The sequence below is a fragment of the Protomyctophum parallelum genome, assembly GCF_964188405.1.
Source record: "Protomyctophum parallelum genome assembly, chromosome: 14".
In the NCBI taxonomy this organism is placed as follows: Eukaryota; Metazoa; Chordata; class Actinopteri; order Myctophiformes; family Myctophidae; genus Protomyctophum; species Protomyctophum parallelum.
In genome coordinates, this window is record NC_139709.1 from 19,295,354 (window position 1) to 19,367,040 (window position 71,687).

General features: G+C 42.0%; 5 protein-coding genes across 8 annotated transcripts in view; all 5 read left to right on the forward strand.

Annotated features, from left to right (window-relative positions):
* Positions 1-4,533, forward strand: part of LOC310871160 (zinc finger E-box-binding homeobox 1-like) — a gene marked incomplete at its 3' end in the record, with an annotated part of 82,424 nt that extends 77,891 nt beyond the window's left edge. The window contains exons 7-9 of the mRNA XM_083782649.1: positions 201-387; positions 3,326-3,980; positions 4,524-4,533. Coding sequence (XP_083638775.1) covers positions 201-387; positions 3,326-3,980; positions 4,524-4,533 — 852 coding nt within the window. The remainder of the gene's footprint in view (positions 1-200; positions 388-3,325; positions 3,981-4,523) is intronic.
* A 4,198-nt stretch (positions 4,534-8,731) lies between these two features.
* Positions 8,732-18,226, forward strand: LOC310870053 (uncharacterized protein). Its single transcript, XM_083781077.1, has 7 exons — positions 8,732-8,992; positions 11,447-11,500; positions 13,336-13,431; positions 14,512-14,616; positions 15,192-15,311; positions 15,475-15,676; positions 16,218-18,226. Exons 1-7 carry the CDS (start codon positions 8,796-8,798, stop codon positions 17,916-17,918), a joined length of 2,475 nt encoding a protein of 824 aa, XP_083637203.1. The 5' UTR covers positions 8,732-8,795; the 3' UTR covers positions 17,919-18,226.
* A 5,023-nt stretch (positions 18,227-23,249) lies between these two features.
* On the forward strand, positions 23,250-50,091 carry LOC310870031 (uncharacterized protein). Of its 4 annotated transcripts, none has more exons than XM_083781047.1 (7): positions 23,250-23,529; positions 38,006-38,083; positions 38,660-38,734; positions 39,499-39,625; positions 39,932-40,115; positions 40,427-40,622; positions 48,658-50,091. In XM_083781047.1, the coding sequence occupies exons 1-7, from the start codon at positions 23,350-23,352 to the stop codon at positions 49,903-49,905; spliced, it is 2,088 nt and encodes a 695-aa protein (XP_083637173.1). In that variant the 5' UTR covers positions 23,250-23,349; the 3' UTR covers positions 49,906-50,091. The 4 variants fall into 4 exon arrangements, with proteins under 4 accessions (XP_083637173.1, XP_083637171.1, XP_083637172.1 ...); XM_083781045.1 differs by lacking the exon at positions 23,250-23,529 and adding an exon at positions 33,461-33,756; XM_083781046.1 differs by lacking the exon at positions 23,250-23,529 and adding an exon at positions 34,029-34,542.
* On the forward strand, positions 24,278-33,260 carry LOC310870033 (uncharacterized protein). The gene is made up of 6 exons (XM_083781050.1): positions 24,278-24,614; positions 27,955-28,038; positions 28,674-28,800; positions 29,128-29,317; positions 30,747-30,945; positions 31,456-33,260. Exons 1-6 carry the CDS (start codon positions 24,324-24,326, stop codon positions 32,653-32,655), a joined length of 2,091 nt encoding a protein of 696 aa, XP_083637176.1. The 5' UTR covers positions 24,278-24,323; the 3' UTR covers positions 32,656-33,260.
* A 2,676-nt stretch (positions 50,092-52,767) lies between the features above and the next one.
* LOC310870093 (uncharacterized protein) lies at positions 52,768-57,775 on the forward strand. Its single transcript, XM_083781127.1, has 7 exons — positions 52,768-53,121; positions 53,925-54,021; positions 54,181-54,311; positions 54,789-54,969; positions 55,304-55,472; positions 55,608-55,806; positions 56,127-57,775. The coding sequence occupies exons 6-7, from the start codon at positions 55,702-55,704 to the stop codon at positions 57,327-57,329; spliced, it is 1,308 nt and encodes a 435-aa protein (XP_083637253.1). The 5' UTR covers positions 52,768-53,121; positions 53,925-54,021; positions 54,181-54,311; positions 54,789-54,969; positions 55,304-55,472; positions 55,608-55,701; the 3' UTR covers positions 57,330-57,775.
* Positions 57,776-71,687: the final 13,912 nt, after the last annotated feature.

The following is a 71,687-nucleotide window of genomic DNA, read 5'->3' on the forward strand; positions in this document are numbered from 1 at the left end:
CAATAACGCAGAGACAGCTTGTTCATTTTTGGACCACAATGCTTATATGAAACGATTTTAAGATGACCCCATGTTATTCTCCATAGAGAAATTACTTCTGTGAACCAGGCAGAACCAGGGGATGAGCGAGTGACGTCAGGACTTCGTCACTCTATAATGACATTTGCTAATTATTGTTACATATCTCCTTCCGTTTGCAGCAACAGAAAAAGCCAGAAATCAGCACAGAGGTTGTGAGCCCGACAGAAGACCCAAATGACTCTGACTCTGCCTGGCAGCCCTACAAGAAGCGGCGGTTGTTGGACAATGGCGTTTTCCCTTGTGACCTGTGTGACAAGGTGTTCCAGAAAGGCAGCTCTCTGCTCAGGCATAAATACGAGCACACAGGTATCCTCCAACTCCTTTTTCTATACAAGCTTATACAATTAATTGTGTACCACCAACCCTAACCCAGAGCCATAGAGTAAGACAGAGTTAAGACAACTCTGTTCACTTCACGGGGCCAGTCCAATGGCGGCTCTCTTACATTTCTTCTATACATAGACTAATACATTGGAGTCTATGGGCTTGCGCGAGTCACATGACCGGGCTGTTTTCTGCCTCCTCAATGTCGCGACTCTGTCTTATACTCTATGGCTCTGCCCTAACCCAATGGTTCCCAAACGCTTTAGCGAGACCCAAAAGATTAAATTGATGTCTCCCCGGGATCCAAATTACTGAACATTGCCGATCTACAAGCTCACAACATGTAACAATGGCTGCGGTTACATGAGGGCTTTTTCATTCAGAATGAAAACTTCTGAATGAATTCATTCAGAAGTAATGTTTTTTGCTGCGTGTTTACATGGAAAAGGTCATTCCGAATGAGTGTTTACATGGACAATACTTTAAAATCCCATTATTTCATTCCACATCAGGTTTGGGGCTGGGAAGGCTTCTGATTGGATAGGGGGCGGGCGGATATGTTTACGTCCAGTGGTGGAAAGTACATTTACTTTAGTACTAAAGTACAATTTTGAGGTATTTCTACTTTATTTTCCAATTGTTTTACTTTTACTACACTACATTTCAGTAAAACAAAATAATAATAATAGAAAAACACTTTTATGCCGTATTACTTTATATTTGATGTATCCTGTAGCCTATGAGAGGTTTCTAATATAATTTCTTAATATAATTAATCGCAAAACAAGAGCATAATATAGCCATACCAATTACATGGAAACAAGCATGCACAGAAAGACCAGAATGAACTTCAATCCGAATGAGTGTTTACATGAGTCCACAATTGTTTCAATAGGATTTAAAAATGGAATAAACTGGTCAGTTACATCAGATCTAAGTTTAAATCAGATTGACCATTTTCATTCCGATTTAAGTTTTTGTAGGTGTTTACATGAGAACTTTTAATAGGATTTAACTTTTATTCTGAATGAAAAGGAGATTTAACTGTCCATGTAAACGTAGCCATTGTGAGCTTGTAGATCTGCTATTTTCACTATACTTCTTAAAAGTTGTAAAAATATATATAATTTATTACATTTCTTAGTGTTTTGTATTCATTTTCTTTTATTAAATTATTTTGAAAAATCGAATTGAAATCGAAATCGAATTTGTTTTGATAATAATGAGAAACTGAACAAAATGTGGGACATCAGCCTGTCTTGGGGTGACTGAGATATGATACATTCTGTAGATTGAGTGAGCCATCGGTCACTTGAATGTGAGCGGAGCGGAGCGGGAGCGGAACGAGGGGATTTTGACGTGAGCGCGGAGTGGGTTTTTAAATGGGTCAGATTGACTTCCGGAGCGAGAACTGTCCTCCGCTCCGAGCCGCTCAGTGCACACGGCACTGTGCAAGCTTGGCTAGCAGTTTACATCAATCATTGCTTCTCAAGCAGGCCCGGCACCACGGGGGGGTAAAGGGGATGTTTGCACCCTTAAATCAACCTCTTTGCCTTTGTGCCCCCTCAAAAATGTCAATTGCCCTCTCAGTCATTTCATCCTGGCGCCGGGCCTGCTCTCAGACTCAAGCCCAGCCCCATACGCGTAATCTGCTTCACGGACTGTCCATGAGAATACGTAGACATACAAATCACCAATGCACCGCTCATGGCGTGTCGACAGTTTACATATCTGTTCTTTTGGATTTAGACACATGACGATGGGCTACATTAGAGCATGTGAGCGCGAGCGGAGCGTGTGGATTTTGAAGTGAGCGCGGAGCGAGCGTAGAGCGGCGTGGGGGGAGATGAACGTGAGTGTGGAGCGAGCGTAACAAAAGCCGTCGAGAGCGAAGAGCGGAATTATCGGCCGCTCCGCTCCGCTCACATGCTCTGGTGCAGATGATGGCCTTAGCAACCAGCAGAAGTAATAAAAAAGTAAGACATTGTTTCAGCATCAGAGTGTACCATACTACTTCTAGTACTCTCTCTGGTACTAGTACACTACTATACTAGTACTGTATCACTTGATAAAATCAAGTGTTCAACCTATAATGCACCCACAGTACACATCTGTACTGTAGTGTAGACCACCAAGGACCAGACAAAAGTGCAGCAACATCGCCCTGACACTTATTGGAGAGGAAAGATACTGCAACCACATTTACTGCAAGAGATAGACATAAATGGAACAAGGGAGAGAAGCAGAGAGAGAGAGAGATAAGTGCACACTTTGCACAGATACACACTTATAATTCTTAGAAAATAAATACTGTAGCAGGTTAACCAAATGGAATCTTTCTCACAACCACAGCCAGCAGCAAATGTATAAAATCACAATTTACTATTTCTATAGATACACACCATTTTTGAGAATCAAGTTGGCCTATTGCATGCACCTGCTGATGGAGAGTAATGAATGCTGTAGGCATGGCAACACGTTACACTGGCTTCTAAGTTAATTAAAAACAAAATGTATTAATATATTTCAACCACTTTCTTTTTTTTTGTGGCTTTTTCTGCCTTTATTGATAGGTTGAAAGTAGACTGACAGGAAATGGGGAGAGAGATGGGGGGGGGGGACACGCGGCATATTTCAACCACTTTTTGTTTCACCTGGTGTCGGCATAGCAACTTTATAAAAATAGCAGATCTACAATCTCACAACAAGTCACGGTGCAATACGATGTATGGTGAAGTGCACAGGGCTTAAACATAAACAATACAATGTATGGTGAAGATAAACAACATAAACAAATATAACCAATTAAATCAAATCGAGGTGCAAGATCACTAGCCTAGTGACTGGACATCCCTGACTATACAATACTCTAGACTCAACTCTGACTCACAGTAACTGTCTCTCCTTCTTACTTTTCCAGGAAAACGTCCCCACGAGTGCAACATCTGCAAGAAGGCCTTCAAACACAAGCACCATCTGATCGAGCACTCGCGGCTACACTCGGGCGAGAAGCCCTACGAGTGCGACAAGTGTGGCAAGCGCTTCTCCCACTCGGGCTCCTACTCGCAGCACATGAACCACCGCTACTCCTACTGCAAGAAGGAAGGTGGCTCGGGTTCGGGCTGCAGTTCGGTAGCGCCCCGGAGCAGGTGTCTGTCGTCGCGCAGGCATGTCAGGTCAGAGGGCATTGTCCGCATGGTCCGCAGCCCCGGCGGCAGGCCTCTGTCGGACAGCCGGACTACGACGCCGCCCTCGCAGCTGGACTCGGACGAGAATGAGAGCGATGAGGACGATGAGGACGATGACGAGGCCATGTGCATGGACGACATCCGCGTCGTCCAGGTGGACGACGGAGAGTGCGAAATCTACGAGGGCAACTTCGAGGACGACGACGATGATGATGAGGAGGAGGAGGAGGAGGAGGAGGATGGGGAGGGAGAGGAGGGGGCAGGAGAGTGGAAGTCGAGAGAAGAAGAGAAGGAAGTGACAGTAGAGGTGGCAACGACACACAGGGAGGAGAATGTGAGCGACGGGGATGAGGCGATGGAGGGGGAGGAGGAGGGCCCAGAGGGAGAGTTGGCAGAGGAACAGGAAGAAGAGGAGGAGGAGGAGGAGGAGGAGGAGGAGGAGGAGGGCATGGAATGCGAGGTGCTCCATTTAGAACTAGAGGACGAAGAGGAAGAGGAGGAGGAGCGAGCAGAGGAAGCGGAAGCCGTGGTAAAGGATGTGGTTGTGGAAACGGAGGACAACGTAGCGCGTAGTGACACGAGCATCAGGGAGGAGTCGGACAGCGTCCAGCCAACAGAAGAAGTCGTGACAGGCGACCAATAAACATGGAATCAACATGATATTTGGGACTGGGGATTCAGGATATACGGAAGTCATACGCCTGATTTAAACTTGGGTCGAGTGTCTGTATCGTGCACCGGAAATAGCTGTCTACAAAGCGCTGCGATATGCGCTGCGAGAAGCTTCAAGATCGGCTATTTTCGGTGTGCTGGCCAAGTATAAGTCAGGCGATAGGTGTCAAATAAAAGAGACGAAACCACGTTTCGCCATCAATTGAAAACCACCGCGGTTGCCATGATATCGGTCCTCTACTGTGTGCAAAAACCCAGGTGTGCCTGAACTTTAAGGTAGACATTTCTTTTCTTGAGGAAACAAATAAATATCAGTGTTAAAATTGTTTATAGTTCTATAGATTTTAAAACCAGAACTAAACTTACCCATGGACTTGTCAGTATAGAGTGGAACAATTTTAGGTTTTTTGGTTACTGAGACATCTCCGGTTGGGTTCTTCTTGTTTTGTTCTGTTCAGTTTTTTTCCATTTCATCAGTGTTACTAATCTTGTTGCTCATGTTCGAAGACCTTTTAACCTGTAAAGATGAGAAAGATTTCTATACCTTTTTATTGCCAATGAAGTTTGCTAAATCAGTATTTTATTGAGTTCTACGAACAAAAACCTCTGCACTACAGTATTCCTGGTTTACCTATGGATACAACATGCCTCATGCATTGCCTGCCCTTTGGTGTTATATACATACACTAGCTAGCAAGATGTTGTTCGTGTTAGCATAACTTAGCATATGCTAGCTAGCATATTTTTTTGTTTTCCATGTTGACTGTTAGCCTTAAGGAAAAAAAGTATTCTCTCTGGGGAGGGATGGAGCGGGGGGGGGGGGGGGGGGGGGGTGATGATGAAACTGGTTTATGACGTGGCTTCTGTTCTGTTTGCCATCACAACCAAACTTTGTCCTATCAGGGAAGGCAGTCACAACCTCAAAGCCAGCATTGGGTGCTTAACTTTTTGCTACCCAGCAGAGGCCAAATGGATGATTGGAGACTTCACCCTTTTGAGGATGGGATTGGTCCTACAAACGTGGACTCCACTCAGAGGGCCTAACTGAGGTTCCTAAACAAAGAAAAATATGCCCGTTCTTATCAATCTTCTCCTTATTCTTGGTTTACTTTGGTTTTCAGTCAGTGATCAGTGTTATTCTCATACTGTGTGTGTGTGTGTGTGTGTGTGTGTGTGTGTGTGTGTGTGTGTGTGTGTACACAGTATATCGTCTCTGTCGGGTGTAAACCGCATATGTCCAAAACTGTTTCTTTTCACGATTCAAATAAAAAAACATCAAAAGTAGTAGCTCTACAAGCTCAAAACGCACCGCTTCGTGCCGCATTTCATGCTTGTACATCTGCTACCTTTGATGCTTTTGTGTGATACTGTAGTATGATCAAGTAAGGTGTTAATTAACAAAAAACACAAAGTTAAAATATGGAGATATGAGGTTTCTGCCTGACAGCGAATATATATAATCGCGTGCATGTTGTATGTGAAGGAACGGGGTTAGAACCCCACCCCAATGCCTCCAGCCTTATGCAAGACCTGTGTGCTGTTGAAAGTGCCATTGATCAGTCAGTGTTGTGCTTTTTTCTTCGCAGATGTAGCCAGTATTATGTCCCCCTGTGTGTTACACCACAACAATATTGACTAATGTTTGTTCACTTGCTTGGGTTTAAAATAGGTCGTTGACCGTTATGCTTCAAGGCATTTAAAAAGCCTGCCACTGATACATTGTTTGACTACGAAATGACATGGCCTTGGAATAGTAAAGTTACATTAAGGCGCTTCTGTGAATTATAGTCGCCTTTTCATACAACGTACCTATATGAAAATGTTTACGTATGTACTGTAACACAGCGAATTATAAAGGCTGCATAAATTTGGCTGATGGCACAATTAATTAGTGGAAACTGACAAAACTTTACCATGGCCTTATCCCAGAGTACAGATCCAGGTAACTGCATTGTCAGACAATATATAAAAAGTTAACAACTGACACTGTGATTTATAGAAATCCTCTCAATACATAGAGTAAGGTTGTTAAGATGTATATTGAGGACAAAATGTGGAGAAGTGTCATTCTTTGCTCTTAAGATTGTGTTATTTCAGCCTAGTAAGTATAACGTGTTAGATTTTCATCCTATTGTTTACATAGGCTATAACATTCTCCCACATGTAGAGGGCCACTGTAAAGTCTTTTAATTGATATCCTACATGACCATATGGTACTCAGGAGAAAAGAATGTTTACTAATGGAACAACTAAGATGAACTTGAGATAAGTATCCTGTATAGAATACATTGACTGTCCCCAGTGATGATATCAGCCGCATCAACCCCTGTTGTGGGCATGTTATTATAGTTCAACATTAAAATAAATAATAAATATTTTCTGAATTTTCCAAATGTTTCAAAAATATCTGGTTTTACAAGCTGACAATTGCGCCACCTCGCAATGTGTTGTAACTCGTGAGTTTATAGATTGGAAGTTTTAGATTTAGATTTTTAAGTATACTGTGTATGGCTGTTAACACCAGCTGAACAAGGGAAGATCAGATGTTCCAATTGAAGCATCATTTAGATCTAAATTTAGTTCCAAAGTCCATATTATATTGTATGATTAGTGAATTTTGGGTACCCCCCCCCGCCCCCCCCCACAAGTCACTGTTTCTGGGGACAATTAATTTCCCCCTCCATGATTATGAGCCATTTAGATGAGTTGAGTGCACTTGCTTTTCTTTCCTTTTCAAAGAAAATGGTGGCAGGCTGTTCCGTAGTCCAGGTAACAAACTTTAGTGAATGTGGTCCCTGTTTTTATGAATGTTTTAAGTTGTTGATTTTACCTAACAGTGTTCTTATCCAGTTTTGTTTGTTTTTTCCATGCGTGTCCTGTGTATGTTCTTTTTTTTTTTTTTTTTTACAATGGCAGTATTAGAATCCCATACCCTACCCCATGTGTACCGGTTTAGTTTTTAGAGTACTTTTTATATTTATGTGTCTTATTTTTATATTTTCTTTTATGGTTATTTATTACACATTGTAGTGTACAATACTGTAGTTTGGATTGATACAATAATATATTTTAGTATGAAAAATAATCTGAAGACAAACAGAAATCCCAATGTGTGGTTCTGGGAGATTATGTTTGTTTCCAAAAAGAAAAACACACAAAAAAAAGTATTACGTAAACACAAATTCAGTTTTAAGCTAAAATAAAGGAGAAAAAAAAGACGGGAATGAAGTGAAAATGGAAACTGTTACATGTGCATCCGCTATCAGGTCCACTGGACCTATTCCTTGCGTTGTTATGAAGCTACTGAAAACTAAAACTCTGTGATTTAAAAAAGCATGAGTCCTTGGTGTTGTCATGAAGGATCTTGTTATGAAGATGTTGCCCCTGCCTCCCCAATCTCCCCCTTTATTCCAAAACCAAATTTATATTGTTGTGCATCCCTTTGTTCTGGTCTGTGCCAAATTGTCACATTGTACTGTTATGTCAAAGGCTACATATTGTTCTCTTAACCCCCCCCCCCCCTTGAACCCACTGTCATTTTGTATTGTTTTTATTTTAGTTTTGCTCCAATTTTATGACTCCCCATCACAATAAAAATAAAAAATATAAGCAAATGTTTGGAATGGCTTGGTTGAACTCTATAATAATGCACTACGTTTATATGCACATATAGTAATCTGAATAATATGTCATGAAATGAAAGCCAGGAAAAACAAGTGTTTTAGAGGTATCATTGGTTCTCATCCTGTGGGTCGGGGCCCACGGTGTGTGTGGTGGTGGTGGGCAGGGCTGGACTGAGGCAAAAATTCGGCCTGGACATTTTCGCAGAATTTGTCCCAAACTGGCACACCACAACCAGCGTGCAGATACTCTACTGACCTTTCGGGTCGAACTCGAGGCCCATACAAATAATTTAAATACAAGCCCTTAACACCACCACATTTACAGTATAACATAAATGATACACAACCAACAGACAACTAATTTAACATTTGGCCCACACCGGCCCACCAGAGGGTCGGCCCACCGGGTATATGCCTGGTGCGTCCTGTGGCCAATCCAGGCCTGGTGGTGGGAGAACAGATGACAGAGTGAAGTGACAATTTAAGACTTTTTTTAATACCTCAACAAAAGAAGAAAAGAAAAAGACCATTAGTGCATCGTAATAAAAAAAGTATATATTAAAGATATATTCAGTGATTGCATTTAATTCAGATAGCATAACAAATTTGTGTTAATACACCTTACTATAGAGTGCGCTGACCATATAAGGAGTTCCTCTCTATCCCCAGTGAGCCCCTGGGGGTCAAAAACCCTAGTTTCGGTTTGGGCTGTGGGCCCCAAACCTCTATCCAATCAGGATAGAGGGGGGCCTTCCTCCAATCAGGATCGAGCGGTGTACGAGTAACCCAGAGCAGAGCGTGTGCACGCACAGTCAGTGTTTACAACATGGCGGAGAAGTCAGACCAACACGGGAAAATTCCTATTCCAACTTTACCAGCTACAGAAAAACAAGCTAAAAGAATAAAGATGCTGCAAGACAAGAAAGCAGCTGCTGAAGAGAAGAAAGACGTTTCTAAGGAGAAAATAGTAGTTCAGAAAAAGTCTCTGAATAAGACGAGAGTTTACATTGGACCTGCTTTTGAACGGTGGAAAAAACTCAAAGAAGAAAAGAGTTTCAGAAGCGACGCAGAAGTAGCTGTACTACTACTTGACTACTATGACTAGTAAGTAATATCTTAATCTATTGTGTAACATCAAATTTGGAAGGAAAAAATAAGTCAATGTCGACAGAAGAGAAGCATTTGTGGCACATTTTAGTGTGATTTGGTAGCTTTTGAATGACCTTTGTAACCAGACAGACAACTTGAATCGGCACCAAGCCATGACTCTCCAATTACATACAACGCTGCAAAGATGTGCACGAAAACCTTCACCAAGCATTATAGGATTTAAAGGTATATTCAGTGATTTCACTCAAAAAACCTTAGGTTTCGTTTTTGGCGGGGACCTAAGCCTTTCATCCAATCAGGATAGAGAGCCAAAAACGAAACCTAAGGTTTTTTGACCCCCAGGGGTTAACTGGGGACAGGGTGGAACTCCTTATATGGCCAGCACACTCTATAGTAGAGAGGATTATCACAACAAAACAAAAAAATAAGTGATATTTGAATTAAGTGAAATCACTGAATATACCTTTAAGTTTGTGTATAGTGATTAGCTCAAACATTTAGATTCTCGTAGAGGTTTTTTTCGATTCTGACGAATCTCTCGTCAGAATCGAAAAAAACCTCTACGATAATCTAAATGTTTGGGATATATAGTGATAGTGACCATATTTCAAAACCTTATTTGAACCTAGGTCATTCAAAAGCTACCGAATCAATTTAAAATGTGCCATAAATGGATTCTGTGTGATGGTAATTATTTATGGGACTACAAATACATGTGTTATAAACTCATGTGGATTAACCTATAAGCATAGGCCTATGTACATTTCTGCCATTTATCAGCAGCCATATTGGAAAACATGATGCCATATTGGAACCTTTTTTTATTTTGCTTATAGAAATACCTCCAGGACATATTCTCATATCAAAATGAGTAGGATAGCCCCAGAAAAGTGATCTAGTCCAAAACATATGCACAGTTGCAGCCATTTCAACTGGCGAAAACTGGAGGAATTTTGTGGCTCGAGGTTGATTATCAATTAGGGTCATATGAGGGTCATCTGTGCCAAATTTCATGCTTTTATCACCTACTGAACTATCATGTCAATTTCCCGCCTAACTACAGGGTGGAGCCTACTCTACTTTTCTGATGAATTGAAAAGGGTGGACCCTATTGTAAACAAGTGTAATGCGTTATGGTGTCGTCCACAGTTGACAGTTTTTGTATTGAGCTGTGCTTGAAATGTACTGTAATTCTCCAAACTGTTAATAAATACTGTCAATCAAAACTCTCGCCCTGTGGAGGGCAGTAATGTGCCGAAAGGCATCCAGTGACTCCAGGAGTCCAACTGCCGGAAATTACTAGAAGAAGAAGAAGAAGAAGAAAGTTGTTGTAATCTCCTCCTTTTTTCCAGAATAGACCTCGCCACCATGTGCATTTTTTTGTTTACAATATGGCGGAACAGGGTAAAATACCAATTCCAGCTCTACCAATTACAGAAATACAAGCCAAAAGAATAATGATTAGTGAATGGAAGAAAGCTGTTAGTGAACAGAAAAAAGCTGTTAGTAAACAGAAGAAAGCTGTGCAATCAAAAGCGCAATCAAAGACCCGAGTTTACATTGGAACGGCATATGAACGTTGGAGACTGATTAAACAAGCAAAGGCTTTGAGGAGCGACGCAGAAGTAGCGTTACTTCTAATCGATTAGTATGTCATATTTTACCTTGCAGTGGGTATTATAATGTTGTTACTATAGGCATTTACACTAGTTTTGTTGGTATTTAAACTTTTTACCCATTAATCATTTAGCATACTATTTTTGTACTCTGGCATCTCATTGACTGATTGCACAGTAGCCTATGTATAATGGGAGAAGTCAATACAAACAATCTCGAGGACGAAACTATGAAAAGCTAGGGTTCGGAAATAGCGCAGTGGGAGAACTGAATGCAAACTGCATTAGTGCGTTCCGGTATTTCCGAACGCGCCCCTATAAGAGTAAGAACTTGGAAGCTTGTTTCCATTAGGGGTTTAAATTCATCAGAACATTTAAAGACGTACAAATATCCACTAATATGAAAAACAGGAAATCATCATATAAAGAAAGTAAAAGGGGGGAAACATGATAGAGAAAAGTAGCCTACTGCCGAAGCAGACAACCCGCAACACTCAAGGTAGAGAAAAAATCCTAGCCTCGAGGATACATGATACTGATAGCATGAAGGAAATGCCAGCCCAGCACTCAATATATGTCCTTTTCACATGCCTTATTTACCTCTGACGGTCTGACCTCTGCCTCTGACGAGCAGACTGCTCTTCATTCTGTTTCTATCGGGAAAACATGATAGGCCTACGCCCATGGGGAAAAACATCTGACAAACCTAAATCTGTTTAGTTGCCGCTTGAGTTTCATTACTTTCATAGCAACTGTCTTACTATTGCTCAGTGCTGTTTTTTATTGCTAATAAAGAATTCAACCAATCAATGTTTATTTATTTATTTTTCAGCTACGACTGTATATCCAAGGGTGCTCATTCGAGCATTGACGTGGAATTGGAAAGGTATGTTTTTTTCCTTTTATGTTAGAACTTAGAATCTAACATAAACACATACCATGCATAAACACATAAGTCGATCTAAAGACTAAATAGTTCCAACTCCTTGCAATAAAACAGTTTTAAGGCAGTCCATACCAATGCAACTTGCAAGGAGTTGCATGGGTGTGTGGTCTGGCCTTAAAAGGATCCCTGGCTAATTAGACAGATATGCCTTAAAACTAAAATAAAAAAAATAAAAACACCTTAAATATTTTATTTCTTTTATAAATAAAGAATCTTTCAGTCAATAGTACCAATCGCAAGTTGGAATGTATGGGAATAGATTTGCTATAAAAATAACATAATACTTCCTATGGATAATATGAGCATCAAAGCAATATTTTAAATACTTTGTATTTGCACGTGCATTCCATATATTCCATAGGGCTTGACCACACATGGACATATGACATCATCAACTTGCGAGTAGAGCAGTTCCTATTGAGTCATTGAGTGGAAGATTCTCTATTCATGAAAGAAATAAAATATTTAAGGTGTTTTTATTTTTACATTTATGTTATTGATTGGAAGTATAATGTTTAAGGCATATTTGTCTTATTAGCCAGGGATCCTTTTAACAGATAAAAAGAGTGGGTGAAATTATTATTCTGTACAAACTCGCAACTCCTTTATGGAGGAAAATAAATCATATGCGTAGAGAATAAAGAGAAACACATATAAGAATTAGACATACATAGGCCTACAATGTCAATACTACAATGTCAAATATAAGTATACACCAGAAAAAGGGGCGGCAGCACTGGGAACCAAAACAGGGTAGGCCCATGCATCCAGCAAACCCAACCCAGTAGTAATTTTGAGTGGCACCGTACAAAGCCATGGGTGAACGTGTCAGTCGATTCATATGTTATCAGTGTATTATGTCGGGGGCATGGAAAGTAGGGGGGACTAATATTTACTATTCTATGCCTATCGATACGCAACTTGAACGGCGCTGAGTCGGCTCTGGCGGCCGTCTCAATGCTCAGCTCAGCGATTCGCTCGGCGGTGACTCACGTGGCTCAAGGCCACCAGAGACGGTGCGCCTCCGTCATGGTCACAAAACATAACTTTATCTGTAAAATATAAATTGTTTGCAGTTGACACAAAGATAATGGCGTAATCCAGGTATGGATTGAAAGTCGATTGACTTAACGAGCTATGCTGCTTTTCCAGACCCTACTACTAGATTGTAACAATGCCAAACTCATGTAAAAAAAAAAAAAAAGGAAAAACCATGCCCAGTAGGCGAGGGGTAAGAAAATCCCTGCCCAGTAAGGGAGGAGACAGACAGAAGCCGCTGAGGGCTGATTTCACCCAACACCGAATACAGGGCACCAAATCAGAGGGGCCACTAGGTACCTGAGAAATCTAGGCACCATGCTGATGGCCTAGTAGTGGTTAAGGTGCATACGATATGTGTGCAGGTTCAATTCTCAAGCCTGACGACCTTTGCTGAGTGTCTCCCTATCTCTCTCCCTGTTTCCTGTCACTCTCCACTAAAATAAAGGCAGAACATACAGTATCTTAAAAAAATGTGAGTGACGAGGCAAGTTTATTTGTATGGGTATTTAAAAGTCCTTTACTCAAGACATATAATAAAAAATAAAAAGTACAAATTTAACAGAAAATAGAGAAAGTTAAATCATCTCAATGAAGAAATTCCTATCATCACAATGATAGGCAACTGAAAAATATAATTTTATTGGACCCTGTGCACTGCCCTCCAGTAGTACCTTCCTAGACTATGTTTTTGTCCTGCAGGAAACACTGTGACCAACGTATGTGTCTTCTTATAGTTGCATGTCTGATGATGATTCGTCACCAGAAGAATGTGGTTTTCAGACTCAGAGAACACCAACCCCACCTCACGTTTCAGAGTCTCTTTACGACCGGTGAGTCTAAAATTCAAAGTTGAGAATGTTTACCCTGACAATGGCAACTGGAATGTGACGCTTTGTTGTCAAAAGCAGAGCTTGTTGACATTAGATGCGTGTGTGTGTGTGTGTGTGTGTATATATATATATATATATATATATATATATATATATATATATATATACACTGTATATATCCTGCGTGTGTGTGTGGATTAACATGTGATGTCATGACATACTTTTAATTTGTGTTTTTTCTATTCACTTGGTACGGCCATAGTTGTCATCACAAATGTGATGAGGTCGGATATGGCCGAATTTAGGCGTGTTTTCCGTGCAAAACTAATGCTTGGAATGGATTCAGAATCATAAACCCCCTAGTTTGACATGTCACATTCTACTTAAAGTATGATGAAATCTTGCCTTATAATGGTTGTCTATGGTGTGTTTGGCATTTCTCCCTTGAGCAATGATTTTACTTTCGCCCTTTTCTGTAAAATTTTACATACTTTATTTTCATCCCCATCCCCTCCATATTTCTGACAGAAGGCGCTAAGGGGTGATTTCACCCAACACCGAATACAGGGCACCAAATCAGACACCTGAGAAGTCTAGATACCAGGCTGATGGCCTAGTAGTGGTTAAGGGTTAAGGCGCATACGATACCACATGTCTGCATGTTCGATTCTCAAGCCTGACGACCTTTGCTGAGTGTCTCTCCTGTATTTCTCTCTCCCTGTTTCCTGTCACTCTCCACTAAAATAAAGGCAGAACATACAGAATCTTAAAAAAAGAAAAAGTGATGTGAGTGACGAGGCAAGTTTATTTGTATAGGCATTTAAGTCAGTAGGCATTCAAAGACAACACATTATGAATAGGCATTTGAATATAATGGAGAAAAAAGGAAAAAAAAGTACAAATTTAACAGAAAGGGGAGAAAGTAAAATCATCTCAAGGGAGAAATGCCTATCATTTATGATATGATAGGCAACAGAAAACAGGAAGTTTATTAACCCCGTCCCCGTGCACCCCCCTCCAGTAGCACTGTCCTAGACTATGTTTTTGTAAAATACAACATAATTATATGTCTTCTTGTAGTAATATGTCTGATGATGATTCGTCACCTTTGACACCAGAAGAATGTGGTTTTCAGACTCCGAGAACACCAACCCCATCTCATGTTTCCTCGTCTCTTTCTGACCGGTGAGTCTAAGGTGCTGTCTACACGAGGACGTATTTTGCGTTACCCGCACAAGTACTTAGCCGATCTGCCCTTTCTGACACACAGAGACAGGGTTTTGGGGGACTTAACCGGTTCTTTTTTAAACCGGCTCCCAGAGTGACAAACTTCGGAGACGCTACTTTGTCGTTTCCGTGTGTACAGCGTATCACAGTAGTATCACAGCTATTTTATATTTGCACATAATGTCTATAAATCTCTTCTCCGAAAATAGCCGATCTGCAGCCTGTGAGCTTGTAGATGAGCTATTTTCGGATTATGGAGATTATTTTACAATATAGGCTACATCAACATACATGACTACTATACATCCATATCTAGTGTTTATTTAATCACTCGTTCCTAACCTGTGTGTGTGTGTGTGTGTGTGTGTGTACTGTGTATATATATATATGGAAATGACAAAAGTACCCCTTCCAGCCTTCCAATATTCCACAACCCATTTCCCTTCTTGCATCCATCCCTGTGATGTCTATTTTAAGGGTGCTGTCTGTGAGTGTTTGTGATGGCATTACTCCAATCCACCTTCAATCCTCAGCTCAACACACCAGCTGAAACGAAATGATGTTGATGAATGTTATGGAGACTCTGTTGAGGTGAATACCGATGACACCACTTACATCCCTGCTCCATCTGTGTTGACAGAGTCAGCACTATCGTAAGTCATAGCTTAGCTATAATAATGGCCAGTTGAATATAACCAGTGCAGTATAATATAATAGTCGTAGTAATCGTGCCAGTACTACTAGCATAACAGTCACTTGTTCTGGTATTGATTATATAATTTGTTTAATGTGTCCCTTTCTCTCCTGTCCTTTAAGCAGACAAGACTCACCCTCCATAAATGATGTCGCTAAATACATTGTGGATGAATACTGTCTCCTCGAGCTGTTTGAAGACTGTCCAGAGTGTGGCTCCATGTGTGAAGTCCAGAAGACGCCAACAGGGACCTTCCTGGCTGTTGATCAGTTGTGCTCCAAATGCCACTTCAGCAGAAACTGGAGGAGTCAGCAAACAGAGATGGTATTTAATAAAAGCTAATTATGTATATATATTCATTATATCTTGAATATTGATGTGAATAAAGGAATGCTGAAAAACAAACATATTACACACTCATAAATAGGCCCATGCACGGGAATGTCTTACCAGCCATTAATACAGATTATTTTTTAAATATATTATATTTAATCCCTACAAGGCCAGGATTTTGCATGCGTGTGTGTTTTGTATTTCCGTGTCTGCTGGTCGGTCTCTTGTGTATCTGTGCACAGCTAGTCAAAACCACAGAATAATCAACTATTCATTCATACGGCCCATTTTTGGTTAAACTATTAAAATGGGATTTTTTTTAATCCATACTAACCACCTGTTAATAAATGGTTCATTATCCGCTAGACAAATTAGCCAAAGTTCCATAGATGCAAATCTTGGACATTTTTAGCCCACTTTTAACAGATGGGCACACCTCCAAGCTAAACCAAATGTATGTAATGTAACTATGAGAGAATCATTCCAACTGCAGACTTTACTAGTCATCTTATCTCTTCTCCATCTTTTACAGGCAGTCCCCTCTGGTGACGCTCACAGCTGCACCGGTGATCCAGAGACAAGCCACCTCAAAGCCCACATCCGTGTCCACACAGGAGAGAACCCCTATCAATGTCAGCACTGTGACAAGTCCTTTAATCACAATGTTAGCCTGAAGAGTCACATCCAGCGTTATCATGGACAAGTCCCTGACCCAGGAGAGAAAGTTCAGATAGAGAAGACAAGTAGGAATGAGTCTGAGGTAGAAAAAGATGAAACAATTGAAATGGAGAGCAGTGCTGTTGATGCTGAGGAGGCAGAGCAAAGTATGGAAACATTGTGCAACGCTGAAAATGGTGGTGATGAGGAGGAGACAGTACACCAGTCCACTGGAACAGACCACCTTCACTCCTCACTTCAACATACCCAGTCCTTTCAACCCTCTAAACTAAAAGACTCCTCTGATGAAGGACAAAATGTGGAGGTGAATGAACACAATTATTTTCAAATTTTGGATCCCTTGGAGCACCACAATATAGACGACGAGCTTCCAGGTGGTGAAGGACCAGATGGCAAGCTGGATAGTGGAGATCACAGTTCAGACATCGATTATGCTCCCCTTAAGTATCACAGTAGCGACAGTGACTCAGATTCAGATGACAAACATACAGATAAGAAAACATTGCCTCTGTCCGCATTGGGAAAGAGGAAACTCTGTTCTGAATGCGGAGCATTTTTCTTCAGTCAGACTCGGAAGGCTCACACGTGTGAGTACAAAAAGCCTTATTCTTGTAATGTGTGTGGGAACAGATATTTATGTGAGTTTACTCTAAAAGCTCACAGTAAGAGACACAAGGATGGCTACAAGCATGTGTGTAAGTACTGTTTATCAACCTTCACAACGAGGGCAGACAAACTTGTCCATGAGCAGAGCCATCTCCCTGCAGAGAAGCCCTATCAGTGTCCTGACTGTCCAGAGGTATTTGCCAAGATGCGAGAGCGCAATGACCACCTGGTGACTCACAGAGGTCCCAAAAGACATATTTGTCTCATATGCAACATGGAGTTTAGAAGTAAGCATATACTGGAAAGGCATGTAGCTGTGCACACAAAGGTAAAGCAGTTTGTATGTGAGGTGTGCCAGCGCTCATTCACCCAGTCAAACTACCTCAAATCCCACATGCGTGTCCACACAGGAGAGAAACCCTATCAGTGTCAGCACTGCGACAAGTCCTTTAATCACAATGTTAGCCTGAAGAGTCACATTCAGCGTTATCATGGACAAGTCCCTGACCCAGGGGAGAAAGTTCTGCTGGAGAGGACAAGTAGGAATGAGTCTGAGGCAGAAAAAGATGAGACTCAAGAAATGGAGAGCAGTGCTGTTGATGCTGAGGAGGCTGAGCAAAGTAAGGACACATTGTGCAACGCTGAGAATTGTGCTGAGGAGGAGGCAAAACAAGAAGACAGATGTACAAATAAATATCCTAGGCCCACAGGCCTAGGATATTTAGACCTACCTAGAGGAAGGCCTAAGAACAATGCAGTGATCACCTCAGTTGACGCAAACCAATTGAAGATACAGATATGCATCGGAGATGAGAATGAGGAAGGTCAGGGCAGCAGTGACACGGCAGATGTGGAACAAGAGCTTGACAGTGACTCAGATTTTGACCCAGCACCAGCAGGGCAGAGAAGCAGTAAGGTCAGAGGGAGATGTAGAGTGAAGCAAAAGTAGAATCCATTGGTCTGGCTGTCCTGTAAATCAGTGGTTCTCAACGTAAAGTAAATAGAAAACTATAGATTCTATAGAACAACAACAAAATAATGGCTATTTTGATCATAGATTCACTGGTATCTCTCTACCTAAAGGACATAGACAGTAAAGGGATACTGGAATGATTTTTTATTTTCTGGCAGTGGAGCTTGAAATAAAAATAATATAATATATAAATTCCACAAATCTCTGTGAGTCTGTATGTGAGTCATGTTTGTCATGGTATCTCTAGAGCTGTGCTTGGTGTGAATGGCCCAGCTGCTCAACAGTGTGACACATTGGGACACACTGAGATCAATTTATTAAATTCATCCCATCCAAAGGCCTACAAATATGATTTTTTTTCATCACCCAGTTGTTCAGCGTTTCACTACAAGGTACAGGGCAGAGTGGTGTGAAAGTGGTACCATCTCTAGGGTAGGTCTGAGCTGGGCTAAACGCGTATATCTATTCTACGTCCGAGCATAGACGTGGTAACGCCCCTCCTGCCTCTGATTGGCCTACCGACACTGCCTGTCTTGCCCCAATGGTCTAACCAGAGTGACCAGACTGTCCCCTGAGACGCAAGGTTACGCCGTGGTGGGAAATAATACAAGTACAAGAGAATGGCAGCTTGGCACGCGCAACAGTAACTTGTAACTTTTATTTTTGTAGAAGAGGCAAACTAATATTATTTATGCCGTTTGCTTTGATTGATTTGCACGATTTGATTTGGGTGTGTTCTAAATGAAAGTGTTAGTGTTGATTATCGTCTATTAATCTAATTATAGTAAACCAATACTATTATACTAAAATAAATAAAGATCAAGATCCTTTTTACAGTACAATAATGTTTCAAGTTTACACTGTACACACTCGGACGTAGAATAGATGTACGCGGGCTAAGCGGGGCCAAGGCAGTGATGTATAACCCTACTGCTACTGATTGGTCGGTGAATCCTCAACACATCTTGTCACAACTTGCAACTGATTTTAGTTTGTGAGTTGCAGCTGCTATCGATGCTTGATTGTTTTTATATATTTGTATCTGTGAGATGTGTTTTAATATTGTTTGGTAGCTCGGTAGTGTACAGATATACAGAACCAAATACATGGATAGACACGGCCATTCCTTAAATGGACCGGTTCGCAGCCGAGTGTATGGCGGCTGGGATGAGGATCAGCGTCTCCAAATCTGAGGCCATGGTTATCAGCAGGAAACCGGTGGATTGTGCAGTCCGGGTAGGGAATGAGGCATTACCCCAGGTGAAGGAGTTCAAGTATCTCGGGGTCTTGTTCACGAGTGAGGGGAGAACGGAGAAGGAGATCAGCCGGAGAATCGGAGCGGCAGGGGCGGTATTGCAGTCGCTGTACCGCACTGTTGTGACGAAAAGAGAGTTGAGCCAGAAGGCAAAGCTCTCTGTCTACCGAGCAATCTTCGTTCCTACTCTCATCTATGGTCATGAAGTGTGGGTCATGACCGAAAGAATAAGGTCACGAATACAAGCGGCTGAAATGAGTTTTCTTCGACGGGTGGCTGGCATCGCCCTTAGAGATGGGGTGAGAAGTTCAGTCACACGAGAGAGACTCGGAGTAGAACCGCTGCTCCTTCGCCTGGAAAGGAGTCAGCTGAGGTGGTTCGGGCATCTGGTTAGGATGCCTCTCGGGCGCCTCCCTAGGGAGGTCCTCGACGCATGTCCCACAGGGAGGAGACCCCAGGGCAGACCAAGGCGCAGTTGGAGGAAATACATCGACTCACTGGCCTTGGAACGTCTCGGAATCCCCCAGGAGGAAGTCACTAATGTTGCTCTGGAGAGGGAAGTCTGGAGCTCTCTGGTGGAGCTGTTGCCCCCGCGACCCGACTACGGATAAGCGGTTGAAGATGGATGGATGGATTCCTTAAATGGATCGTGACATAAAAAAATATGTTATTCTTTTTTATTTTTTTGAGGGGCGCTAGCCCCTCCTATATACAGGTTTAATGTTTGTCTTTAGTCCAATGTTTGTTTAAACGCTATTGACAATGAAGGGAAAACTTACGTCATTTTGTAACTCATTACGTCATATTGTCTCTTTATTGTTTTAATGGTTTGTGTTGGCACCGTTTTTGTTTCACCATTACATCACCTAATCAACATGAGTTAGATTTTAATATATTAGCGACCTCTCACTTCACGCAGGTGTGACCTCACCACCGAAAATCCAGACTATGAATAGGCCTTAAAACAGAGTTTATGACAACTCCGTTCACTTCATGAATGGAGACTGGGGGCCAGTTCAATGGCGACTCAATAGGCCTGAACCGGAAGTTTACGGAATGCATTGGCTTTACAGTGACAAACGAGTTACATGAACCACGTGACCGGCCTGTTCTGCACCCTCAATGTCGTAACTCTGTCTTACTCTATGGCTGGGACGTAGCTGACCCCTCAATAAGTAACTATGCACTGGAGAGGCATGTAGTTGTGCAGCACAAAAGCAAACTAAGTAACTAGTTACTTTCACATTTTGAGTAATAATATTACATTAACTTTTTTCCAAAAGTAACATGTTACTATTTTCCTGAGGCTTGGTGGAACTGTGGGTTTGAGTGTTTAATTATGGTAGACTGGGTTGGGGTCGAGTTGCTTTGCAGGTTGCTGATCCGCTCTAGATCTAGACTCTAGGGTGGATACGGACACGATGCGCACAGACGTACTTGTCTGTACGTGTGAAGTATCCGATGCTGAAGGGCGGGCCTTAAACCGCCCGGAACACGGAACAACAAGTGTGTGAATCCTATTGTTAAACTGCAAGAGAAGTAGACTATGGCCCAATCCCAATTGCCTCCCTCAAAATGACGTCAGCTGTAAGTGCTTGAGGGTGAGAGGCTGCAAGGGCTCCAAATTGTTGTGAAAGAAATGGGACAGCACTTTGAAGATGAGTCTGCAATTCATGACACTTTGCATCACTTTATAAAAAGTGTCCTTATTCACAGCCAGTGCCTACCTACATGCTTGGCCTATTTATACATGTCTATCATGTCTATTTTAGTATTTAAGCTGATCGTTTTATTATTAGTTTAATAAATACACTTTCCTGTGTGATATGAGTTGTAATATTCATATATAATATTCATTATACAATTCATTTCCATATTCTTTTACTTTGCTCATTAGTCATTTCTCATCATGTTTCCCTTATTATTATTATTATTGTAATAATATATAAAATATGAATAAACATATAGCCTAGCCCTATATCCTTCCATTCCGTCTCCTCTTGAGAACAGTGAGAAAGCACTATTGTGTTTATTGACATTCTAATCGCGATACATAACTAATTTGCATACCTAAATGATTGACGTTCGGAGGATCCCATAGTAGAGTATTAAAAGGAGGATCCCCCTCATTCCACTGGTAACGCTATGAACTGGGTAATTTCTTTGCCAAAATCAGCATCGACGCTGACTTTGGCAAAGGGCACATAAAGGGGCGGGGCTGAGCCCTCACTGATTTACCGATTTCAAATGGGACATCCCTCAAGGCCTCGCAGACTTCACGTGAACGCGCAGCTAATTCAGTGAGGGGACCGTACCTATGTTCCCTCAGCTCTATGTTCCCTCAGCCTACGACAACCTACCTCCTCCCTCACCCTAACCCTAACCTCCCCCGGGGCAGACACCTAAACCTAACCGCAACCCTCTCCCGACCCGCAGCGCACCTCGGGGCTGAGGGAACATAGGGCTGAGGGAACATAGGTATGACCCCTCAGTGGGGGCTCATTGAGTCAACCAGGGAATGGATTGGGATTGGGCCAAATTAAACATGGAGGAGTTGGAGGAGGGAAGGAAGTATTCACATTATTTTGACTATGTCCGTGATAACGAGATGAACATTATTGTCCGCTGCAAGTTGTGCAAAGGGAAGAAGGTGTGGTGTACACTATACAGTACACTTTTCAGAGTTAAATAAACACTGCAGAAAAGTAACTAGTTACTTTTGGCAGGGAGTAATAAGTAGTGTAACTATATAACCTTTTTTTTAAGTAATAAGTAATAAATTACTGTTTAAGAGTAACTTTGACAACACTGACTACAAATGTGGCTGAGGTAGAAAAATATGAAACAAATGAAATTGAGACCAGTGATGTTGATGCTGAGGAGGCTAAAACAGATGAAATGGAGGGCAGTGGTGTTGATGCTGAGGAGGCTAAAACAGATGAAATGGGAGAGCAGTGGTGTTGATAATAATGAGGATGAGCGAAGTAATACATTGTGCATCCCTGAGAATGGTGGTGATGAGAAGAAAGACAGGAAAAATAAAAAGGTGCATGGGTAGACTTATAGGAAGGCCTAAGAAGAATTCAGTGATCACCTTAGATGATGCGAACCAGTTGAAGAGACTGTTGTGGTTTAGTAATGAGAAAGGCCAGGGAAAGGGTGACTCAACAGATGAGGAGCAAGAGCATGACAGTGATCCACTTTTCGAAGCAATTAAAAGGAAGAAGAAAGGAAAAAGAAAGAAACATGCAGACCTAGAGGGAGACCTAAGAACATGCAGTGAGGGTGAGGCTTTTATGTATTATCACTGGGCCCCACCAGTGAATAACCCCAATCCCATAAGGACAGGGAGATGTAGAAATATGCAAAGGTTGGTCTGGCTGTCCTGCAAATCAGTGGTTCTCAACGTGGATTCCGGAAAACCCCCAGGGGTACTTGAGAGGTTTCCACGGGATCCTCGATTAAATTATTGATATCTTCACAAATATTATGTTAAGTAAATACAACTAGAGAATTTTGATCAGTGTTTCACACTGTTCTCTTTATACCTACCATGGACAGAAAAGGAATACTGGACCAAATGACAGGCCAAATTGGACCAAATAATGTTGACTCAAACAAACATGTAAAGGGGCATTAGACTAGATTTACCCAGAAAACAAATCTTATTAAAGATTGTGACATAAAATTCAATTCCACCAAAAAAACGAACTTTGAACATTCAGTGTATTCTCTGCTGTCTGGACTGGACGTGATTATTTATGCAAAAATAGCTCATCTGGTTGGACGGCAGTGTGGTATCTTATTTTGGCTTCTCTGAAATATTCTCTCTTCCTTCTACTAAAAGGTATTTGTGACAAACAATTTTGTTTTGTTATTTTTTCACATCAATTTCACAAAAAAGGAACTTTGAACATTCAGTGTATTTTCTGTTTTATGGGGTTTTCTGAATAATTAGGCTGAAACGGCTCATCTGGTTGGACGGCGGTGACATACGTATAATACTGCTAAACCTCCGCCCCCTCTCCCTCTGTTTCAGTAATGATGGCTTCTCGAGATAAATCAATCTGCTCTGTTGTTGGCTGTGTCAATCAGCACAAGTCTTTACACTATCCCCCAACTGGCCTAAATGAAGACACACGCTCCAGATGGATGCATTTTATTTTTGATGGTAATGTTCCATCCGAGATGTCAAAGAAGCGTATCTTGGTGTGTGCACATCATTTCCTCACAGAAAGTTTTTCCAACCTTGGTCAATTTCAGAGTGGATTTGCTAGCAAACTTTTTTTGCACAAAGGAGCAATACCCAGTGTTCGTGTCCCAATCCCAACTGTAAGTATGTACTTACGTATATATAAGCGCTGCTTTGTGTTAAGTTGTTAGGCACAGGCACATGAACTGTTGATGTTGTTTTGGTTGTCTGATCACGTGGACTAGCAATGCGTGTGATATAATCATCCACGTTAGTCATTTTATATAATTTAAATTACATATCCCCCTTGTTATGCAAACTTGTACAGTATGTCTGGGACATTCGTGTGCATGAGGAGCATAATATGGCTTTACTTTAGCCTACTGCTGTTTACAAACATCTGCCCATAGACCACGTTGAATGGAGTCGCTAATTGTGGTTCACCCCTTCAGTACATGTAATGATAGTCTTATGATAAATAACACATTTGTATCTGAATTACTTTGTTACGTTACAGCGACATACGGCCCATCAAACGGACATGGTTCAACCATGGAGTATTAGGGTTCAACACACACGTTGCAAAATATGGAGCCCTAACCATGTCCGTCCGTTCCAGTCGAGAAAAAGTGTGTGTCAGTAAAATCATTCCGTTGAAATGAGACTGTTCTGTAGCTGTACGAAGGAATTATTATAATAAAGCCGTTATTATTGTTGTTTTCGTTTCCTTGCCGTTCGCCACAATATTTCGGTCTTGTTGCATTTTTTAAATGGTTGTTGAAACCGTCGCAGAACAATCCGTCTCGCAACTAAAGCCTTTCAGAATAATTTCGTGTGGTTAGCCTTTCTGTGTGCTGTGTGGAAAGGTCCCCCAGAGAAAAAGTTTGACAACCGCCGCCATTGTTGGTTTTCACGACTCGGACTCGATATTATCATGTCTAAAGCTAAGGGTAAATCATCTGTAAGGTCCCATAAATGTGCAGTTAGAGACTGTATCAACCAAAGCTACGCTACTCATGCAGTCCCTGTTCAAGATGACATAAAAGCGGAATGGATTCATTTTATTTTTAACGGCAGCCTTCCTACAGTGATCAAGTCGAGTCTTTTTGTGTGTCAGAATCACTTTACGGTGGATTCTTATGAAAACTTGGGGATGCATACGGCTGGTTTCGCAGTAACCAGGCGTTTGAAGCGGGGAGCAAAACCAACAATCCGTCAGTTAACTGTAAGTAGCCTACTTAAAGGCATATTATTATTTATAGGCAGCATTTAAAATATTTATACGGTTCTTCTTCTATCGATTTAAATGGCTGGTTACTACCAAAACATTTCCATACCGCCACCTACTGTATGAAGTATAAATCTTACTCATTTACAAAATTCCACACAAAGTGATCCCCTTCCTTCCATATTCTGTCCATTTCTATATCCCAGACCCTGAGGCCTGAGATGATGACATCCCATAGACATAAAAAGGTTCCGGCTCTGGGGTGCATGTGAAATGGAAGGCACCATTTTCCAGAGATTCCTTGCGAAGCATGAGTGGAAGCGTGGCAAGCTTCCCTGTGTGTAACATAAGTCCTGGAAAAGATGTGCTGTGATTGGCCAGTAGTCACTTGAGTGACAGTGAGAGGCTCGTATGGTATTTTCAGCGGATTCCGTCGTTCTTCCGGGTTTTTGATTGATTGAAATATTTATTAACAGTTTGTAGAATTTACAGTACATTTTAAGCACAAACTCAATACAAAGACTGTCAACTGTGAGTGGACGACCCAATTAAGCATTACACTTGTTTACAACAGGGTCCACATTGTTCAATTCATCAAAACATTTAAAGACATACAAACATTTAGAGACATACAAATAGACATTTCTATGTAGCTAAAGAACAGAACAGGAATTCATCATATGGGAAGCAAAAAAGGGAAAAGATACAATATACAGTGAGGGAAAATGGGGTGGGGGGGATTCAGATTTTACAGAGGCCAGTTTCGAATTGCAGCCATCCGTAGGTGCCCTTTGAGAGCGGTTTTGAAGGAGTCAAGGGATTCACATGTCTTAATGACTGTTGGTAGGGCGTTCCACATTTTGGTGGCATAGGAGCGAAAATAATTTAGTCCCTTGTTTGTGCCGAATCTGGGTTGTACATGGTTTGTTGAACTCCCTCTGGTGTTGTGGGTGTGGACTTCGTTTACATTAAGGAAGTATTTAGACAGGTACATGGGTATCTTGGTGGTGTATCGAATCTTGTGGACCAGACCTATTGCAAGATGCTGTACTCTGTCGACGACCCTAAGCCATCCCAGCCTGTCAAAGTGGGCAGGGGTGAGGTGGGTTCGGGGGGTGAGGCCAAGTAGGAGCCTGACCAGTTTGTTTTGGGAGGTCTGGAGCCTTGTTTTAAGGGCCTTTGAGGTGCTGTGGTACCAAGAGGTGGATGCATAGTCAAAGAAACCTTGTACGAGGGCTCCTGTTAAGGTCTTCAAGGTGTTTTTGCTGACCAGTGAGGAGATCCTGTAAAGGAATCTTGTTCTTTGATTGACTTTTTTGATTACGTTGGTGGCCATTTTATCACCGGAAAGATTGGCCTCCAGGATGGAACCTAGGTAGGTAATTTGATCTTTTCGTGTGATAATATTGTCACCCACTCTAACCAAGAAGCCATCTGCCTTGCTGAGTTTACTATTTGATCCGAAGAGGATGGATTCAGTTTTTCCCAGGTGTAAGGATAGTTTGTTATCAGCGAGCCAGGTGCAGATTCTACCGAGTTCAGAGCTGAGGGTCTTTTCAACCTGCAGTTTGTTCCTGTCCGAGACCAGCAGTGCTGAGTCATCTGCGAACAGGAACAAGTTGCAGTCACAAGCTGAAGTCATGTCGTTAACATAAATTACGAACAGTAAAGGCCCTAGTATGCTTCCTTGTGGGACGCCACAGCTCACTGGGAGGGGAGGGGACAGTGTTCCGTTCACCTCCACCATCTGTTCTCTCCCCTCCAGGTAGGATTGCATCCAGCTCACTGATGTGCTATCAAAACCAATAGCTTTAAGCTTGTTAACCAGTATGGAGTCCTTGAAAACGCCCCCAGTCACTAGTTTTTATTGCGTCCGAAGGTCGCAGTTAACTATGGAATCGTGCATTTCCCATCTTTGTGTGTGTTTGTGTGTGCCCCAGGTGAGAAAGTATGTGACATCACGTGACATCATCAGGGATGGAGCACTTGACATCACGTGACATCATCAGGAGCACGTGTCATCACGTGACATCATCAGGGATGGAGCATGTCACCCATATATGGAGATCCCTGATGTCATCAATATTAGCCAGCAACTCTACATCTGACCTCAAACCCTTAGATCTCCATATATGGAGCTGACCTGTTCTGACATTCCATATGTTGATTCTTCCCCATCCATCCTTCCTCTTTGATGTCTCCCTTTTGACTGATACCTGTCCATTTAAACTAGACGGGCCTGCCCCAAAGTTATTCGTGCAGCCGCGCCCCGCAGCCGGCAAAAACTAGAGTTCTTAACAGGCCTGAAAATTAAGATCTTTAATACCCCCCATGCCAAAGCGCCAGAGCTCGCCCAGCAGTCTGCTGTCACCCAGGCGGATGCGTGAACGCGATCTCGCCCTCAGGGTGTCTTACTGGTAGTTTTACTGAAGTTAGGTTTAGGTATAGTTTCACTGAGGTTAGGTTTAGGGCAGGCTGTCAATTACAGCGACTGGCCAATCACAGCGCACCATTTACTCAAACTGGAGATGCCAGCGAGAGACATGGAGGAGTCTCATGAGTAACGTCACTTGGAAGCGTGCCTTCAGCCATAGAGTTATAAAGGATAGAGGGCGGACTGCCCCGCTCGCTGCTATTCATTTCAATGGAAGTTTCTCAGTGGTGTTTTGAAGCACCCGGAAGAACGCTCTACTTCTGCAGTCGAGATTTTCAAGGATGCAAATTTTATTTATTTCATATTGCGTTGTTAAATCAAACAGCTAGGGTGATAACTGCATGTATACTGTACAGATGCCTCTGCCTCTAGAGGGCGCTGTGGACCGGGGCAATTTTAATGGTGACGGGACGCAACGCGGGCAGTGGAGCCACCCTTCATTGATTAAAAAGGGAATATTCTGTGACGGTGACGGAGACGCGACGCTGACGCGCCCGGTGGAGCCCCGGTGGCCGGTGTTACGCTGTACTAGCGGGTTCATACATACATTGTCATCAGAATTTCGTTAAAAAAAACACGGGTTGTGCAGAGCTCTCCTTTAAGTGTGGTACAATGCTCTCTGTTATTTATTTTCACTGATCAGAGTTTTTTGTTGAAGTGAGGGGCACTCTTATCATCGTATATCATCCATTCATTGTCAATGGGAATTTAATGTTTGTAAGACTAAAATCTACACTATAGCAAGGCTAGCGCCCCTCAAAAAGTGGTGGTGAAGTATTCCTTTAACAATTCTGCTATGATCTGCAACTAGTAAAGATGCAAAGAATATGTAGAATATGTTTTTGTGCTATTAATGTATGCATTCTTGATTGTTATTGTTTTTATTGTCTTTTTCCCCAATAGAGTTCACCACAACAAGAAAACACCAACAACCAAGGTTACAGCACAGCTCCCATGTTGAAAATTCAAGTTGAAGAGCGTGACCAGGTTATTGTTAACGACAACTATAATGGATACTACACACGCACACACACACACACACACATACACACACACACACACACACACACACACACAATGCTGTGTATATTATATGTACAATGTAAGTGTTACATTCTTTATATTTAGTCTAAAGAAGAACGCTCCATTCCCATTGAAAAGCATTGGCATAATCCACCCTCATACTTAGAATTAAACTTTGGTATGGCCACCCCCTAACCCAAAACTCTGGCACTGCACTTTAGTGTGGACAGGCAGAAACGGAGACCTTTTTGTAAAACTGACACAGACATCCACATTTGTTGACCATCAATGTTGTAGATCTGAATTACACATATTACTAACCTTGTTGTCTTTGCTAGTTGCTGTTGCAGTTAAATTATGCACATTATACTATACATACTGCCTATACATGTGCAGACTATTAACTAATTATAAATATGTATCATCACTTGCAGTCCTTTCCATAAGGGCTAGCTGCCAGCCAAACAGCGTTTAGAATTTATTTTCAATTCTAAAAACAAAACAAAACAGAACCTTCTCAGACTGATAGTCTTCCATGAGACCAGACCACCTTCACATTTTCTGCACTGCCGACCTAACCTATTCCAATGTGTTCTTAGGATAAGGTATTTCTGCAGTACCAACGTTCCAGGAACATAGGTTGCCAGACTGACAGAGCTGTTGTTCATTCTGTTGGCACCCAGCTCTCCAAGAATACCATAGTCCAAGTGCATCGAAGAAGTAAAGGTTTGTCAATTGGAATATTTCTAGTTATTTTTGTGGTGTGTTGCCCCAATATCCACTTTCATATTACAGTGTCGTGTGAAAATAGTACTATTTTGGATTATATCTAAAGCTATTTTTTTATTTGTCATATCGTGTGAAAATAGCCAGCTCACAACTTGCTGTGATGTGACATATTGTGAGCTGGTAGATTTTATATTGTTTGACCCGTCCTTTCTAAAAAGTTAAAAATAAATAAATGCCAATTGTTTTTTTGGACATTTTTTAAATGCCAAAAATGTGTACACCAGGTTGAAAGTAGTTAACAAACAAGGCTATGTTTCCAATTAGGTTCTCAGGCAACTGTGCTAACTGTAAGTGTTGCCATTGGTACACCAGTCCAAAGACCATCTCCAATCCAGAGCTCAACATTCCGGAAGCCCTTTAAACCCTCTAGACGAGGGCTGAAACAAGATGACCATGGAGTCTTCACTGAGCCTTACATCCCTGGAGAACCTGTCTCGACAGAGTCAATGTTATCGTGAGTCGGCTCCAAAGCATAATGATGATAATGGCTAGTTGAATAGAACTAATATAGTAGTAGTCTCACGTAGCCATTCAGTGATTTCACAACCTCCAAAAGCTATATAGTCCATCATATCCATATAATTACATCCCGAAATCCGAGACAGGAAGCTGTCAACTGTTCCATTTCTGCAAGCTATATATGCTTAGATTTAGATTTATTTAAATATATTTATATTTGCACCACTGAAAAGACAAAACGGAAGTGGGGAGGAGACTTTTCCGTGTATGACGGAGGCATTTGAAAATTGTGGGAAGCAAGATTATGGCTCGCGACACTAGTGTAGTAGTAATACTATTACTGGACTGCACTGTTTTTCATCCATTCATGTGGATATGTTCCTCTGTGAGGAATTTACTTTCCCTGCAGACCTCCCATGTGGATTTATTTTGTTTGGCCTGTTAAGTTTCTGTGTTTTTTGCGCCGTGTTATGTCTAATCATGCACAGCACATAGTAGTATACCTGCCGCTATGTGGACCTTATGTACTAACTACACTGTATCTGATAATGGTGCTATGCTATGCATATACTAGCCGCAATTTGCAACTCTAGGTTTTTTTATAGTGGGATGAATCTAGAGATGCAACAAGCTCCATCCACTTCCTAGTCATCATTTTTGGTTTGCGATCTGCTTGTCTTAAACGACGTTAAACTCACCAACATTGCAGCTGTAGTCCAAGCTTGAATTATCCTTTTTCAATCTGCCGAGCTTGTTTTTCATAAAAATCCACCGTAGACAAGTGCTGGAGTTTGGAAGCACTCGTCGTACATCACTGAACGGCCCTGCGTTCAACCTGTTTCGAATTTGCACATAATGCAGGAGGCAGCAGCGCGACCCGTTAACAGAAACGAGTGCTTCCAAACTGCAACACTTAGAAAAATAATCACTTGCAGAGGATGTCTTGACAGAAAGTAGCTCATAACATGTCTACGGTGGATTTTTATGAAAAACAAGCTCGGCAGATTGAAAGAGGATAATTCAAGCTTGGACTACAGCTGCAATGTTGGTGAGTTTAACGTCGTTTAAGACGAGCAGATCGCAAACCAAAAATGATGAATAGGAAGTGGATGGAGCTTGTTGCAACTCTAGATTCAACCCATTGTAAAAAAAGCTAGAGTTGCAAATTGCGGCTATGCATATACATTACCTTATTTATGTTCTGTTGGACATGCCTATATAATGTTAACATTTCCCCACCTACTCTGCCTGCTCCTCTTCTTCATTTCATTACAAAACAACAAAATGATTGAGCAAACGCAAAAATGTTGCGTTTCACTTAAATCAGTGATGTGACAAAAGTATAGTAGTTGTATTACTTTTGGTATACACTGACACTTGTTTCATGTAGCTTTTTTTCCATTTGTCTCCTATTCATTGTGTAGACAAGCCTCACCCCCCCTAAATGATGTCCCTAAATACATTGTGGATGAATATTGTCTCCTCGAGCTGTTTGAAGACTGTCCAGAGTGTGGCTCCATGTGTGAAGTCCAGAAGACGCCAACAGGGACCTTCCTGGCTGTTGATCAGTTGTGCTCCAAATGCCACTTCAGCAGAAACTGGAGGAGTCAGCAAACAGAGATGGTATTTAATAAAAGCAAATTATGTATATTCATTATATCTTGAATATTAGTCATTTAGGTTTTTTTCGACCAATGGCAGCTTCTAGGAACATCTTTGAATGCAGATTGTGGCCCCTAAATGTGTCACAGAGATTACATTTTTTGGGAGCGTTTTACTTATTGCTGGCTGTCTGAATACCAAAGAATATTAGATTAGATTAGAATTTTGACACATTATTGCTTATAGCAGCTTTAATGTTGAATATTGATGAGAAAGGAACGCGTTGAATAACAACACATTCATGAATAGGTCCATATTTTCTTTCTTTATCTCCCCAAGGCCGGAATAATGGCAGGTGGAGATTTTAATTTACCAACCGCCTCAGCTAATAAATTGTTTATTATACAAACTTCCCACCTTTTACAGATGGGCACACTACCAAGATAACCAAATGAATGTAATGTAAGTTATGTAACCACGAAAGAATCATTCCAACTGCAGGGATTACTGGTCATCTATTCTGTTTTACAGGCAGTGCCCTCGGGTGACTCTCGTAGCTGCACCAGTGATCCAGAGAGTTCTGCTGAAATTACTGAAATTATTGGTTTTAGTGATGACAATGACACCTCTGGTGAAGAATCTGGTGAGGTGGATCAGGAAGAACATAATTCAGACAGTGATTGGGATCCACAGGAAGAACATAATTCAGACAGTGATTGGGATCCACTGGAGCATCAAAATATAGATGGCAAGCTTGCAGACAGTGAGTCTGATGCAGATGAAAAACATGAAGAGGATTGCCACAAACTCTGTCCTGAATGTGGAGCTTTTTTCTACAATCGGAAGACTCACACATGTGAGAACAAAAAACCCTATTCTTGTAACTTGTGTGGCAAGAGATTTTTACGTGAGGGTTTTCTAAAAGCTCACAGCAAGACCCACGAGGATGGCTACAAGCATGTGTGCAAGTACTGCTTCTCAACCTTCAGAACGAGGACAGACAAACTTGTCCACGAGCAGAGCCATCCCCCTGCAGAGAAGCCCTATCAATGTCCTGACTGTCCAGAGGTGTTTTCCAAGATGCAAGAGCGCAGAGACCACCTGGTGAGTCACAGTGGCCCCAAAAGACATATTTGCCTTGTATGCAATATGGAGTTTTCAAGTGACGACAAACTGCAGAGACATGTAGTTGTGCACACAAAAGTAAAGCAGTTTGTATGTGAGGTGTGCCAGCGCTCATTCAACCAGTCAAGCCACCTCAAATCCCATATACGTGTCCACACAGGAGAGAAACCCTATCAATGTCAGCACTGTGACAAGTCCTTCAATCACAATGTTAGCCTGAAGAGTCACATACAGCGTTATCATGGACAACTCCCTGACCCAGGGGAGAAAGTTCAGATGGAGAAGATGAGTATGAATGTGTCTGAGGTAGAAAAAGATGAAACAAATGAAATGGAGAGAAGTGATGGTGATGCTGAGGAGGCTAAAACGGATGAAATGGGGAGCGGTGGTGTTGATACTGATGAGGCTGAGCAAAGTAACATATTGTGCTTCCCTGAGAATGGCGGTGATGACGAGGAGAAGAAAGAGAAGGTGGGAAAAAGAAAAAGGTGCACAGGTAGACCTATAGGAAGGCCTAAGAAGAATGCGAGACTGTTGTGTTTTAGTAATGAGAAAGGCCAGGAAAAGGGTGACTCAACAGATCATGACAGTGACCCCATTTTTTAACCAAGCAAAAGAAAGAGAAGGAAAAAGATACAGGAAGACCTAGAGGGACTAGGGAGGCCTAAGAACATGCAGTGAGAGGCTATTATGTATTAGTGATGATGAGAATGAGAGAGGCCAGGGAAACGGTGAAAAGGTGGGGCTCAATCCCATGAGGTCAGAGGGAGATGATGCAGGTCAGATGGAAAGAAAGCAAAGGTAGAATCCATTGTTCTGGCTGTCCTGTAAAATAGGTGGTTCGCAACGTGGATTCTGGAAAACCCCCAGGGGTACTTTAAAGGTTTCCACAGGATCCTTGACTAAATTATCCAACTAGAGAATTTCAGAATTTTGATCAGTGTTTCACTGTTTTCTGAATACTGGACCAAATAACAGACCATATTGGACCACATAATGTTGACTCAAACAATAAAGATGTTTTAGAGATTACATTTACCCAGAAAACAAATCTGGGGTTCCATGGCTAGCCCTGATGCTTATCAAATTGGGTATCCTTGAAATTAGAAGGGTTGAGATGAGAATCACTGCTGTAAATTACCATTTGAATTTGCTGAAGAATGACATTGAAATGTTTTTTTTTTGGTAGAGGAGATTGAAATAAAAATCTATAAATTCCACAAATCTGTCTTTATGAAAGTCTTAAACGTATTTTCTGCTGTATTGTCTGGGGTGTTCTGAATAATTAGGCTCAAACAGGTCCTCTGGTTGGACCGTGGACTTCTTCGTCACAGCCCACAAACCTCCCTGCCCACCACTTCTCTCCCCGCCCCTTCCTCTCCTAAATAACATGTTCGTGATGCTGCTGTAACCGTAATAATGGATGCTAAAGATCGATCAATCTGCTCTGTTGTTGGCTGTGTCGATCGACACAAGTCTTTACACCATCTCCCAGCAGGCCTAAATGAAGACACACGCTCCAGGTGGATGAATTTTATTTTTGATGGCAATGTTCCACCTGTGATTTCAAAGAAGCGTCTCTTGGTGTGCGCTCATCATTTCACAACAGAAAGTTTTTCAAATCTTGGTCAATTTGAGAGTGGATTTGCTAACAAACTTCTTTTGCAACAAGGAGCAATACCAAGTGTTCGTGTCCCAATCCCAAATGTAAGTATTTATATCGCAATGCTTTATGTTAAGTTTTTGTGCAGTACTATATTTGAACATCAATGTTAGTTGTCAAATAAATGAAATAGAGAGCGCCATAGAGTATCAAGCCTGCAAATAAGCCAACTCTTCCTGTTTACTTCCTGGTTGAGAGCTAGCAAATACTTCAGAATAAGACCTCGGTCAATTCAGTAAAAAGTGTCAGTAAAAACATCCCGTTGAAACTGTTCTACAAGAAGAAATTCTAATAAATCCGTTATTGGAGTTAAGTTGTTTTCGTTTCCTTGCCGTTCGTTAACTTCGCGTCACCAGGCTTGAGGCTTTCCACAGCCGTTCGCCACAACATTTAGGGCTTGTGTGTCCACAATCTGGCAACATGGTTCAACGTCAACATGTGACCACGCAGCTGCAGAAGATCACCTCTGGTGGAGCTAACTGTTACACGTGCATGTGTTTACATCTGATTCATCATCCGAAATAAATTTATTTCCCTCGTTAATTGGACTCTGTAACACCATGGCATCTGGAGTTCATCGCTGTTCAGTTGTTGGCTGCAAGGACTTTGGCCTCTCGAAACACACAGTCCCTGCTCAAGAGGATATCAAATCGAAGTGGATTGATTTTATCTTTGACGGCAACGTTCCCGCTAAAATGCCCGCTAAGATGTTTGTGTGCATAAATCACTTTTCTCTGGATTCATATGAAAACATTGGCATGATCAGGGCTGGTTTTTCAAGGAAATGGTTGTTGAAACCGGGAGCAATACCAACAATCCGTCTCTCAACTGTAAGTCTTTCAGAATAATTTCCTGTGGTTAGCCTTTGTGGAAGGTGTATTGTGGAAAGGTCCCGGGGTCCTCCAGAGAAAAAGTTTGTTGACAACCGCCGCCATACTGGTTTTCACGATGTCTAAAGTCTTAAATCATCCCATACTTGTGCGGTAGGTATCAACCAATTATTACACATAGTCCCTGACTCCCTGCTCAAGAGGACTTTAAATCGGAGTGGATTAAAAAAATAAATTAACGGCAGCGTTCCTCCACTCCCACCAGTGATCAAGCAAATTATTTTTCTGTGTCAATCACTTTACGGTGGATTCTTATGAAAACTTGGCGAGTTGGCGATGCATCATGCATACGGCTGGTTTCGCAGTAAGCAGGCGTTTGAAGCGGGGAGTAATGCATTGCCAACCGCTCTTCACAGATTAATCACAGAATTAAACGGAGCCAATTATGCTGGCTGGGGTGTTTTGTTTTTCTGCAGACACCCTCCTCTCTTCTATCGGTTTATTGGCAGTTGCCAAACCATTTAATGTGCATTACCGTCACCAACTTATATTTTTCTCTTTTTCTATTTCAAAATAATCCCATTCAACAAACATTGTCCGCTCTGTTATATGTCTCATCAGTGATGCAAATAACCTGCATCCTAAACACAGCATTGGACATAGGCATCGTCACAGCCTCAGGTAGAGTTGCATTAAATATTTTCACAATTTTGTCACAATTAAATTGAGACAATCGTGTCACTCTGCCTGACCTGAAGACACAGGTACTTCCCAGTGTATGTGAATGGTCATATGATGTGTGTTCAGTGATACAAATAGCCTGCATCCTTAGTAGACTCACTAAATTGAGAGAGGACAAGATCATGTCACCCTCTGGGGGTCCTGGGATGCAATACTGTACTCTATAACAAAAATACAAAATACATACATAAATGGATGCACCTGGGACGTATCCTCAGTGATGTATGTATCCCAAGGTCATCGGGGTTTCGGTTCGGGTCTCGCAACATCATACCCCTCACTCAGGTGACCCAGCCGGGAGTGATCAAGTCCCGACTTACGTCCCAGTAGCTACCCTCGATAAGTCCCATTAGGGAAAGACCAGGGCCACACAATCCGTTCCTCCTGAACTACTCTGCCGGGACTGGGAGGTACCATTCTGGCACATGGAAGGACTAGGCTCTGTGGGTTGACACCTGTCCGGGCCCCTCCTACGTCTCACCAGGTCCACTCCTGCTCTCACCAGGTCAGGCCCTGAGCGTTGCACCAGACTCTCAGCACCAGGCATTTTATTCAGGAATGGTGGATTCTCAAGCCCCAACGGTTCCGCAGGCTCCACCTTGCCCTTGGTGGTGCCACCGGCTCCGCTTGAGGCTTGCATGGCCCTCCTAAAGGCCTCACCGTGGGTTTGTTGGGCTTCTTCCTCACGGAAGACACAGGCTGGGGCGCTAACCCATACTGCTCCCGGGTGCCGTCTAATTTCCGGCTGCCACCCATCTCTCCGGTGGTCACCAGACTATTCCTGGTTGTCACTTAGTCTATTCCTATGAGTCACTATAAATAGAAGAACTATAACAAAATACATACATAAATGGATGCACCTGGGACGTATCCTCAGTGATGTATCCCATTGGTCATCAGGGTTTCGGGTCTCGCAAAATCATACCCCTCACTCAGGTGACCCAGCCGGGAGTGATCAAGTCCCGACTTACGTCCCAGTAGCTACCCTCGATAAGTCCCATTAGGGAAAAACCAGGGCCACACGTACTCTAATGTTGTTGAAGTAGCCTTGCCGAGCCTATCTCCTGTTTCTGTAGCGTGAGGCAGCTTGATGTACTGTACAAGTACAACCCCTGGACATGACGCTAGTATGTCGCAGGGACTTACCCCCAATCCAACCCTTGATGCTGAGTGTCCAGCAGGGAGGCATTGGGTTCCCTTTTTACAGTCTTTGATATGACCCGGCCGGGGATTGAACCCCAACCTCCCAGTCTAAGGGCGGACACTCTAACCACAAGGCCACTGAGCTGGTACGTTGTTGAAGTAGGAATCATAAACTGTCCCTGGGGCTCATCTCCCCAGGGACATTTTATGAGTCCTACTTTGGGACGCAGGGGTGGTCTTTTAGAATCTTTTAGATTCTAAAAGACCACCCCTGGGTCCCACCATCCTAGGACCCATTACATTGAAAACCTATTTACATCACTGCCTCCTATAAAGTCGGAGACTCGGAATAGGCGTGAATCCCTTCCTCTCTCAGGATAATGTCCAGATCCTCTCCACTGACATCCATCACATCCAGAAATGTTCTTGCTGCATCCAAAATAATCGTAATCCTTTATGATTTGCCTTTTATCTCCCCCGCACAATTAATCACCATGGTTGGCAATAAATGCCAGAAATCTTTTCTTGTCCATGTAGATACCCCGCTCAGCTCCATTTCACCTTTCCCCCCCGCTTCCTGTTCAGCCTGTCGTGAAGCCATCCTTTCATTGATTGCTCCCCTCCACTCTCTCCACTGCTTCAGCGTATGACGATGACGTCTTTCCTGCTTTACTCACTTTAATCTCCTTATTTCTCCTGGGACACTGTGACGAACCTACGTAATGTTCACCTTCAGTGCAGGGCCTGAGTTAGGACCCCCTGAGGGGTCGCGACCCACATGTTGAGAACCCCTGGCCTAACGTACCCTGTCTCCAAAGTAACCGTACCATTCTTGTCTCTTGGCATACACCGTCAACATAATTGACAAATGCTCCTTTCTTCACTGACAGTGGTTCACCACTTATTACTCCCTTTCTTCAACTCTTCAACTCTATTCTCTAGACGAATAGATTTTATCCATAGCGTTACCAACTCTCACTGAGTTGACTTCTTCAATCTTTCCGACAATCAACTTTCTCACAGCATGTGGATCGCTGAAGAGGTGGTGATGTAATATGGGAAATTGATACAACATCTCAGTCACAAACGTGATTTCAGTATATATATCCCCCAAATCTCCTGGTTATCAATATCGTTCGTTCATGTGAAGTGGTTTGTTTGTGCTCATTTGTTGAAATGATGGAAGTCGCTATGGTGAGTCACCAGTTACCACCCCCAGACGACCACCACTGCCTGCCGGGTTGAAACCTGGATTCTACCCGTACAGGAGGGAGGAATCGTCGGGCACAACGGTGCTCATTGGCCGTGAGAGGTGCGGAGCTGTCGTGGCGAGGAGTGCCTCCAAAAGCTATAACTATTTTGAACGCTGCATCGCCGGGTGACCATTTACTTAACATCTTTTTAGGCCAGTTTTGAAGAAACTGGCCTAAAAGGATTCCTTTAACAATGCTGCAGAAACGATCTGCAATTAGTAATGATGCAGGGCATTCAAAGAATAAGTAGCTTATGTTTTTGTGCTGATACATTAGTGAATGTATCCATTCATTGATATTGTTTTCATTGTCTTTTTCTCCAATAGAGTTCATCACAACAAGAAAACACCCACAGCCAAGGTTACAGCACACCTCACATGTTGAGAGCTGAAGAGCGTGACAAGGTTATTATCATTAACGACAACTATAATGGATACTAGATGTGAAAACATTTTAAAAACGTGTGTGTGTGTGTGTGTGTGTGTGTGTGTGTGTGTGTGTGTGTGTGTGTGTGTGTGTGTGTGTGTGTGTGTGTGTGTGTGTGTGTGTGTGTGTGTGTGTGTGTGTGCAAACACTGTAGATTATGTACAATGAAAGTGTTAAATTGCTTTATATTGTTATAATACTCATTAGCATAGAGCTCTTGAGTAACCAGAAAATGCATTTTCAGGTTGAGATGCCAATTTTATCCAATCAGGAGAGAACTGAATTTGGTGTGATCTCACAAAGAAATAAGCAGAAAAAACTGGAACTATATAAAATTGAAGCTGATGTAGGCCTATTAGTACTTTCTCCATATTGGCTGAAGATTTCTCACCCACCTGAAAATGTATTTTCAAATTAACACTATACTAGTACTAGTATCAATGTAGTGCTCTAACGATGTTGCCGAAATGCTCTGCAACTAATGATGCAGTCAGGGCATGTTTTACATGAATGAATTTATTTATTGTTGTTTACATTGTATCTTTCACCAATAGTGTTCATTCCAACAAGACATCCACAACCAATGTTACAGCACACCTCTCATGTCGAGAGTTGAAGACCGTGACAAGGTTAGTATCATAGAAGAATCATCAAAGAGAGGTTGTGGCTGTACAGGCTAAGCCTGGGAGATAGAAACCTTTGTGACACACAAACTAAACTGACTCATGTCCAAACGAAAGCTCAAGTTTAAAAATGCTATACTTCAGTGTCACCAAATATTAAAATACAATTTCCCAATAAATATGTAATATGTGCAAAGAAATAAATTAAATCATGAGCAGTCAACAAAAATGATCTCTCCCAGTTACATATGGATACTGAATTACAGGTATTACTATACTGACCTTGTTGTCTATGCAAGCAGCTGTTTGTGCAGTTCAATTTTGCACGTTATACATTAATGCTACTACTGCCTACATGTGCAGGACGCAAGCTATAGACCAGTAGATCTACTTAGGTAACACCACTTGCAGGGCTTTCCATAAGGGCTAGTTGCCAGCCAAACAACATTTAGAATGTATTATTTTCAATCTAAAAAAAAACCCACAGCCTTTACCTTTAGTTTCATGAGAGCACATCTTCTGCACAGATTTCTCAAATTTACATAAGGATGTCTCTTTTGGCCAAACGTGGCAAATGTAACATTAAAATAATAGATATTTCAATAAATGTGTATTGTCCATTCTAAACATATGTGTAGCTTGCAGGGGTCAGTGTTTATTTATCGACTTCACTTTACTTAAATTTAAAAATTATAATCAATTGGGAGGGGGTGGCAGAGTATTCTTTGCTTCATCTGAACTAAACTAAACCTATTCCAATGTGTTCTTAGGATAAGGTATTTCTGCAGTACCAACGTTCCAGGGATATAGGTTGCCAGACTGACAGATCTCTGAGATCTGTTCATTCTGTTGGCACCCAGCTCTCCAAGAACACGCTAGTGCATCGAAGAAGTCAAGGTTTGCCAATTGGATTATTTCTGGTTATTTAATAACTGTTATTTTTGTGTTGTGTTGCCCAAATATCCACTTTCATATTACAGTGTCGTGTGAAAATAGCCAATCAACCAGCTCACAATGTGCTGTGATGTGACACATTGTGGGCTGGTAGATTAGCTATTTATTGTCCATTTCTAAAAAAGAAATACAAACATGTAAATGTTTTCTTAGTTTTTTTTCATTTGTTGGACATTTTTTTAATTGTTTGCTGAAAATTGTTACGCCAGGTTGAAAGCAGTTAATGAACAGGCTATGTTTTCCAATTAGGTTCTCAGGCAACTGTGAGTGTTGCCATTGGTACAGCAGTCCAAAGACCACCTCCAATCCAGAGCTCAACATTCCGGAAGCCCTTTAAATCCTCTGAAAGAGGGCTGAAACAAGATGATGATCATGGAGTTTTCACTGAGCCTTACATCTTTGGAGAACCTGTCTCGACAGAGTCAATGCTATCGTAAGTCGTCTCCAAAGCATAATGATGATAATGGCTAGTTGAATAGAACTAATATAGTACTAGTCTCCACACCATTCACAACCTCTGAAACCTAGAGTCTACACCTCTCAAAATTTGAGAGAGGAAGCTGTCAACTGTTCGTCATTTCTGTACCAAAAAAAATCTCTTAAAATATCTTTATTTAAATTTCCATTCTATTATGTTTAGATGATTTTGTGTGTGTATGTTACTGGAGACGGGACAGTTTTTTCTCCCTTCATGTGTGTTTCTCTGTGAGGAATTTACTATTTTATCTCTTATTCATTGTGCAGACAAGCCTCACCCTCCATAAATGATGTCCCTAAATACATTGTGGATGAATACTGTCTCCTCGAGCTGTTTGAAGACTGTCCAGCGTGTGGCTTCATGTGTGAAGTCCAGAAGACGATAAGAGGAACCTTCTTGGCTGTTCATCAGCTGTGCCTCCAATGCGACTTCAGCAGGAACTGGAAGAGTCAACAACTGGAGGTTATTTAAATAGTTAATTAGTATCCATTATATCTTTATTCATGTTTAATATTGATAAGAAAGGATGTGTTGGATAACACGACACAGTCATGGATAGGTTAAATGTTTTCTTTAATTTTTTATCTCCCCAAGGCTGGAATGATGGCAGGTGGAGATTTTGCTTGTGTGCGTGCATCTGTCTGTTCACAGCTAATCTTTACACTTTTCATGCATACTCCCAGTAGGCCAAGGAAGGCACAATGGCACATGTGTTTTTTCTTGAATTTAGATTGCTGATTGCTGCATATGCCTGCCTTTAAAAATAAAACATCGGTGGTATATTGTGTTACTGTTGGGTGTCTGCAGTTTTCATCAACAAACATATTAGGATGATGATGTTCTAATTATAATATCCTGTTTAGTACATACTCAATGGCAATCCGTACCAACCTCCTCAGATAATTGTTTATTTTACAAACTTCCCAACTTTTACAGATGTGAACGCTACTGTACCAAGATAACCAAATTAATGTAATGTAAACACGAGAGAATCGTTCCAACTGCAGAGATTACTGATCATCTATTCTCTGTTTTACAGGCAGTGCCCTTGGGTGACCCTCGTAGCTGCAACAGTGATCCAGAGAGTTCTGCTGCCGTCATTACTGAAATAGTTGGCTTTAGTGATGAAAATGATTCCTTCGATGAAGTATCTACTGAGGATGCAGAGACTTCTGTTGCTGCCATTACTGAAATTGTTGGCTTTAGTGATAACAATTGTGAAGTTTCTACTGCGGATCCAGAGACTTCTGTTGCTACCATTACTGGTTTTAGTGACGAGAATGACCCTTCGGATGAAGGATCTAGTGATGAAGAACATCATTCAGACAGTGATTGGGATCCGCTGAAACACCACAATAGCGACAGCGAGCTTGCAGACAGTGAGTCTGATTGCCACAAACTGAAACTCTGTCCTGAATGTGGAAAGTTTTTCTACAGTCAGACTCACACATGTGAGAACAAAAAGCCCTTTTCTTGTAACATGTGTGGCAAGAGATTTTTAAGTGAGGGTCAACTAAAAGCTCACAGCAAGACCCACGAGGATGGTTACAAGCATGTGTGCAAGTACTGCTCCTCAACTTTCGGAACGAGGTCATACAAACTTGTCCACGAGCAAAGTCATCCCCCTGCACTGAAGCCCTATCAATGTCCTGACTGTCCAGAGGTGTTTGCCAAGATGCAAGAGCGCAGTGTCCACCTGGTCGGTCACAGGGGCCCCAAAAGAAATATTTGCCTCATATGCAACACAGAGTTTTCAAGTGACCAGAACCTGCAGAGGCATGTAGCTGTCCACACAAAAGTAAAGCAGTTTGTATGTGAGCTGTGCCAGCGCTCATTCACCCAGTCAACCCACCTCAAATCCCACATGCGTGTCCACACAGGAGAGAAACCCTATCAGTGTCAGCACTGTGACAAGTCCTTTAATCACAATGTTAGCTTGAAGAGTCACATCCAGCGTAATCATGGACAAGTCCCTGACCCAGGGGAGAAAGTTCAGATTGAGAAGACAAGTAGGACTGAGTCTGAGGCAGAAAAAGATGAGACGAATGAAATGGAGAGCAGTGCTGTTGATGCTCAGGAGGCTGAGCGAAGTAAGGACACATTGTGTAACCCTGATGAGGAGAAGAAGGAAGAGAAGGTGGGGAGAAGAAGGTATTATAAGCCCTCAGGCAGACCTAAAGGAAGGCCTAAGAAGAATGCAGTGGTCACCTTAGATGATAGACTGTTGTGTGTTAAGAATGAGAAAGGCCAGGGAGAGGGTGACTCAACGGATGAGGAGCATGACAGTGACCCAATTTTTGAACTAAGTAAAAGGAAGAGAAGGAAAATGACAGACAGACCTAGACGGAGGCCTAAGAACATGCAGTGAGAGCCAAGGATGTATTAGTGATGATGAGAGAGGCCAGGGAAACAATGAAAAGGTGAGGCTCAATCCCATAAGGACAGAGGGAGAAAAATGCAAAGGTAGAATTCATTGGTCTGGCTGTCCTGCAAATCAGTGGTCCTCAACGTGGATTCCATGGCTAGCCTGATGCGTATTAGAATCGTTGAGAATCACTACTGTAAATTACTTTTTGCTGAAGAATGGCTGATGTTAAAATGACGTTTGTTCTGGCAGAGGAGACTGCAATAAAGAATATAATATAAATTCCACAAATCTCATGTCTATGGTAGTGTGTATCGTCCTCCCTCATATCTTGAGAACCATCCAACCAATTGACTTGATACACATAGAAGACATAGTTGGAGCGCTTTGTGGATACTTCCTTTAATACAGCTAACTGAAAATGTTGTGTTTTGCTGACACCCAAAATTACTAGTGTAGTTACTAGTGGCAAGTGTGTATGTCAGTTGGATCAGTCGTTAGTTCTCCAGAATCGGCATGTGCTGATTCAAAGAAGAATTATGGGAATCACCCACAGATTATGGGCAAACATCTTCTCTTCAAGGTTCAGCACCAGGGGTCTCTGTTTGACTAATTTGTACCAGATGGCAACAAATACAAATGGCACAACCAGTGCAGAGTAGGCCGTACAACCAAGTGTCTCTTTTTCCACAAAGAAAATTACACAGTGGTCTGAGATAATATTATTAAAAAAGACAAATGACAAACATCATTTGTGTTCTATATTTTTGTTTAAACAATGAATTGTTTGAATAGTTTGTTTACTCTAGTCTAGAGGATACTTTTATTTATTATTATACACCATGTGGCCACAGCACAGCTGCAGAAGATCACCCTCTAGTGGAGCTAACTTCTCATTACATGTGGAGCGTGTGTTTACATCATCCGCCATTCTTTTCTTTCGCTGCCTGGACTCTTTTTTTGATTGATTGAAATATTTATTAACAGTTTGTAGAATTTACAGTACATTTTAAGCACAAACTCAATACAAAGACTGTCAACTGTGAGTGGACGACCCAATTAAGCATTACACTTGTTTACAACAGGGTCCACATACCTGTAACATCATGGATAACTCTTCTGGAATTCACCTAGCCTCATATGGAACTAGAGGTCCAGTTGGTGAAAAGACCTGTTCAGTTGTTGGCTGCAAGGACCAAAGCATCTTTACACACAGAGTCCCTTCTCAAGCGGAGATCAAATCGAAGTTGATTGATTTTATCTTTGACGGCAATGCTCCGCTGCCCAAGAAATGTAGTCTGTTCGTGTGCAAGAATCACTTTTCGCTGGATTCATATGAAAACATTGGCATGGTCATGCCTGGTTTTGAAGGAACATGGATTTTGAAACGGGGACTCGGAGCAATAATGCCAACAATCCATCTCTCAACTGTAAGTCTTTCAGAATAATCTCAGTCTGGAAACGTAGTCAGACTAGTGTACTTGAGTAAAGATGGAAAGAGATCAGCATATTGAATGTCAGAACAGGTCAGTTCCATATATGGAGATCTAAGGGTTTGAGATCAGATGTAGAGTTACTGGCCAGCTCCATATATGCAGTTCTAGGTGATGATCCAGTCTTCTCCTTGTATGGCTATCCAGGGTTTGATGAGGTCAGTGTCGTGATCTTCATATATGGAGACGGCCATATATGGAGCGTCTCACAAGGCGTGACGGACTGACAGCCATATCGTGACGGACAGACTGACTGACTGGTTTAGCAGATTTTCAGGTTTTGCAGATTTTCATAGTAATGTGACCTAGTGTCGCAACAATATAACTTGTACAATTGGGTTGGTTGTATTTTGTCTCCCTGCATGTCTTCTATCGAGATATTTAGATTGTGTCGAGATTGATCAATTTATCACCCAAAAATGTTCACATTTGACATGCTCAAAATAAATACTTGCCCCCAGAATGACTGATTATAAAATGATCAGACAAAACCGAGTAATGTATATTGTATATAACTGTATATTATTTAAAAAGAAAATGGGTTTTTTTAAATGCTACAGAAACAATCTGCAACTAGAAATGATGCAGGGCATTCAAAGAATATGTAGCTTATGTTTTTGTGCTGATACATTATTGTATATGCATTGTTATTATTTTCTTTTTCTCCAATAGAGTTCATCACAACAAGAAAACAAGCACAGCCAAGGTTGCAGCACACCTCCCATGTTGAGAGCTGAAGAGCGTGACAAGGTTATTATCATTAACAACAACTATAATGGATACTAGATGTGAAAACATTTTAATTAAAAAAAAAAAACGTGTGTGTGCGTGCATTATGTAGTGTTAAAATGCATTTTCTGTTTAATCTATACTAATGAGTACTATTCATTAGTATAGATCACTTGATTAACCAGATGCATTTTCAGGTTGAGATACCAATCGAATCTTATTCAATCAGGAGAGAGAACTCACAGGCAGGGCATTCAAAGAACATGTATGTTTTTGTATGTTAGTGATTTTTATTCTTTTTCAACAATAGAGTTCAACCCAACAAGACACCCACAACCTATGTTACAGCACACCTCTCATGTTGAAAGTTGAAGACCCTGACAAGGTTAGTAGCAACTAAATGGATACTATATGTTATGGCTGATGATGGCATCCCCAATAAATTGATCTTCCGGCAGGCTAAGCCTGGGAGATAGAAACTTGTATGACGGCTGACGAACAAACTAAAAGGACTTGCGTCCAGACGAAAGCTCAAGTTTAAAAATGCTTTACTTCAGTGTCTCCAAATATTAAAATACCAGCTAATTTCAGCACTTACATCTGGGTCAAATCCCGTTTGTTGTCATTCGCAAATCTAGTCAAAAGAACACTCCATTCTCATTGAAAAGCATCGGCAGAATCCACCCTCATACTTGGAATTAAACTTTAGTATGGCCACGCCCTAACCCACTTTGTTTTGAAAACTCTGGCACTGCACTGTGTGGACAGGCAGGAATGGAGATCTTTTGTAAAACAATGATGCAGACAGTAACCCACATTTGTTGACCATCAATATGGATACTGAATTACAGGTATTACTGACCTTGTTGTCTATGCTTGCAGCTTTTGTGCAGTTAAATTATGCACATTATGCATTAATGCTACTATTGCTACTACAAGCTAGTCTATGAGGGTACCCGTAGATCTACTCTTATTAATTATAATTACGAATCGCCATTTACAGTACTTTCCATAAGGCGTAGCTGCCAGCCAAACAGCCAGCTATTAGTATTAATTTATTTTCACTTCTATTAAAAGCCAACACTTTATTTTCAGACTGATAGTGTATCTTCCATGAGACCAGGCCACCGCACGTACCAACAGTACCTACGTTCCAGGGGTGGACTGGTAGGTCCTTCAGAACAGATTGTTCGTTCTGTTGGCACCCAGCTCTCCAGGAACACCCTAGTTTATCGAAGAAGTCAAGGTTTGTCAATTGTAATATTTCCTGGTTATTGTCTCCACCAGGCCGAAGGCATGGGGGGAGAGTATGTTTTGCACTCCGTCCGTCCGTCCGTCCGTCCGTGTGTGTGTCCGTCCGTCCGTGTGTCCGTGAGCAGCTAATCTCGGCCACCGTTAACCCGGTCGATGCCAAATTCTGCACACACACTCCCTGGATGCCAACGATGAACCTCTGCCCCAAACTTTCCAGAACGGCCTGTTATAGCGCCACCAGGAGGCCGCTTTGTGCAAAACAAGTTTTTGCACAGTACACCTACAGATTTCGTCCAAACATCACGCAAATTGGTACACAGTCTCTCTAGAGCCATTCAACGAAACGATTTCTCAGACTCCATCCTGATTGGTTAAGATTGGCTTCCAAAGTTCACAGGAGTGCTCAGTTTCAAACAAAATGCTGCAAATCATGAACACATCGCGTGATTTCCGTGAAATTGTGCACCCACATTCCCACTAGGCCGAGGACGAAATGCCACATGAACAATTTCAACTCAGCCTCAAGGTGGCGCTATAACTGGCCGAAAACTGTTTTCACCTCTAACTGCACGGATCTGTGGATAACTTTGTATGCCAACTCCCTAGAGACCAAGGAAAAACCTTTGCCTGGAATTCTTCACATCTGCTCATCCTGGTGGAGACCTGTGCCCAGAAGGGCACTTTTTCTAGTTTAATAACTGTTATTTCTGTGGTGTGTTGCCCAATTATCCACTTTCACATGTTACAATGGCATTTTAGCAATCTAAAGCTATTTTATAATTTGTCATATTACAGTGTCGTTTGAAAATAGCCAATCTACCAGCTCACAATGTGCTTTGATGACACCTTTTTTATTTATTTTTTACTATTTCTAAAAAGTACGAAGGGGAAAAAAAAGTTTGAATGCCGAAAATTGGTACGCCAGCTTGAATGTACTTAACCAACAAGGCCATGTTTTCCAATTAGGTTCTCAGACAACTGAGGCAACTCAGACAAGGGTGCTTACTGTGAGTGTTGCCATTGGTACACCAGTCCAATGGAAAAGACCACCTCCAATCCAATTCCGGAAGCCCTTTAAACCCTCTAAGAGACGAGGGCTGAAACAAGATGACCATGGAGTCTTCACTGAGCCTTACATCCCTGGAGAACCTGTCTCGACAGAGTCAATGTTATCGTAAGTCGGCTCCAAAGCATAATGATGATAATTGCTAGTTGAATAGAACTAATATAGTAGTAGTCTTATGTAGCCAGACAACTATTTCACAACCTCCAAAAGCTATATAGTACACATCCCGAAGACGGGAAGCTTTAAATTCTGTTCACAAAGAAATATCTTTACATATATTCTTAATTTAAATTTCTGAAAGCTATATATGTTTAGATGATTTGGATTTATATTTGGGTAAATTTGTCCCACTGTAAAGAAGACGCGGGGAGTAGTACTGGGGAGGAGACGTTGCATCATTTTCAGAGCATTTGAAAATTGTGGGAGGCAACATTCTGGCTATACTAGTATAGCAGCAGTAATAATGTTACTTGACTGGACATTTTTTTTCTCCCTTCATGTTCCTCTGTGAGGAATTTACTTAACCTGTAAAAACAAATGTCTACATCTTGAAACCAGTGATGTGACGACTGACAATAAAGTTGATTCTGATTTAATATTATCACTTCTCTGGTATTCACTGACACTTGTTTCATGTAGCCTTTTACCCCCCCCCCCCCCCCCCCCCCCATCTGTCTCCTATTCATTGTGCAGACAAGCCTCACCCTCCATAAATGATGTCCCTAAATTCATTGTGGATGAATACTGTCTCCTCGAGCTGTTTGAAGACTGTCCAGCGTGTGGCTTTGTGTGTGAAGTCAAGAAGACGATAAGAGGGACCTTCCTGGCTGTTCATCAGATGTGCCTCCAATGCAATTTCAGCAGGAACTGGAAGAGTCAGCGACTGGAGGTTATTTAAATAGTTAATTAGTATCCATTATATGCTTATTAATATTGAATATTGCGGACAAAGGAACACAGCCATTAATAGGCCCATGTTTTCTTTATGGGTTTTTTTTATCTCCCCAAGGCCGGAATGATGGCAGGTGGAGATTTTTATTTTGTGTGTGTGTGTAGTTGCGTGCATCTGTCTGTCCACAGCTAATCTTGCAAATCACTGGACCGATCAACACAACACTTTGCATGCATACTCCCAATAGGCCAAGGAAGGGACTCATAGTGATAGTGGTGTTAGGCCTGGCTGCCTCATGCTTTTTCTTGAATTTATTCTCACACACACAATGCTACAAATGTCTATATTATAGAAACATCTGTGGCATATTGTGTTTGAATAAAATGAAGTCAAACTACAACAACCTGACTTTTTGTCATTGATGATCTTGTCTTCAAATATAGGTATTTGCAATTGTCATCAACAAACATATTAGGATCATAGGATGATGTTACAATTATAATGTCCTGTCAGTACATATTCAATGAAAATCCGTACCAACCTCCTCAGCTAATATATGGTTTATTATACAAACTTCCCACCTTTTACAGATGGGCACACTACTGTACCAAGATAACCAAATGAATGTAATGTAATGTAACCACGAGAGAATCATTCCAACTGCAGAGATTACTGGTCATCTATTCTCTGTTTTACAGGCAGTGCCTTCGGGTGACCCTCGTAGCTGCACCAGTGATCCAGAGAGTTCTGCTGCTGCCATTACTGAAATTATTGGCTTTAGTGATGAAAAACTTTCCTTGGATGAAGGACCTAGTGAGGATCCAGAGACATCTGTTGCTGCCATTACTGAAATTATTGGTTTTAGTGATGAGAATGACTCCTCGGATGAAGGATCTAGTGAGGAAGACCATAATTCAGACAGTGATTGGGATCCACTGCAGCACCATAATATAGACAGTGAGTCTGATTCAGATAAGAAACATGAAAAGTATTGCCGCAAACTCTGTCCTGAATGTGGAGCTTTTTTCTACAGTCAGACTCACACATGTGAGAACACAAAGCCCTATTCTTGTAATGTGTGTGGCAAGAGATTTTTAAGTGAGGGTAAACTAAAAGCTCACAACAGGATCCACAAGTGGCATGTGTGCAAATACTGCTTCTCAACCTTCAGAACGAGGTCAGACAAGCTCGTCCACGAGCAGAGTCATCCCCCTGCACGGAAGCCCTATCACTGTCCAAAGGTGTTTGCCAAGAAGCAAGAGCGCAGTGACCACCTGGTGAGTCACAGAGGCCCCACTAGACATATTTGCCACGTATGCAATATGGAGTTTTCACTTGGCGATCAACTGCAGAGGCATGTAGTTGTCCACACAAAAGTAAAGCAGTTTGTATGTGAGGTGTGCCAGCGCTCATTCACACAGTCAACCCACCTCAAATCCCACATGCGTGTCCACACAGGAGAGAAACCCTATCAGTGTCGGCACTGTGATAAATCCTTTAATCACAATGTTAGCCTGAAGAGTCACATCCAGCGTTATCATGGACAACTCCCTGACCCAGGGATTAAGGTTCAGATGAAGAAGACAAGTGGGAATGAGTTTAAAACGGAAAGAGATGAGACAGATGAAATGGAGAGAAGTGCTGTTGATGCTGAGGAGGCTGAGCGAAGTAAGGACACATTGTGTAACCCTGATGATGAGGAGGAGAAGGCAGAGAAAGTGGTAAAAAGAAGACACTATAAGTCCTCAGGCAGACCTAAAGGGAGGCCAAAGAGAAATGCAGTGTTCACAAGTAGATCAGTGTCTGAGGTAGAAAAAGATGACGCGAATCAAATGGATAGCAGTACTGCTGATGTTGCGGAGGCTAAAACGGATGATATGGAGAGCAGTGATGTTGATGCTGATGAGGCTGAGCAAAGTAACACATTGTGCAATGTGCATCCCTGAGAATGGTGGAGATGAGGAGAAGAAAGAGAGGGTGGGGAAAAGAAAAAGGTGCACAGCACAGGTAGACCTATAGGAAGGCCTAAGAAGAATGCAATGATCATTCCAGATGATGCGAACCAATTGAAGAGACTGTTGTGTTTTAGTAATGAGAGAGGCCAGGGAGAGGGTTACTCAACAGATGAGGAGCAAGAGCATGACAGTGACCCAATTTTTTAACCAAGTAAAAGGAAGTAGGAAATAGAAAGAAACAGGCAGACCTAGAGAGAGGCCTAAGAACATGCAGTGAGAGATTGTTATGTATTTAGTGATGATGAGAATGAGAAAGGCCAGCGAAGCAATGAAAAGGTGGGGCCCAATCTCATAAAAGGGAGATGTAGAAAAATGCAAAGGTAAAATCCATTGGTCTGGCTTTCCTGCAAATCAGTGGTTCTCAACGTGGATTCCGTAAACCCAGTGGTTCTCAACGTGGATTTGGTAAACCTCAAGGGTTATTGAAAGTTTTAATCTTCACAATTATTATGTGAAGTAAATGCATCTAGAGCAGTGGTTTCCAAAGTAGGGTCCTAGGGGTCCTTGAGGGATTTCCAGGGGGTCCCCAGCTAAATGATAGTTAGGAACTAAATGACCCTTATGTGTCCATTTGGTTCCATTTGTACACTCTCAAAGTTAAATTAACAGTGATTTTACAATATAGGCCTACATTGGGGTCCCAGAAATACAAATAAATAGGGGACCATAGCCTAATTCAGTTCAAACCGGGGACCCTTGAAATTGAAAATGCTTGAGAATGTTAAAATGTTGTTTGTTCTGGCAGAGGAGATTGAAATAAAAATAATATATATCTATCAATTCCACGAATCTCATGTCTTTATGAAAGTGTAACTCTTCCGCATATGTTGAGAACCCATCCAACCAAACGACTTGATACACATGGAAGACATAGTTTAAATAAATGTATCCTTTCATGAATACAGCCAACTGAAAATAGTGTGTTTTGCTGACACGCAAAATTACTAGTGTAGCTATTTTTGTGACATAATCTACAGACCTGGTGTGTGATGATAAATTGAAAGAAACGTAGAGGTCATAATGGATTAAAATTTCCATGAATCTCCAATTCGTTTAATTAATTTAATTATTCGTTTAAAATTATTTATTTTTATTTCAAATAAAACGCACCTTTTACATGGATTGGACAATAGCCTATAAGTTATGTAATATAATATTTTTTTCTGTTTAAGTTTTACTGTGCTACACTTTACTGTTAATCATTTTGTATTCAATCAAAGTTAGCCTAAGCCTGCACCAGTGCACCTACTATTTCAAATTCAACTCTCTGTAAAAAGAAAAAGAATCACTGGCCGCAGATTACATCATGGAGCGAAGACGGTGTAAATTTCTTTAATAAAGACACCAGAAATTGTGAGACAGATTTTAATTAGGTGCTCCGAGATAAACACACGGTGGCGGTATAATTCAACGATTCTGGAGGTTCCAAACCGGCCAGAAAATGAAAATGAAGTCCATTTCCGTATCCGCTCTAATGCAAAAGAATAATAATAAAAATGCAAAGCGGGAGCTTTGAATTTGTAATGTGAACACAACACTCTCCAGCTAGGTTTTAAAACCTAACGTGAGTGTTACCACTTTGTGTCTGCATGATGGATTAGTAGTCCAAACTTGTGTTTGTCCGCGTTAAAAAAAAATACGAATGAGTTATGAGATTATATATAAATGTGTTTTTCTTTTGCCATTTAGCACTAGCTAATGCTAACAGCACTTTACAGTAGGCTACCCGGTAGCCTATAATACGTCTTAGCTAGATACGTCTTAAATTAGCCCTGGTGTGTTAGCGCGTTCCCACAAACGCACTGGACCAGGGCTAGTCTTAAAGGTCACTGTCAAACCTTGTCATTTATTTATTTTCCATTCTGACATGTGTAGGCTACTGTGCAGTGGTGCAAACTTAACTAACTATATTTGAAGGTGGTAGTATTAGTGTATTATGATTTTGTTTTATTTGGTTAAATAAAAACAAAAAGGTTTTGGCTTAAAGGTTTTAAGCACTGTACATTCTGTGATTTCTGTCCGATAGTTTGAGATCAGTAAAGAGCCTCGGCATCTGCCCAAGCCAGCTCTTTAATAAACAGAAAATATATTTTCTTGTTATTGCCAATTTCAGCCAATCAGGAGAGAGTGCCCATTAAATAAGTGTTCCAGTTCCAAATTAGTCTGCTCATTTCTTTGTCATCACTTCCAATTTCACTTGTTTAAACAGACTACAGGCCTGTCTGTGTGAGTTCTCTCCCTGATTGGATCAAATTGGTAACCTGACCTGAAACTGCATTTTCAGTTTACTATTATTTTAACAAATTTAATTTACAATACCCTACCTAGGTACAATGTATCAGCCATCTCATACTTTACCCAGCTCCTTCAACACTTCTCATTCAACTCCCTTCAACTCTTCTCTTCTTTTCACTAAATGCACTTTTTGACCATTGGCTATATTTGGCAAGTGTTGCAGAGTTTTATGTGGTATACAATCCATGCGATTTAATAGCTTTCTTTTCTTATTTCAACAGCATGCCAAAGCGGTGTGCCATTGGAGGGTGCAGTAACTCCAACTATGATGGAGTTACTTTGCACTGTTGGCCCAAAAATGAGAATGTTGCTCATAAGTGGGACCTCTTTGCGCGGATCAAGCGAGCAGATTGGGTAAATGGAATCCCGGGCGTGTCCATTATATGTGGAAGCCACTTTCTGCCGTCTGACTATGACAACTATGGGCAGTGGAAAGCTGGAATGATCTCAAGGCTGAGACTGAATAATGATGCCGTGCCAACGGTCAATGTCAGCTCTGGTGCTACAGACACGGGTGTTCAACAGCAAAGGCGCTGTGTTATCGGAGGGTGCAGTAACTCCGACTATGATGGATTTACTTTGCACTTTTGGCCTACGAATGAGAATCTTGCTCGTAAGTGGGACCTCTTTGCACAGATCAAGAGAACGGACTGGGTTCATGGAATTCCGGGTGTGTCCAATATATGTGGGATCCACTTTCTGCCGTCCGACTACCACCAGTGGAAAGCTGGTTTGTCCCCGAGGCTGAGACTGAAAAGCCATGCCGTTCCGTCAGTCCATGTCAGTGTTGGTGCTCCGGACACAGGTGTTCAGCAGCAATCGCAAAACCCTGCAGTGGTCGAGGTCAACCGGGTGAGTGTTCATCATTGAGGCATTGGCATGTACATTTTTTTTCACAACCACAAAAAACAAAACATTATTTGGCTAGTTATTTTTGAGGGGTGCTAGCCCCTCCTATGCCCAGCTTTCCGGGTTTGTGTAAACGCAAACACTGAAGACAAAAGTGAAGACGGAAAAGTGAGGACGCAAATTGTGATTGGACGGAATGAGAGGATGTATGATGATAAGGGCACCCCTCATTTCACATGGGTGTGATTTTTAAACTTAAGATACCACCAAGGGTTCCATTTCATCCTATGCAGGACCCTCATTTGCAAGTGGTCATGAAAAAAAAGGAAATTATTCCTAGACCAGAGAACCAGGGACCTTTCCTTTTCAAAATAATGAATCTATCGACTCCCTAAGGATAAACGATACATTACTATTATAGGTGGGTTATGATCATACATCCTGATGTGAAAGAAAATATTTCTAAAAAAAATAAGTTGTTGATGAAAGCGTCATCATAGCGAACCAATCACAAAGGTCGTCATACCCCCATATTTTCCAGAAAATAGCCTTTTTTTCCTCTCTCTCGCAAAGCCATGCCTATTTTTGCCAGCTAAATAAATAGTGAACCGTCCACATTTGAAGGGCATGCCCTTTTCCTGTGGCTGCCACAAAACAAAACGCCTCTACGAAAATTAATTATTAGATGAACGGTTAGACTGTGGTGTCACCAGACACCACAGTCAAAAAGCAACTCCTCTCTGTTACAGTGTTTTTTTCTACCGTTGCATGTTGGAAATGGTTCTACGTTCTGCGTTTTTGAATAGAGCCTTGCAGCTGACACTAACAAAGAAGACGACTCTTCATCCTCAGTGTCTGACTCCGATGACTCTTCTTCCATCTCCGTATCTGACATTGATGTTGGTGAGTCAACTCAACACTCTTGCTTCCAATACCAGAATTGTGTCATCAAGGTTGAGCGGACTCACACATAGTAGGTTGGCACTTGGCACACATGACAACAGGCACTGGAGGCACTTTCTTTTTGGGGGGCTAATAACTGTCTGTTTGTTCTCACCACAGAAAACTCTGTCAGTGAAAAAGCCCAGGACAAATGTGGAGTTTCAGCTTGTCTAGTGCGGAACGACACAGGTTTTCCATCTAGAAACCGCAAGATTCTGAGGACCGCTGCTGAGGAGTCAAAAGCACATGCTGTAAGTGATATATCACCAAAATGTTTGTTACCACTACAATGTAGATAAAGTTGTTTTATGGAACAATTATTTACACACACTCAAGCAGTCAAGATATATGCCCTATGTTTCTGGTTTTTTCCACAATCACCAGGGATATATGTCACCATCCCCCGGACCCTCAGTCACGTTATTGCTTACAAATTGGAAACGGGAAACTGCTATACATTAAAGTTTTAATGAACATACTCTTATTTATCTTGCTTAAATGACACCCGACCACCATCAAATTTACTGCACTGAGTTGTGCAAGTTACATTATGCAGATCTTCTTTTGGTGAAATCTGATACATAATTGAATAGAGATTATAGTTATTTTGTGTTGTCCCTGCTAAAAACAGGTTTTTCAGGTTCAGTAATCATTTCTAGATTGTACAATCAAATTATAGAAGAAGATATAAACATATTCTTTCCTGACATGTTCCAAATTGTTCCTAGGATTTTCTTTCGCAGTTCAAACTTTCCAGGGACATAGCTTGTCAAACTGATGGTTGCCAGACTGACTCTCGACAGAAGAGATCGGTTGCCACCCAGTCCACGGTCATCAGAGCTGACCCCCGACTGAAAAGATCTTACGGCACCCAAGTCTCCTGGACCAGGAGACTCACCAAAAGTCAAGGTCTGTCACATTACAACGATTACAACATTTAAGTTGACATTTAATTGTCATACTTTTTGCATTGAACATTGGACCGTTACAATTTGTATTTCTGTTTCACTATTTAGGCTTCGTAATAACAAATTGAGGGCAGATATGGCAAATAACTTAAATATACAAAGAAATCATCAACATGGAAACGATTGACGATTATGCAAATATAATTACCATTATCTCAAATAATTGCGCAGGCGATCATGTAATAATTGTGTTAGGCCTGCATAATATAGGTTACACATGTTTTAATAGTTACGCCAGTTTGAAAGTGGCTAAACAGGCATTGTTTTCTAATTAGGTACTCAGATAAGTGTGCTTTCTGTGAGTGTTGGCATCGGTACACCATTCCAATGGAAAAGACCACCTCCTGTCCAGAGCTCAACATTCCGGAAGCCCTTTCTACCCTCTAAAAGACGACGGCTGAAACTAGATGATGGTGAATCTGTATTGACAGAGGCCACACTATCGTAAGTCGGCTCCAAAGCATAATCGTGATCGCTAGTTCAATAGAACTATTATAGTAGTAACACAATTACTGGACTGTCATTTCTGGCATTGTTGACATTTGTTTAATGTTGCATTTTTCCCTTCTCATTGGGCAGACAAGCATCACCCTCCATAAATCATGTCCCTACATATGTTGTGGATGAATACTGTCTCCTCCAACTGTTTGAAGAGTGTCCAGTGTGTGGCTCCATGTGTGAAGTCCAGAAGACGACAATAGAGACCTTCCTGACTATTCATCAGCTGTGCCCCCAATGCCACTTCAACAGAAACTGGAGGAGTCAGCAAATGGAGAAGGTATATCTAGTTTCGGGTATCAGTGGCCACTATTTGCGTGGCCAAAACACAAAAAACATGGCAGCCAATCTTTGTGTAAAAAATATATAACCTATTGTTTGGAAAATAAAATAAAAACATTGTAGCCATACATGTTGCGATGTAACAAGAGTGGCATGCAGCTCCTAAAGTTTTGCACATACACTACTAACCATCTCAGCTAACTGTTAATAAATGGTTAATTATCGATTAAAACATTTGGCAAACTTTCATACATTACAAACCAAACTACACTACCGAACAAACTGCAGACATTACCGCTCATCTCTGCTCTCTTACAGGCAGTGCCCTCGGGTGACGTTCACAGCTGCACCAGTGATCCAGAGAGTTCTGCCATTACTGCAACTGTTGGTTTTAGTGATGAAAACAACTCCTCCGATGAAGGACAAAGTAGCGAGGTGGATGGTGGAGATTGCAATTCAGACAGCGATTGGGATCCCGTGGAGCACCACAATGGAGACATCGAGCTTGCAGACAGTGAGTCTGATGCAGATGGCAGACATGACGTGGCTTTCCGCCAACTGTGTCCTGAATGCGGAAAATATTTCTTTAGGCAGACTCACACATGTGAGAACAAAAAGCCCTATTCTTGTAATGTGTGTGGCAAGAGATATGTATGTGAGGTTACTCTAAAAGCTCACAGCTCACAGCATGAGGATGGCTACAAGCATGTGTGTAAGTACTGTTTATCAACCTTCACAACGAGGGCAGACAAACTTGCACACGACAAGAGGCATCCCCCTAGAAAGCAGCCCTATCAATGTCCTGACTGTCCACGGGTGTTTGCCAAGATCAAAGAGCGCCGTAAACACCTGCTGAGTCACAGAGGCCCCAAAAGACACATTTGTCACACATGTAGCATGGAGTTTTTCTGTCTCAGTTCACTGGAGAGGCATATGGTTGTGCACACAAAAGCAAAGCAGTTTGTATGTGAGGTGCGCTCATTCACACAAACAAACCACCACCTCAAATCACAAATGCTTGGCCACACAGGAGAGAACCCCTATCAATGTCAGCACTGTGACAAGTCCTTTAATCACAATGTTAGCCTGAAGAGTCACATCCAGCGTTATCATGGACAAGTCCCTGACCCAGGGGAGAATGTTCAGATGGAGAAGACAAGTTGGAATGAGTCTGAGGTAGAAAAAGATGAGACAAATGAAATGGAGAGCAGTGATGTTGATGCTGAGAAGGCTAAAACGGATGAAATGGAGAGCAGTGGTGTTGATACTGATGAGGCCGCTGAGCGAAGTAACACATTGTGCAACCCTGATGATGAGCAGTTACAGTGGGTACCAAAAAAAAAGAGATACAAATATAAGTCCACAGGCAGACCTAGAGGAAGGCCTAAGAAAAATACATTGCTCATTGATGCAAACCAATTGAAGAGACCGCTATGTGTTGGTGACGAGAATGACAAAGTCCAGGGGTACTCGACAGACGAGGAGCGAGAGCATGACAGTGACTTTGAACCAATGAAGTGAGAACCAAGAAAGAAGGGTGGGGCAGCTGGGGCCCAATTCCAAGGACAGAGGGAGATGTAGAGGAAAGCGCAAATAGAATCCATTGGTCAGCCAGCTGTCCTGTAAATCAGTTCTCAAACGTCCCCAGTGGTCACCATTATTACATTACATGTACCAGTAAATACAACTAGAGAACATACAAGATGATCAGTTTCACTATTATCTTTATACCTACCTGCTGTAAGTATCGGTAACAGTTCCTTGAAATTAGAAAGGTTGAGAATCAGTGGTGTAATCTTTCTTTTTTTTTGCTCGTGCAGAGATGATTCAAATAAAGAGTATAAATTCAAATGTGAGGGAGGGCATGTTATACTAACTATTTCGCAGGATCTACTTCAACATTTATTTTGAATGGAACATGTTGACCTTGGTTGAGTGACTTTTTTACCTTTTTGATGAACCTGTGTCCTGGCAAATTCCACATCAGTTACAGTATATACTGTAGTTGCAGGACACTGCCAAAGACACCAGGAGCTGCCAGACAGCAAACTGGTGCTGACCGGTGCCCAACACATGGGCACCGGTCACGAGGACGTCCCATACTAACATGTGGATGTACTCAAGAAAGATGCAGGAGTGCCAAGCACCAACGAGCTGGCCGGATGTATGGAGAACCGGGATGACTGGAAGCGAAGATGGAAGGCTCGCCTGAGGACGATCTAGAGCAGGGGTATTCAACTGGCGGACCGCGGTCCGCGACCGGACCGCGGACCACCTCTTTGCGGACCACCCAAAAAAAAAAAAAAAAAGGTTTTCTTTTTTTTTTTTTTTTTTAAGTTAATAATATAAATAACATCAGATGGTATACATTTCTCATGTGAAATTGCTGCAAAGGCCCCCAAAATGTCCCCCAAGGGCCCCCAAAATTCTGGCGCGCGCTACGCACGCACAGTGTGGCCTGCCAGGGCGTATAACTCCCGGCCTGATTTGGAGTTCCACTCCAGGCCTGCACTCTGCACCCCATTATTAGTTGGGTGGAAGGGGATCTGATTTGTATAAGCTTGGCTTGACCATACTAAACGGGCATAGAGCCCCGCTCTCCGATGGACGCCGCGCATGGGACCGGACCTCTGTCTTATTCAAAAAAATATTTGTGGACCTTCATCATTTCTAGTTGAGGACCCCTGATCTAGAGAGAGAGAGAGAGACTGTCATTAAAAAGCTAATTAAACAGGAATAATGTCAAATGGCAGCAGATTCTGTTTGTCTTGTAAATTGTGGTCCCAGGGAAATTGGGGAAATGAAATTTGAATCTTATCAAACAGGGATCCATGACCCAATGCATATCAAATTTGGTGTCCTTGCTGTTCCTGAAGAATGACGGAGGTTAAAATGATCTATTTGTTCTGGAAGAAGAGATTGAAATAATAATAATTGTGTGTGTGTGTGTGTGTGTGTGTGTGTGTGTGTGTGTGTGAGGGAGTGTGTGAGTGAGTGAGTGAGTGAATACTGATGATTTTGCTCATAGCTGGGTACCATCCGATTCCTAGCATGCTATTACACATGGTAACCTTGCGTCACCAGGCTAATTATACGGTAGCAGAGGATACTCTGGGGTCCGGAAGCAAGCTGGATCGGGCCTCTTGTCACATTTGGTTTCACTCGTTGACTTATCTACACTACATTGTATTTGCACTGCAGTCTACCAACATGATACTTGTTGTCTTGGTATTTTAAAACATGAAGAGAGCAAATTTTACTACGTTGTCAGTGCAACAACACAGTCATCTGTGCAGCCCACTTCAGTGATGAGAACTACATGCCACTGCCAGGGGATCTCATGGAGCACAGGCTGGCCCTGGGTTTCAAAGCTCTGAATCGCGTGAGGCTGAAACCAAATGCAGTGCCTTGCATCCAGTCACCTGTTCATGGTGGAGCCTCTACTCACCGAGGGGCACTTTATCTAGGTTAGCTCTAAATTAATTTAGCTCTATATGCCACCAAAATGTGGAACGCCCTACCAACAGTCATGCAAATCCCTTGACTCCTTCAAAACCACTCTCAAAGGGCACCACCTACGGACGGCTGCAATTCGAAACTGGCCCCCGTAAAATCTGAATCCACCACATCAGACACCACCCACCCCTTTTCCCCCTCACTGTATATATTTTTTCCCCTTTTTACCTCTGATGATTTCCTGTTTTTGGCTATATAGAAGTGTATATTTGTACTAGGGCCGGGACTAATTGCGATTAATTACGATTAACTACAGAAAAATTAATGTATTTAAAAAATTAACGCATTTTAATCGCACTATTCTTTTCACCGCGGAACGTTGTCACTGGACAGTTTTCAGACGGACCTGTGCACCAAGTGTCCGTGTCCTCTTCAGACAATAACACCACCAGAAACCGCAGACAGTTCACCAGACTGGGGGAAGCCGCTGAGATCACTTTGCTTGTCCCCGTGGATTGGAAATAGGATTTAAAAGGCTATCCGATGGTAGCGTGGATTACAGCACAGTTGTGTGCAATTATTCAATAAAGAATTATTACCCCTATTACTACAAAAACAATGTTTTATTGCTTAAACTTATGTATTCACTATTCATTGATTCACTAGTATACCAAAAAAATGTGAGTAAAATGCGATTAATCTAGATGAATTCATCACAAAGCCTCTGATTAATTAGATTTTTTTTTTTAATCGAGTCCCAGCTCTAATTTGTACGTCTCTAAATGTTATGATGAACCCTATTGTAAACAAGTGTAATGCTTTATGGTGTCGTCCACAGTTAACAGTTTTGTATTGAGTTGTGCTTGAGATGTACTGTAATTCTCCAATCTGTTAATAAATATTTCAATCAATGTTAGAGTGACGCTGCAAATAGCTCACATATTTGCACATGATACTGTAGTGTGTACATATAGGTCATCACACATTGAATATGACTCTTCCCACCCTCATCTGGATGGGGGCTCATATCACCAACGTTTTTACACATCTTCACCATAGTTGAATATGGAACATCTCTAAGTCTAACATTAATAATGTTACTGTATAGGGTGACCAGATCCAAACTGTTAATTTTAGGGACAGTCACAGAAGTATCGCTGGTGTGAGACAGGGGGACGGGATGGGGTTATCAACATATTAGCCTATAGCTGTGAAAGATTTCAAGTAAATTGCACGCTGCGTTCGTGATTTGAGGCTTTTTGTTCAAAACGGGGCCAATTCTGCAAACTTTGAAAGCCAATGTTAGCTAATTAGGATGGAATATGAAATAGCGGACAGATATTGAACACGTGACTAGATTGAGATAGTGTGTAGCGATGTGCAGGATTTCTGGACAGAATCTGGAGGAGTAGGCCTATAAAAAATATATTTTTCAAAAGTCAGCGCTATAACAGGCCGTTCTGGAAAATTTGGGGCAGAGAGGTTCATCATTGGCATCTAGGGAGTGTGCGTGCAGTAAAATACGGCAACGACCGGGTTTGCCAGACGGAGTGCAAAACATATATCTCTCACTGTATGAGACAACATTAGATTTAGTACATAATTCTACAACTCTATTACACTGGAGAGGAGAGTCGAACCTATCATTCTTACTTCTAGCAGGTAGAAATTGAATAATAGTGAAATAAAACGGTTTCTTGTTGTGATGGCCAGTAGGCCTACAGCAGTTTGTATGTGAGGTGCAGTGCCAGCGCTCATTCACCCAAACAAACCACCTCAAATCCCACATGCGTGTCCACACAGGAGATAAACCCTATCAATGTCAGCAAGTCCTTTAACAAGTCCTTTAATCACAATGTTAGCCTGAAGAGTCACATCCAGCGTTATCATGGACAAGTCCCTGACCCAGGGGAGAAAGTTCTGCTGGAGAAGAGAAGACAAGAAGGAATGAGTCTGAGGGAGAAAAAGATGAGACTCAAGAAATGGAGAGCAGTGCTGTTGATGCTGAGGAGGTTGAGCGAAGTACACATTGTGCAACTCTGGGAATGGTGGTGATGAGGAGAAGGTGGAAAAAAGAAGGTTCAAATAAAAAGGCAGTGATCACCTCAGATGACATGAACCAATTGAAGAGACAGATATGCATCAGAGATGAGAATGAGGAAGGTCAGGGCAACGGTCACATCCAGCGTTATCATGGACAATTCCCTGACCCAGGGGAGAATGTTCAGATGGAAGTAAACAAGTAGGAATGAGTCTGAGGTAGAAAAAGATGAGACGAATGAAATGGAGAGCAGTGATGTTGATGCTGAGAAGGCTAAAATGGATGAAATGGAGAACAGTGGTGTTGATATACTGATGAGGCCACTGAGCAAAGTAACACTTTGTCAACCCTGATGATGAGCAGTTACAGCGGGTACCAATTTTTTTTAGATACAAAAATTACAAATAGTCCACAGGCAGACCTAGAGGAAGGCCTAAGAAAAATACATTGCTCGGCCTAAGATGACGCAAACCAATTGAAGAGACCGTTATGTGTTGGTGACGAGAATGACAAAGGCCAGGGGAACTCGACAGACGAGGAGCGAGAGCATGACAGTGACTTTGAACCAGTGAAGTGAGAACCAAGAAAGAAGGGTGGGGCAGCTGGGGTCCAATTCCAAGGACAGAGGGAGATGTAGAGGAAAGCGCAAATAGAGTCTATTCGTCTGGCTGCTGTCCTGTCAGTTCTCAAACTTGCGAGTCTGGTGACCCCAGCGGTCACCATTATTACATTACATGTACCAGTAAAACTAGAGGACATACAAGATGATCAGTTTCACTATTATCTTTATCTTTATACCTACCTGCTGTAAGTATCTAACAGTTCCTTGAAATTAGAAAGGTTGAGAATCACTGGTGTTTCTTTTTTGCTATTGCTGACTGAAATAAAAATGTCTTGTGCAGAGGAGATTCAAATAAAGAGTAGAAATTTAAATGTGAGGAAGAACATGTTATACTATTTGGCAGGATATACTTTGACATTTTGTTTTGAATGGAACATGTTGACCTCGGTTGAGAGTGACTGCCTTTTTGATGAACCTATGTCCTGGCAAATTCCACATCAGTTACAGTATTTACTGTATCATCAAAAAGCTAATCAAACAGGAATAATGTCAAATGGCAGCAGATTATGTTATTACACAATATTGTGTTGTAAATTGTGGTCCCAGGAATATGAAAATTGAATCTTATCCAACAATGCATATACAATTGGGTGTCCTTGACTCCTTGCTGTTCCTGAAGAATGGCTGAGGTTAAAATGATCTGTTAGTTCTGGAAGAAGAGATTGAAATAAAATATTCTATACGTGTGTGACTGTGTGTGTGTGTGTGTGTGTTTGTGTGTGTTTGTGTGTGTGTGTGTGTGTGTGTGTGTGTGTGTGTGTGTGTGTGTGTGTGTGTGTGTGTGTGTGTGTGTGTGTGTGTGTGTGTGTGTGTGTGTGTGTGTGTGTGTGTGTGTGTGTGTGTGTGTGTGTGTGTGTGTGTGTGTGTATGTGTGTGTCCTTAACATAACACAATAATTCATTTGTTTCATACATACTGTTGGGGACTATTACATAAAAGTAAATAAAAGAAAATACAGATTACAGACTCACTGAGAAAAACACGTTGCTAGCTGGGCAGAAGAGGGCGCTCTGAGCTGCTCAAGCAAGCAGGAGCAGTGATCAGTCCTGTCCTCTTGTCACAGGCTCCGTCTTTTGAGCTAATTTAGAACTTCCTGTCTGAGAGCTAGCTAATTTAAGACATCCGGTTACCTTCAGAATAAAATAAGGTTATTTAATTAATAATTATTACATTACATTATTAGTATTATTATTACATTACAGTTATTGTAAAGACACACATTATGTTTCTGTGTAAAAATAAGTAATTAAATAACATCAAAAAGTTATCTAAATGGATAAATGCTATTCACTGGAGTGAATATTCTATTATATTCTAAAAACGACTTATAAATCCTAAAGCCTTGTTTATACTTCACTGTGCAACGGTCCTATGCTGGACAATAGCAGATATGCAAACTCACAGCACATCTCATTCAAGACACTGAACTTGCAGATCTGCCATTTTTGAACACACTATAAAGTTAACCATTTATCATGCTGCTCTACGTGGCACTGCATTCTGTGACATTAAACCAAATGGCATTTTCCACTCTACGACACTACTGTTCTACATTTTTGTCTAATAAAATAGGCTATTAATTTAATCAATCAAACTGCATTAACTAACAGAGATACTACTAACCAAGCTATCCATGTCAACATGCTCTATAGGAGTCTCAATAACAGGTATAAGTAACGTTTAATGTTTAGTAATTTTTAATGTAGCAGAAGAGGCCATTCATTGAACAGAGTTTTGCACAATTTTAACATCCCAGATCGATTGAAATATGAATCTACTGTGCTGTGCTACACCATGATATATTAAGAGTACAATAACATTCCATTGTGAATAAAAACGTATTAACCACAGTGTAATGCTAAAGGTTTCATCACAGGGCTGTCTGCTTCATGTAATATCATTAAAAGTGTTGTTGGTGACAGTTATATGAGTTGGAAGCATTAAGACCCATTTTAACCCTCAATGGCTTCCTTTCTGACAAATAACGTTATTGTAAAAAAAAAAAAAAAAAGATTCACGCGTTCATATGTAGCTATTTTGCATTAGAAGCGGATGGGACCAAGGGACCCGGATGTAACGTAGGAGGACTACAAATTATGACTACAATAGATTCGCGGTTAAATCTCGCGGGCGTGGCCTCACACCGGAAGGAAGTGCCGTCGTCCTCAAATACGGAAGAGACGCGTGGAGGTCGGCTTGGTCAGTGTTTGTTTGGAAGTGCCACGTCACCATCTTCCGGGTCCGTCTTCGGAGCAAGTAAGTGATTAAATGTTATTTAATACTTAACGCTGTTGTTGTTTTTGTGTTCAAACGTCTATCACTTGAAGTTACTTGTTATGATGTTTATATATGATGTTTGTACGAAACCGTAAAACAGTGTTTCAGTAGAATGGTTACTGTTGAAGGTTTATAAACAACGGCCCGTCGATGACCGAGTGTTTTTCCTTCTTACCAAAACAAACACAATTGTTTTTCCATCTAGTCGAGGTCCATTATTCATTAAGTATTTGAGCCACGGACCACCATGTTACATTTATAGACTCACATTAGAAATGAGCGAGTTATGATTAAAAGAACGTATAAGACGTATGATCTTGGCTCTTTGCTCTTTAACGGCTAGCTAACTAGGCTAGCTAGCTTCTAGCCTGTTTGTTGGTGAAAGACCATTGATCATTATGACTTGCTGTTTGCTGTATCTGTTTTTTTTAAATAGCAAAATACTGGGTCAATTGTCTGACTTTGATTGCTTAAAGTAGACCTGCATAAAATTCTGTACTGCAGCTATTTACAACCAGGTAGTGTATAAGTTAAATTGAATTGTTGTACTTTCAAAAGGGTTTTTTGGGGCACCTAAGGTGTTAGATCTCATTCTTCTGCCCTTTGTTTCATTGCACACATGTTAAAGCATTGGTCTAAAACTACATAGCCTATATCCATTGAAAACTCTACTTTTTAGATTGTATTATTACAAAATATACACTAAACAACTTCAGTCCTATATTTCTTTACTTTTACTTACTTTTACTTTAACCTAGTGGGGGAGTGGTTAGTGGGTGGAGGAGTGATTATGCAAGAAATTAGGGTTGTGGACAAGTATCTATTGTCACACCCATTCAAGTGGTGCTAAAATTTCAGGATTCTTTGCATGGCTTATTCTCTGCTTTGGGGTTTCTGTTTCAACAAGTTTTAGATGGTCATATCTCCTTCAATTATTGTCCAATTTCATTGAATGATACATCATATGAAAGCTTACATTCTGTACTTTAATAATTTACTGTAATCTGTAAAAATCGAGTTGAGGCATATTCTGCTGGCACTGGTCACAGATTCTAAACACAACAAGTAACTTAAAAAGTGATAACATGTTTGAGCCACGGACCACCATTTCACATTAATAGACTCTCACAATGGTGGTCAGTGGCTCAAATGGGTCTGAGAGACTAGATGGCGTCAAATGTTGGTCTGTGGTTCAAACGCTGAATAAATAATCGACTAGAGGTGAGAAGAGTATTGTTTGGTAGGTAAAGGACACACATTCTGTGAAAATTGGCGCGAAGCAACAAACATTCTTTGAAATTGGTGGGAAACGATCCCGGGCACTCATGTTAACAAAGCTCAGTCACTAACCACTATGCTACAATCAGCATTATATAATTAAAGGATCAAAAGTAGCAATCTTCTACATTCTCTAATTGTGTAGTTTTTTGGAAATTAAGCAGATGCTTAACAACAATTGAACTATTGAGAGTGTAAAGATCTACTATTGGGGTCAATTTGGTTACCTAAATTAAATTGCTCTGTATTGTGACAGTAATCATTGCTATAGAGTGTGTGTTCAGTAACAGTGTTAAATAGCTCTATAGTGTGACAGAAATCATTGCTATAGTGTGTGTTCAGTAACAGTGTTAAATAGATATTGTGACAGTAATCATTGCTATAGTGTGTGTTCAGTAACAGTGTTAAATAGCTCTATATTGTGACAGTAATCATTGCTATAGTGTTTGTTCAGTAACAGAGGTCTCCCGGTCTCTCCAGCTTTTTGTTAAACACAGTCCCATAGTCACAGTACCTCCCATTCACTCCCACTCAGTCCCATTCACTCCCATTCACTTTTATTCACTCCCATTCAGTCACATAGTAACAGTACATCCCATTCAGTCCCATTCACTCCCATAGTATCAGTCCCATAGTAACAATACCTCCCATTCACTCCCATCCACTCCCATGCACTCCCATAGTATCAGTCCCATAGTAACAGTACCTCCCTTTCACTCCCATTCAGTCCCATAGTATCAGTAACTCCCATTATCTTGCAACACAGCAGCCAAGTATATGCAGAACACGTATACACGCATTTGACATAACACAAACAACAAGACAATTTACATACATAAAGACATGAAGACAAGAGCAATATCCACCGCTTTGATTATCCTGTGGCTACTACAACTCCTGATTAAACCCTTTTCTATTTATTAAAGAGCTGGAGAGACAGGAATATTCCTGTTACTGAACACACACTATAGCAATTATTACTGTCACAATAACTTTGTACTTTTGCTACTGATGTTTGTGTGCAACATTTGAGCTGGTGTCAAGTCACCTTAATTCAAGTGATAGATTATATACAGGGGCATGCCATATGGTCTACCTGCACAGCCTTTGTGATTACTGGTAGATCACGATGTACCTTTTGGGCACCCCTGCAATACAGGATTCCTGTCCAGAATTGTTTTTTATTAAATATAGAGGGTTTAAGTGTAGGGTTTGTCATGTTGGTGTTCTCTATAACTTTTCGTCCTGGGCATGACGTTAAACTGTCCAGTGTAACTCCAAGTTACATGGGGTGGGTATGGTTTGAGAGTTTGTGATGCTCAGTTCTTTTTTTGCGTCTCGGTTCCTCAGGTGGAAGCTGCATAGTTGGGTTTTTGATGGGTTGGGTTTCAAGTGGCTGGTCGTTTGTTTAGATATTGAAAAGGAGGGGGGCGAGCGCGCTACCTTGTGGGAGGCCGTTCTTTTCGGCTTTCCATTTACTCCTCTGGTCATTTAACTGAACATAGAAGCGCCTGTTGTTGAGGAGGCTTTTCCTGACCATTGTGCGGTGTTGGACAGTGTCGTAGGCAGCAGAGAGATCTCTGAATGCTGCTCCAGTTATTTGTTTCCCCTCAAACCCATCCTCAATGTGTTGGGTGAGGTTGAGCTCTGTCCAGCACAGGAGCGGCTGGGACGGAAACCAGCTTGGTCTTTAGTCAGCTTGGTATCTATGAGTGGCAACAAGGCGTTGGAGTAGCAGCTTCTCATATAGCCTTGTAGGTGATGCAGAGGGAAATGGGTCGGTAGCTCTTTGTGGATAATGGGTCTATGCCAGGTTTAGGGATTGCAACCACGTTGGCCTTTTCCCAGACAGAAGGGATGGTTTTCTGTGCTATGCATGTGTTCAGCATCCCCACAAGCCAGGTCTTTGCGTTGGGTCCCAGGTGCTGTAACATTTCTGCCAGTAGGTCATCAATCCCTGCTGCTTTTCCGGGTTTCAACTTTCCCATTGCAGTTTCAAGTTCTTCTAGGTCGAAGGGTTTGGTTTGAGGGCTGGCTGATTGTGGTTGGTCTGATACCACTGTGCGATGGTATTCTCCTGTGGGTCGGTGGCGGTCTTGGTCACAACTGGTGGCCAACAGTTGTAACCAACACCGCCACCGACCCACATAGAATACCATCGCACAGTGGTATCAGACCAACCACAATCAGCCAGCCCTCAAACCAAACCCTTCGACTTAGAAGAACGTGAAACTGCAATGGGAAAGTTGAAACCCGGAAAAGCAGCAGGGATTGATGGCATACTGGCAGAAATGATACAGCACCTGGGACCTATCGCAAGGACCTGGCTTGTGGGGATGCTGAACACATGCATAGCACAGAAAACCATCCCTTCTGTTTGGAAAAAGGCTGGAGTAGTTGCAATCCCTAAACCTGGCAAAGACCCATTATCCCCGAAGAGCTACCGACCCATTTCCCTCCTCTGCATCACCTACAAGCTCTATGAGAGGCACTACAATTTCTGAACAGACTATATTTACATCAATATGTCTGGGTCCCCACCTACTCACTCAGGGTTGACGTGCCACACCTGCAGTGATGGGAGTGGCACCAAAATGTGGTATTTTGATTGTTTAATGGGGGCACTCCCTTAGTATAAAAGTGTATGTTTTGTGTACACATGACCTGATGAAGATCAAATGGATCGAAACGCTGTCAGTATTTCAACAAAGAACGTCTTTCTTATACCTGTGGTGTGCGGGCTCCATCCAATACCTACACCAGTTGTGATGCAACAGAGTTTGCTGTGACCGTTGTGAATTATGGGTGGTGTGGTTTTTGCCAAGACGGTGGATTGTGGCCCATGCCTTCCTGCTGTTATTTGACATGTTGGTGTTCTCTATATCTTTTCGTCCTGGGCATGACGTTAAACTGTTCCGTTCGAGAGGACCAGTGACCCTCGAATGTAAACGGCCACGAAAGGAAATTATGTGTGTGTGAGGTGTTCTCTATAGGTTGGGTTTCAGGTGGTTGTATTGTAGTAGCTTGACATTTCTTGGAGGGCACTTTCAAGGACAGACTCAATCTTCTGGAAGTCTGCTTGTTGGGTCGTAATGCAGAGGTTGTCGGCGTAGATGAAACGCTGGCATTAGGCATTGGGTAGTGGCTGGTCGTTTGTGTAGATATTGAAAAGGAGGGGGGCGAGCACGCTACCTTGTTGGAGGCCGTTCTTTTGGGCTTTCCATTTACTCCTCTGGTCATTTAACTGGACATAGAAGTGCCTGTTGTTGAGGAGGCTTTTCCTGACCATTGTGCGGTGTTGGACAGTGTCGTAGGCAGCAGAGAGATCTCTGAATGCTGCTCCAGTTATTTGTTTCCCCTCAAACCCATCCTCAATGTGTTGGGTGAGGTTGAGCTCTGTCCAGCACAGGAGCGGCTGGGACGGAAACCAGCTTGGTCTTTAGTCAGCTTGGTATCTATGAGTGGCAACAAGGCGTTGGAGTAGCAGCTTCTCATATAGCCTTGTAGGTAATGCAGAGGGAAATGGGTCGGTAGCTCTTTGTGGATAATGGGTCTATGCCAGGTTTAGGGATTGCAACCACGTTGGCCTTTTCCCAGACAGAAGGGATGGTTTTCTGTGCTATGCATGTGTTCAGCATCCCCACAAGCCAGGTCTTTGCGTTGGGTCCCAGGTGCTGTAACATTTCTGCCAGTAGGTCATCAATCCCTGCTGCTTTTCCGGGTTTCAACTTTCCCATTGCAGTTTCAAGTTCTTCTAGGTCGAAGGGTTTGGTTTGAGGGCTGGCTGATTGTGGTTGGTCTGATACCACTGTGCGATGGTATTCTCCTGTGGGTCGGTGGCGGTCTTGGTCACAACTGGTGGCCAACAGTTGTAACCAACACCGCCACCGACCCACATAGAATACCATCGCACAGTGGTATCAGACCAACCACAATCAGCCAGCCCTCAAACCAAACCCTTCGACTTAGAAGAACGTGAAACTGCAATGGGAAAGTTGAAACCCGGAAAAGCAGCAGGGATTGATGGCATACTGGCAGAAATGATACAGCACCTGGGACCTATCGCAAGGACCTGGCTTGTGGGGATGCTGAACACATGCATAGCACAGAAAACCATCCCTTCTGTTTGGAAAAAGGCTGGAGTAGTTGCAATCCCTAAACCTGGCAAAGACCCATTATCCCCGAAGAGCTACCGACCCATTTCCCTCCTCTGCATCACCTACAAGCTCTATGAGAGGCACTACAATTTCTGAACAGACTATATTTACATCAATATGTCTGGGTCCCCACCTACTCACTCAGGGTTGACGTGTCACACCTGCAGTGATGGGAGGGGCACCAAAATGTGGTATTTTGATTGTTTAATGGGGGCACTCCCTTAGTATAAAAGTGTATGTTTTGTGTACACATGACCTGATGAAGATCAAATGGATCGAAACGCTGTCAGTATTTCAACAAAGAACGTCTTTCTTATACCTGTGGTGTGCGGGCTCCATCCAATACCTACACCAGTTGTGATGCAACAGAGTTTGCTGTGACCGTTGTGAATTATGGGTGGTGTGGTTTTTGCCAAGACGGTGGATTGTGGCCCATGCCTTCCTGCTGTTATTTGACATGTTGGTGTTCTCTATATCTTTTCGTCCTGGGCATGACGTTAAACTGTTCCGTTCGAGAGGACCAGCGACCCTCGAATGTAAACGGCCACGAAAGGAAATTATGTGTGTGTGAGGTGTTCTCTATAGGTTGGGTTTCAGGTGGTTGTATTGTAGTAGCTTGACATTTCTTGGAGGGCACTTTCAAGGACAGACTCAATCTTCTGGAAGTCTGCTTGTTGGGTCGTAATGCAGAGGTTGTCGGCGTAGATGAAACGCTGGCATTAGGCATTGGGTAGTGGCTGGTCGTTTGTGTAGATATTGAAAAGGAGGGGGGCGAGCACGCTACCTTGTTGGAGGCCGTTCTTTTGGGCTTTCCATTTACTCCTCTGGTCATTTAACTGGACATAGAAGCGCCTGTTGTTGAGGCTTTTCCTGACCATTGTGCGGTGTTGGACAGTGTCGTAGGCAGCAGAGAGATCTCTGAATGCTGCTCCAGTTATTTGTTTCCCCTCAAACCCATCCTCAATGTGTTGGGTGAGGTTGAGCTCTGTCCAGCACAGGAGCGGCTGGGACGGAAACCAGCTTGGTCTTTAGTCAGCTTGGTATCTATGAGTGGCAACAAGGCGTTGGAGTAGCAGCTTCTCATATAGCCTTGTAGGTGATGCAGAGGGAAATGGGTCGGTAGCTCTTTGTGGATAATGGGTCTTTGCCAGGTTTAGGGATTGCAACCACTTTGGCCTTTTCCCAGACAGAAGGGATGGTTTTCTGTGCTATGCATGTGTTCAGCATCCCCACAAGCCAGGTCTTTGCGTTGGGTCCCAGGTGCTGTAACATTTCTGCCAGTAGGTCATCAATCCCTGCTGCTTTTCCGGGTTTCAACTTTCCCATTGCAGTTTCACGTTCTAAGTCGAAGGGTTTGGTTTGAGGGCTGGCTGATTGTGGTTGGTCTGATACCACTGTGCGATGGTATTCTCCTGTGGGTCGGTGGCGGTCTTGGTCACAACTGGTGGCCAACAGTTGTAACCAACACCGCCACTGACCCACATAGAATACCATCGCACAGTGGTATCAGACCAACCACAATCATCCAGCCCTCAAACCAAACCCTTCGACTTAGAAGAACGTGAAACTGCAATGGGAAAGTTGAAACCCGGAAAAGCAGCAGGGATTGATGGCATACTGGCAGAAATGATACAGCACCTGGGACCTATCGCAAGGACCTGGCTTGTGGGGATGCTGAACACATGCATAGCACAGAAAACCATCCCTTCTGTTTGGAAAAAGGCTGGAGTAGTTGCAATCCCTAAACCTGGCAGAGACCCATTATCCCCGAAGAGCTACCGACCCATTTCCCTCCTCTGCATCACGTCTTTCTTATACCTGTGGTGTGCGGGCTCCATCCAATACCTACACCAGTTGTGATGCAACAGAGTTTGCTGTGACCGTTGTGAATTATGGGTGGTGTGGTCTTTGCCAAGACGGTGGATTGTGGCCCATGCCTTCCTGCTGTTATTTGTCATTATGGTGTTCTCTATATCTTTTCGTCCTGGGCATGACGTTAAACTGTTCCGTTCGAGAGGACCGGCGACCCTCGAATGTAAACGGCCACG

Coding starts and splice junctions, on each gene's coding strand:
- LOC310870033 (XM_083781050.1), top strand. CDS start 24,324: ATGTCTAAAGCTAAGGGTAAATCATCTGTAAGGTCCCATAAATGTGCA. Junction 24,615..27,954: donor CAACAATCCGTCAGTTAACT/GTAAGTAGCCTA, acceptor TTTCCCCAATAG/AGTTCACCACAACAAGAAAA. Junction 28,039..28,673: donor AAGTTGAAGAGCGTGACCAG/GTTATTGTTAAC, acceptor ATGTGTTCTTAG/GATAAGGTATTTCTGCAGTA.
- LOC310870031 (XM_083781045.1), top strand. CDS start 33,469: ATGGATGCTAAAGATCGATCAATCTGCTCTGTTGTTGGCTGTGTCGAT. Junction 33,757..38,005: donor TTCGTGTCCCAATCCCAAAT/GTAAGTATTTAT, acceptor TTTCTCCAATAG/AGTTCATCACAACAAGAAAA. Junction 40,116..40,426: donor TCGACAGAGTCAATGCTATC/GTAAGTCGTCTC, acceptor TTCATTGTGCAG/ACAAGCCTCACCCTCCATAA.
- LOC310870093 (XM_083781127.1), top strand. CDS start 55,702: ATGTGTGAAGTCCAGAAGACGACAATAGAGACCTTCCTGACTATTCAT. Junction 55,807..56,126: donor GGAGTCAGCAAATGGAGAAG/GTATATCTAGTT, acceptor GCTCTCTTACAG/GCAGTGCCCTCGGGTGACGT.
- LOC310870053 (XM_083781077.1), top strand. CDS start 8,796: ATGCTGCAAGACAAGAAAGCAGCTGCTGAAGAGAAGAAAGACGTTTCT. Junction 8,993..11,446: donor CTACTTGACTACTATGACTA/GTAAGTAATATC, acceptor TTTATTTTTCAG/CTACGACTGTATATCCAAGG. Junction 14,617..15,191: donor TCCTCGTCTCTTTCTGACCG/GTGAGTCTAAGG, acceptor TTCAATCCTCAG/CTCAACACACCAGCTGAAAC.